We start from the raw sequence: 72,089 nt of genomic DNA, 5'->3' as shown, positions 1-72,089 counted from the left end.
AGGCATGCCGTAGTGGAGGGCTCCGGATTAATTTTGGCCACCTGGGGATCTGTAACGTGCGCCGAAACCTCGAACGCACCGGCGTTTCTGCGTTTCACCTCCATCAGAAAAGCGGCCGCAGTAGACGGGATTTGAACCCGCGTCCTCGTGCTCAGCAGCGCAACGCCTTATAGCCACTGAGCCACCGCGGCGGATTAACACCCTCCCTGTCTATCTCGGCCCTTAAAGGGGCCCTGCAGCACTTACCATCGACTACTAGGAATGTGTTTTGCAGTAAATTCTATTGTTTCAGCAATCTCCTTCCGCAAGAATTATGAAAATCCATTCACTATAACCGGAACTACGCGTGATGAGAAATCGAGCGTAATCGTTCCCTCTCAACGCCACCGCGGACAACGTGACGAAATCTGCGCGCTCTCTCCCGGAGTGGGGGGCGGCTAGCGGCGTTCTCTTCCGCGGCCTTTGATATATCACAGGCAGGCGAGTTTTCTCCTTTTCTTCGCTACGTGGAGGTGTCTATTTCCAGTCTGGTGCCGCAAAAACGCAGGCCTGGGTGCCTGCTCGCAAGCACGTGGTCGGGGTGGGAGGGCGTTTTTAAAGCAATAAACGTTTGTTGTCGAGTGGTCTGGTTGAAAGAGAAGTATTGAGCTAATCACTCAAGCTCTGCGCGCACTCAAAACACAAAAGAAACGGCAAAACTGTACCTACAGGTTCGGACATAGAAGATGTTCGTACACAACGCCGACGACGGCGGATCATGACAGGAAATGTGAGAAATTAGCCGCTAAGTTGACCAGTGAAAGTCGATCGTACAGCCACGGCCTCATTGACGTCGTTTAGGCCATGCCAGGGGTACATAATTAGAACTGAAGAGAGCGCGGTTGGTTTGTATGCGTCTTTCACTGCGATTCACGGGCACCGCTTCACGTGCAGGTGCAATATTTGGCTCAGGTATTTCTGATAGTGTCAGCTAAGCATCGCGCAGGTTTACTTGCACTGCTCAAAGAGTGTTGCAAGGTCCCTTTAACAACTCTTAAGTGAAGATCACTTTATGTTCCCGGCTTTTCGCGGCAGCTCGTCCGCGGTCACGCTAGCTGGCCACCGCATTCACGCGACACAACGCGCCCAAGCAGTGCCCCGAAGTGCCACTCAGTCAACCGAGGCTTCGAAAAGACACACGCTTGTACCTGAATTCAACCTTGTGGCCAAATGTTACGAGGATACTTGAGCAAGAGGTTTACATATGTAGAACCATTCGAAACTCCTGGAACCGCTGGTACTTGTCATACATGTCCTCATTCTTTAGCACAAAGAAAACATGCAGGTACATTTGAGGTAAAATATATGCTCTAAACCTGCAGTCCCCGCGTTTAGTTAGGACTGCTCGTTGGTTGGTTTTCACTGTAGTAAACAAATAATAGTGGCCACGGAAGAAAAAAATTCAACGCGTTCAAAAAAGCGCCGAGAAGCAGCACGTGTGATATGAAAGCAAGCACAAAAAGAACAGAACTCCCGCTCCTGCTGTTCGAGGCGGAACAAAAAAAAAGGATAATTATAAGGATGCGAGCTCTCCCAGGGGAAGGCGCAAGGGCACTGCGAAGGCGGGAAAATTGAATTGTATTGAATAAACCTATGTTCAATTCATTAGGAGAGGCGTGAGAACTGAGTTAAACCGGTTTACGGCAGAGGAGAAAATTTTGGGGTACAAGTGGTAACGATAACCCTGATGTGTTACGGCCGCACTAAATAGTCCGAGAAACCGCCTGAGGTGAGGAAGCTCGTAAGGAAAACACGGAATGCTCTGGAGTGGCCGGGTGGAGTACCCGAACGCATGAAACATTTCGTGCCATGTCACACTCTCAAAAAAAGTGGTTGATCCCGCTTTCATAGGAATGGGTAAAACACGAAAGTGCAATGTGCCTTCGCAGGATCAGTTAATTATTTATTCTGCATCAATATGATCTTGCACATCATTATTTATATTTTGTTGGTATGACACCGTCAGAAGTATCAACATTAGACACTGAATTTCACGCACCGGTACACTGCGTAAATGCGAATGAAACCACACGCGTTTGCAAACCATGCAAACAAAACTGAACGAGTTGCCAGCGAATCGTTTGGTGAACTCATGGTCCGTGCAGCGAAAAAGCATGATTTGCGGGGATGTTTTGTCGGTGTGCTTGGAGAGCGATGACCTGCTGGCGCGTAGCCTTGGCAAATGGGCTATCTCCGAATTCCTGCTCCATGGAGTGGACGGCAGAGGTTTCCGTTGCGACGAGCCCATCTGGCGCCAACTATCGGCGCCCATTAGCATCGTTATGCACTACGTCGCGTCACCTCTCCTAGACGGGAGCACCACCTGAACGGAGCAGGTTATAGGAAGGATATATGGCGCGTTCATACAACTGCCTGCGCTTCCGCTCATAGCGCAGCGAAACCTGTAGCGTCCCTAACGAAACCTGTAGCAGCCCTAAAGGCTATATGAAGGAGGTTGTACACTCTTTCAGGTTTCTAGCAGTACAGTTTGCACTTACTAAAGACTTAAAGGATGTGTTGTTACCAGTGCCACTTTACCGATCAGTGTATAGATCTGTTCCTGGGCAGGACGTGTTATCTCATGTTAAAAAGATGGCCGTCCCAGCAGCCGTGAAAACATTTTTTTAACTACACACCGGTACACTTCCCGTTAAGACGTGGATGCAGAAGAAAGGCTCCTTTGTCGCTGGTCCTACAACGTACACTTTGTGCAAGAAGCCAGAAACTGTTGAGCACGTCTTCGCAGAGTGCTGGGACGCCATCTTTTTCTGGGATGTGTTGCAAAGGTACTTAAACATAGACCTGCCTGTTTCACCCAAGGCCTACTATTTCTTTGCGTAGCTAGTGACAACAGTGTGCCGTATGACTTCTTCATGGCTCTAGGATTGCATGCCATCTGGAGGTCGAGGATGGCGGTGCGCCACGCTGACCCGCACGCCCTCACTGTGAGCAAATACTTTGCGCAGAGTATTAGTTTTCTCTATGAAGTGCACAAGTTGCAGACTCCCGATATGGAATGGGTACCTGTACTAGAAGAACTGTGTACGTTTGATGTTTATTTTAGGTTTTTCCGTCAGCCGAAGTTCGGCCGACGGTTTTTAATCTATCCGTGACGTGTATTGTGTGCAAAAAAAGGTAATAAAAAAAGCTCATAGCGCAGTGGATAAAGCGTCTACCACCTCCCATTGCGGTGACACAGACCCCGGCTCGAATCCTGGCGCCACCGCATCACTGGAACATTTTTTGATGTCATTTCCGTGACAGATATGACTTCAGTCAGATCTTGTTGGATCCCGGAATCAAACAACTTCGTGTTAAAAATTCATATGACGTGTGAAACACCGCAGACGCAGGTTATCAAATTAGGGAACACTGGTGAGATTACAAAACCCGTCGCAGGTAACATCCTGAGAGACATTTGCTACAGCCAGCGTAAATAGTGTTATTCGGTTTTCTTATGTTCTGTCCTCCTCCCCCCAGGAGCTTCTTGTCTACTCAAGGTGACGGTAGTGGCGACACCGCGGACCTCGAAGTCATGTGGGTTGGACACACCCACGCCGCGGCTGTGCTTGGCTTAGTCATGCCCAGGGAAAAAGGCATCTTGGTGGCTCAACCAAGGCGAAGGGTGTTTTGTACCTTTACGGCCCCTTGTGGCGGCGACACGCCACATTGGCCCCTGCTTCCCATAAACGGCACCCCAAAATTGAACCACCCTGGGGAAAGCAGCTAGTTGCCTTTTGCTATATCCCTGACTCTCTCTCTTTTTGTGTCCTGTCATCTTTCCATGCCTGTCCTGTCACCCACTCTTTTCCTTTTCTTTTCTTTTACCCTGAGGCGGCAAGGATTAACGTGCGCTAAATGGTCTACCTACACTATTTTTCATGAAGATATAGTGGCCAAGCATGGCTAGCGTGAATAGCTGCACGCTTCACAAGTTGGGCTCCGTGGTTGGCGGCTAGCCTGGCTACCGAAGCAGCAGCTAATCACATGGCTAAAAGCATAACACCTCCTGATCAGTCCCTGAAAAGGGCCCGGGCCTCAGTACATCCCACAAAAAACAGTGACAACTTCCCACAATTCTTTGTCATTCAATGAGTCGAAGAGTCTATGTAGACGAGTTCCCCCTTTGCAAAAGGCCAGGCCCTCAGTCAGCAAATGGGAATAATTACAACGCCAGGAAACTCACGAATGTAGATGTAGTGGTGGAAATGCACACCAGCGAACAAAGTACCAAAATCATGAAACTTGCCAAGACTGAAGAAACAAAAATGACAGCGAGAACGCACTCGCTTGCTAAGCTTCTGAAAAGGCGTCGTCTCCGAGTCCGGGCTATTTCACTGCTCTGACACGGAGATTGAAAACGAACTGGCTGAAAAGGGGGTGGTCGCTGCACACAGAATATTGATGAGAAAAAATGGAGAAGAAACGAAGACCAAACATGTAGCCCTAACATGTAACTCGACCGCACCACCAGACTCAGTGAATGCAGCGTATCTGCGTTGCTAAGTGCGGCCCTATATCCCACCCCAAGGCGGTGCTTTCGGTGCCAATGGTTCTGTCACGGGTCTGAGTCAAGCCGCGGCAAACCCATATGCGCTGGGTATGGAGGAAAAGCGCACGAAAATGAGAGATGCGAAAAAGAACACCACTGCATCACCTGTTCTGGTAGTCATGGTGCGTACTCCAGATCCTGTCCGGCCTGGAAGAATGAAAAAGAAGTAACGACCATCAAAACCACACAGAATGTGTCATACCCTGAGGCCAAGAAAATATTTCTCGCAAAAAGGAACTTTTGGGGTGGTGCGGCGGGGGCCGCCACCACGTCTTGTATCTGTAGGTACGCAGGTCGAGTTGAAGGATCTGATGTCGGTGGTACGGCCCCCTCCTGTACCAGAGGCTGGGCTGCCCCGACGCCCGGCACAGACTCGGTCCACGCAAGTGGACCTAGTGGGCCGCTTGGTGGACGACCGCTCAGTGCTGCAGCCTTCTACACAAGTCGGGCCAGAAGCTGGTGAGCTGGCCACCGATGGGCTGGAGGAGGTTTCGGAGTAAATGCAGAAGTCGGCCTCGGCGGGTTCTGCCCCGACTGCATGGTCGAACCCCTCTTATCGGCGGAGGGTCGGCACGCCCCAGAAGAAGGCGCCATCAGGAATTCTCACTGCTGCAGGCGCGGCTCCTGCGCGGCAAGGGCCTTGTGACCCCTCTGACCTTCGAAGTGTACCGAACGGCCGCGGAAAGCCTGGGCGTCCAACAGGAGACAGCAGAAAAGAGGGAGAACAGGAGATGGACGTGACCTCAGCCAGACCTCATTGAATACAAGAGCATAAACCCAACAAGACCGGTATGGTGGGAATTATGCAATGGAACTGTCGTGGGTTATCGCGTAATATAGCTGACATTCACGAATTGTTGGAGAAGTCTCAACCATTTATTATCTGTCTACAGAAAACACCTTTATCTTCTATGCAGAATAATCCCTTCAGAAAACACAATCTTTACCGCAAAGACAGGACAAATTCACTTGTATCTCCTGGAGGAGTGGGAATCGTCATTCCCCTGTCGATCCCAACAAATGAACTGAAGGTTAAAGGCCCTTTGAAGGCGGTAGCCATAAGAACACACACTGGCATAGCCCTCACGATTTGCTCCTTGTATATTCTACCAACCATTTCAGTGACCTAGAACAATCTGTTCAGACCTATTGGTGAGTTGCCTGAGCCTTTACTGTTGCTGGGGGTTCTCAATGCGCACAATGTACTCTAGGGAAGTGCTCCGTGGGACACACGCGGCCGACTTATCGAGACTGTAGTGTCGGCAACTCCTTTGCATTTATTCAGTAATGGGAGTCCCACTTACACCTGCTCATCAAACCGCACCGAATCATGCATCGACATCTCCCTTGCAACGCCGTCCCTAAGTGCTTTTTTCACTTGGTCAATGCTCCAAAATCCTCTAGGAAGTGACCACTACCCAGTTCTTCTGGACTCAACAACAGCAGTACCAATGCTACAATAGAGCAACATAAAGGTGGAAGTTGGAGGGGGCTAACTGGTCTCTGTTGAATAGGCACGTTAAATTGATTTGCACGAAATGCAGGACTCGAGTGCGGATAAAGCTTACAACCTAATAACTTCACGGCTCTTGTAAGCTGCAAAAGTGTCTATTTCTCTGTCCTCCGGGGCACTCCCCAGAAGGCGAAAGCCGTGGTGGAACTTTGATTGCAGGAGCGCCCGTAGGAAGCAAAACTGCGCATGGTCCCGTTTCAGGCGCTACCCCACTGCAGAATGTCTAGTAAACTTCAAGCGATTCAGAGCAGAGGCACGCAAGATTAGGCGGAAGTCGAAAAAGGCTTCATGGCAGGGCTACGTAAGTTCCATAAGCAGTAACGCTAGCGCGAAAACTGTCTGGGATAGGGTAAAAAAGGGAATGGCACTTACCGTGCATTTACCGTGCTTTTTTTGATCATAACAAAGGCCTTACCGAGCGGGCAAGCATTCTAGCTGAATATTTTGCTAAAGTATCCAGTTCGGCCCAGTGCTCTGAATCGTTCCTCAGGTGTAAAGAAGGGGCTGAAAAAAGAATTCAGATATACTTGAGTAATGAAGAGGCATGTAATGCGCCTTTTACCATGGCCGAACTACACCTGGGGATTGCTCAGAGCGAAAGTCGGGCTGAGGGACCAGACCGGATTAACTATGAAATGTTAAGACATTTGACCCCAGGAACATTAAAAGCGATACTACACTTCTTCAACAAAATATGGTTTGAAGCCTACTTTTCAGTAGCGTAGCAGGAAACCATATTGCTCACACTACTGAAACCAGGTAAATACCTGGTTTCAGCCAGCCAGCTACAGCCCAATGTTTTTGTCAAGCTGCCCCGATGTTTTGAACGGATGCTTAACAAGTGGCTCATGCACTTTCTGGAAGAAAATCACGTATTGATGCCCTTCAGTTCGGTTTCTAGGCATGGCCCTATCAACAACTGCCACCTTATTCGCTTAGAAACTAAAATTAGGGAGTCCTTTGTCCAACGACAGCACTGCGTATCCGTATTTTTTGACTTGTCGAAGGCTCATGAAACAACATGGAAACATGGTATAATGCTAGATCTACAGGGATATGGTGTAAAAGGCAGAATGCCTGGGATGCTGAAAAGTTACCTTTCCAATCGCTCTTGTCGAATGAAGTTTGGAACAGTACTATCGGATGTGTACACTCAGGAAAATGGCGTACCTCAGGAAGTTGTCAGTGTTACCTTGCTCCAAATCAAACTAAACTCAGTTACACAGGTAATATCGAAATCTTTGATGTAATCGCTTCATGCCGGCGATATTCAGATTCGCTATTCCTCATGAACCTTAGCATCCTGCGAAATGCAACTGCAATGAGGCATAAAACGTTTAGTTCACTGAGCTGAGGAAAATAGATATAACTTTTGGCTGAAAAAACGGTATGTGTGCCTTTCAGTCAGTACCGAGGAATCGTGTTAGATCCTCAGGTGTGTATATAATTGGCACAAATCCTAGTTCGAACTGAACACAAATGTCTGAGTTTAATATATGACCAAAGACCAAAAGTTACCATTTAAAAGCCACGTTAATTATCTAAAACAAAAAATGTCTGAAATCAATGAATGTTTTCAAACATTTATTCTGTAGAACCGGAGCACCGACCGCACCTGCCTTTTGCGGCTGTACAACAACAGTCTAATTCGTTCCCAGATTGATTATAGCTTTTTAATCTATGGATCCGGTCGTGCATCTGTCCACAAAGCTCTCGACTTCATTCACCACTCGGGCTTGAGTATAAGCACAGGACCTTTCCGAACATCTCCAGTACAAAACCTGTACTCAATCAATAGTCACTAAACAAAAACGGAGAGTACTCCTTGGGAACATGTACATAAAAAAAATTCTTTCCTACTCCACTCACCCTTTGCAACGGCTGTTCTTGAAACCTCGCTTTGAAGGTCTCTTTACCGGCAAGCCGCCCACCATTCCAACCATGTTTTCAGGTACCGAATTCTCAATAAAGCTTTTGACTTTTATGTTGATGATACCATGCTGGTCACCCACATAATGGGTCATGTTCCATGGGAATACCGTAAGCCACAGTGTGACTTTTCCTTGCTGAAGTACAATAGGCACAAAACTCCAAAGGAACTACTGCAGCAAGAGTTCACAGATCTCCTGTCCAGGTATGCCCTATGTGCTACCTACTTCACAAATGGTTGTAAAAGAGAAAGGCGTATGGGAGCAGCTGAAATTGGACCGTATTACGAAGAATGCAAACGGCTCAGACCTGACGCTAATGTGTTCACTGCCGAACTGCATGTCACAGAGCTCGTTTTAAACAAAGTATGCTCTGAAAGGACACCGCAGCCAGTCATCTTTTCTGACTCTCTCTGCGCACAAGCAGCCCTGTGCTCGGAAACAAAATGAAAAATCAGCTTGTTCTACAAGTGCTCAACCAACTAATGGACTGTGGAAAAAATCAATTAGACTTTTCTATTGGGTGCCGAGTCACGTAAGAATTAACGGCAATAAAAAAACAGATGCCGTCGGTGCCCAGACAAAAGAGGTCGAGGTGACGGAAACTTGCTTACTGTACCAGGAGTACAGAAGGAGACTAAAATTATCAATAACCAAGAAGGGGCAGTTGGAATGGCCAGAACTAAATGAAAACAAGCTCCACCATGTGAGAGTGGCAGAGCTACAGACACAAAGAAAGATTTGGAGAGGTGGTGTTATGTCGCCTAAGAATTGGGCACACGCGCTTGACCCACAACTTCCTATCGCTAGAAGAAGACCCTCCAGACTGCGAGAAATTTTTGAGGCGCTTTACAGCAATACACATGCTTATCGAGTGTCCTAGTTACGAAAACAAGCGTCGTGAATTTTTTCCGCACTTACTTTTACAAAATTTTAGTTTTCATTGCACCTTGCTTTGCTACTAGGTGATGAACCCGTGGTTTCCTTAGAAAATGTTTTAAATTTTTTAGTACAATCAAGGTTTTACAGAAACTTTGATCTTACCGTGTTACACGAGCTTTACGTCATCGTTTTACGTTGTGTCTTCAAATATGCTATATTACCTTGGGTCTGGAGCATTACAGCCAAATGTGGCTGCTGCGCCAATAAATTTTAAATTCATTTATTATATCCGGTCAATTCTGTTAGGCAGTCCTAATAAACAGTAATCTGCGCGCGATGATTGAATACATTTTCGCGGAATATTTATGGAGCTGTTTTTCAGCCCTGCTCCCCTTACTCACTCAATTTGTGTCCGTGAAATCACGTAAACTCTCGATTTATTCCTTTTGGTTCCCGTTGCCGTCTCGGTGATAGGTCTTTCCTTCCTGCTTGTATCCTTTAAGCGCGGAATAAACTGTTGTAGTTCTCCGCAAGGCTTCCCAGCAAGTACGTGCTAAACATTGCGCTTGTCGTTAAAAGCCTGATCTGAGGCCGGGATGAAAACTTTTTACGCACTCGCAGTTGCGGAGAAAATAAACAATCTTCAAACATTTCCAAACTATGCCTCGTCGCATTATCACCAATTTTGTGCACCTATTTGCTATACTGTGAACGTGAAAGGAGGGCGCAAACGAAGCATATTACGGCTGTCTGCTCAGAAGTCCCGGCCGGGTGAAATGCCCCCGTCTCTCCTTCAGTATTAAAGAAGACGAAGATGAGGCTTTCCGCTACATTCGTTTGTTAGTTCAGAGTGCCAATACAGACAACAGGCAGAGGCTTATCACGGGTATTTTTAAGCTTCAAGGAAAAAATGAAATGAAAGAAATGAAAAAGTGAAAGAAATGAAGAAAAACCATGAAATGAAAAGAAATGTGCTGACATGCCCTATGTCCTCCCAGTTTCACTATACTGTTGTTATTGTTCATTTTCATTAGTTCGCAATTTCATAACTTCGAACACAGATGGCCTCTCCATGGGGTTCAAATTAACGAGCTTTTAGTGTAGCATCTTTTGATCCTTGTATAAAGCTCGGCAGCAAATTCTCATTTGTACAGAAGTGTGGGTTCGTTGAACGTAGTCCGAGCAAACTGTTCAGTACCTGACCAAGAGACGGTTAAGAGCGCGATAAAGCAGGGGGGGAGGGGGGGCTAAGAATGTTTGCCTACAATAAAAGTTACGGGAACAAAAAACCCAAGAAATACGGTTTGAAATTGCACGTCTTTGTTGTGTTTAGTGTGTCTACACTAACATTTATTGCCAGTACAATAAACTAGCTACCCCAGAATCAAGTTTCATTACTCTGTGTACACGTTGGCTCCCAGTTAGATTTAAACCTGACAAAATTCAAACCTAGAAATCTTCCGAATGAGGGAAGATTATTAATGTTATGAAAAAGTTGTATTTAGCATAATAGATAAAAGCATTAGGTGGTTTAATAGCTGCGTATTCTTGTTTACTCATGGCAGCCAGCAATACGCATCAATTGGGTTCATGATTCACAACAGATCGGAGTCTTGTGCCGAGGTAGTGCACCATTTGCGACAGCATCGAAGCCGCTCGCAGCAAACTTAACAGAGCTCGAAGTTTAAGGTACTAGAATGGTATACCCCAGCGTCCCACTACGAGGATTAGAATGGTGACAATTTCTACTTTGATGTGGGTTACAAACTTAGTAACGTAAATGCTTACTACACGACCATTCTCAACACTTTTGGGTAACGATAGAATTTGGGGAAGTCCGCGACTCAGTAGCAGAAATCCTTTGCAAGCTTGATCACCACCGGTGTATCCGCTTGCCCACAGTGTCTAGCTGACCACGATAAATAGAGTTTTCTGAGGTTGATGCTTCAAGAAATTAGCTAGAGATTTACAGAGGATACATGTGCGTTCAGCTGGGCGAAACGCATAAAATGTTTGGCACAGCGAGGAAGAAAATGCCCAAAAGAACTCAACTGCACAGCAGAAGAGTGTCTAATCCTACGCATCAGCGTGCCGCTGTGCTTCAAGCTTCGTGCAGCACTATTCGGCTGTGTGGCGGAGCCTTCACTAGGTGCGCCTTTCGAGTGGGTGCCTCTGTGTCGGTTACTCAGCCGTGCAGCCACGAATTCCAACATGTCGCTACATATCTGGGAAGTCCGGATCGCTGGCGCCTCGCTGTTGGCGGGATTCGAGCTTAGGCGGTCGCCGACAAGGCATGCAGAGACTTGTCCGAATGACACGGAAGCTGTAGCGGAGAAATCCTCCCTCCCCCTCTGTCGGACTCAGCGTGCGCCGCTTCTACCGACCTCTCATAAACTCTGGAAAGAGCATTGTGCGTGTATGCACAATGTCGCGCCGTGCGCAAACAAACCAGAGGGAACGCTTGTTCGACCGTTAGCGCTTTGGGTATAAATAAGAGCCCCCTAAGCGCTGAAATTCATACTTTTTGGAGCAGTGAATCAATGCTGTCACTTTGCTCGAGTCCTGTACTGTAACCTCGCCCGTCGGGGCATTGTTCTTGTGCTACTTCGGCTCATTTCTCGCCATGCAGTAAATCCTTTAAGTTGGCCTGCGGCTTCTTGTCGTCTCCTTCAAGGCATCAACAATTGCTGGCCGCTCACTTCACCACGCTACCACACGCATGCTGGAGGCGACGGAGCTCAGCTCGGGGACGCCTACCCAAATGCAATACTACTGTAAGTATAGAAGTAGGTCTGAACACCTTGCATTGTGCCAGGGTAACACAGAAAGAGAAAAGGCTTTTGACAAAGAGAAGGAGCGCGTACAGCTACACAAGGCCAGAGAATGTAGAGAAACTTAAGAAATAACACCATTCCATCTATATTTACGAACATCAGCCAGTGCAGCCGCGCGGCATTTAGGCACACTGAATCAGAACAAGGCTGGACAAGCGAATCGCTTGAACCTAGTAATGGTCGTCGGGGAAGCGCAAACGTTGATCTTGCGTAGCCAAGAGATAAACATGTAGTACCCCAGCCATTGATACAGTCGTCCATGCACGCTAAATCGTGAGATATACCTCCTCGTCAGCTTTGTCATGACGTCGCGGAGTTCCTTACTGCTTGACAGGGTTACTGTGATTTGTGCCATAGTTACTTTTGGGGAATAATTGGTTGAATAAGTTCGCTACGGTACTTATGCGCAGTTTTGAATCTATGATAGGCGTGTGGGTTTTGTTGAAGACCGCGGTATCAAACGGCAGGATTATCAGGCCGCCTACTGCAGCCTTATGAGCAGAGTGGTCGCTTCCCATATGTAAAAGTTGATCTTGCAAACCTTCATCGAGACACAACTACTGCTGCTGCTTCACTCGTTTGGCTGTAACTGATACTAAGGTTTTTAAAGACACGGCTTTTAGTGAAATTTTCTTCGTAAACCTTATGGTGAAGGAATCGGCACTTGGTGACAGTAAATATCCTTCCAGGCCTCCGCTCTTAAATATCCACTTCGGTTTACTTGTCATTTGGTTAAAAATGTTTTGGTTGTCTTTAGATGCTGCACGCTTTCATCTTTCTGGCATTCTGTTTCGGCACCTGTTTTACTTCCATGTTTTAAGAAACTGTAAAAGATACCGATAGAAAGAAGCCTGGTAAGTTTTAGAGGAAGGGATGTTGCGCTTGTGTTATTCTCTCCCATGGGTCTGTGTTGTTTAAAACTAGTTGGGCGCTACGGCTTGAGAGAGTGGGCCACTTGTCGAGATCATTGTTTAATGTTCTCTTGGCACCGACGAGTGTTTGTCGGCGGTGACGGCTTGCCTCAGGAGGTGGTGCGTCGGGCTAACTGGAGGGGGGATTCCAGGTGGTTCTCGGCCACCGTTGATTAACTGTTACCCTCCCGAAGTTCTCCCCAGGCTATTCTATTAACTTGATTCCCCCGTGCGGCGGTGATGTTTGTAGAACGGCGAAGCGAGGAAAAGTGTTCGGGGTTGTGCCAGTGAATGAGGCTAAACGTCTCCAGTCAAAAACAGCAAAAATGTCTGTCGCACAAAAGAAATTTCTGTTGTACAACAGGAATATATGTCGTAGAACAGGGATCTCTGTTGTGACTACAGGATGGTCTGTTATGCGGCAGGAATGTCTGTTGTAGAACAGCAGAATGTCTGTCGCACGGCAGAAATTTCTGTTGCACAAGCTTCACAATGTCCCATTCTCTTACAGGATAATTCTGTCTGATAATTTGTTGCGTTTTTTTACTGGGTCCCTGTTGCATTCTTAGTTTTCATGCAGAAGGGAAGCTTACACCGAGAAAACCTGCGATATGGGTCTGCGAGGGTCGTCCCTAAGACAATCGATCTGCGACCCTACTGCAGTCGAGCCGTATTAGGACGGCCTTCTATACATTTGCTAATATCCTGGCATAAAAGCTCCTCAGGCTTAACTCTTCTTGGAAGCTAGAGGTGATCCTCAGCGGGTGGCACTCCATAGCTTGTGCCGTAGCCGGCCGTAGTCAAAGGGAACGAGCAACAGTGCAACAAGTACGATACGAATCTACGCCTCTTGAAACTATAAGGCGAAAGGAATCACTTAGGAAATGGTACCACGCGGAAAAAGAACGAATCCCTCCGAAAACGCCAAACAGAAGGAAAGCGACTTAGGCGTTTTATTGGAAATTATTGGGTTCGCCCCAAGACCGCTAAAGGTGCGCTTTTTTTTTAGTGTCCTCTAGCTCATCTCCGACAGGGAGGTAGCCGCGATGACCCTATCACGTGGCCATAGTGGCCCATTTAAATAGGGATATGTCGCGAATAATAAATTTGGTTAATATTTTCGTTGAAAACATTTGGCTTGCCATACCGCACCCATCCGGCCCAACCGACCACCCAGTTGCGTACCAGTGATGTGCCGTAGAGGGAATTTCCCTCTTTTCGGGAAATTTTCAGCTGTAATTTTGTCCTAAAGAGAAAAAGGGAATCTTTAATAGGTGCAGAGAATACTAGGAGTCGTTGGGTGAAAACAAATATATTGTCAGTAAACCGCACATCAGATCATTTACTTTGTTTTTTCCTTAAAATATGTCCCTAACGCGTCGTTGAATTTATGTTCAAATATCGGCAGTCATGTTCCCGCAAGCCACAAGCATCAGAGACCGCCTCCCATACATTTCATAAAACAGTAAGGAGCAAGGAACTCCATGAGAAAGAGAAAGTAAAGGGTGAAGCGGCGGCGGCTGAAGGGCTCAAGACTGTTCGCATTTATCCCTGCGCAATACACAGAAAAGTAGTTTGGGTGCGCCTTTGTCCGTGTGCTGTGAACAAGAGATGGCACTAGCAGTTCCTGCGCTAAGCTCAAATCACCTCAATCACCCGACGATGTCTTCTTCTTTTTCATGCAGGCAGTTTGAATTTAGTAGGTAGGGTAACTGGTTTATTCCGTGGAGAGGTTTCTTTGTTACTCATGTTTCGCGCTTACTTTTTGGCACCTTTCGCCAATTTACTTGTTGTACATGTCTTTGTTAGCCCCCCTTACTCAATGCCCTAACCAAGGGCCTGTAAGGTACCTTAAATAAATAATAAATAAAATAACATTCAGCCACTTCCAATCTAACGCCGTTTCTTTGCTTCGTGCTCATAATTTCTTGTCGGTTTCAGAACATGTTAAGTACTCCCATGACCTATTAGTTTGTAATTTCGCTAATGCGAACCCCCCCCCCCTACAGTTAATTAGTACTGACCATTTTCCACGCGATTTTCTTTAAACATGAACTATTTATTGCCAAAAGTCACAACGAACTACGGAAAGTCCTTAACTAACTTTTCGGCTATACAGTTTTGGAATACGCTGCCGCTCTTTATTAAAACGTACTGTACTGTGTATACATTTAAAAATATTGTGCGGGCGTTCTTATCCCAACCTGAATAATGTGACTTGGTTGTACCATGTTTAGTTTTGTTTCTTTATTCTGTGCATTACTAATATGATTCGTGCTTATGATGTTCTTACCCATACACCGTTTTCTATCTTGCTGATATTAGTTTTGTTTCTTTTTTTCCCCTTACATTGCTATTATGTTTTTTGCTTATTATGTTCTTTCATATGTACCGTTCTTTATCTTGGTGATAGTTTTTTTCTCCATGGATTGCTAAAACGTTTCTTGCTTATCATGTTCTTGCATATATATCGTAATTTATCTTGCTCATGTTATTTTGCGTTTCATTGATTGATATATTTGTGCTTATAACTTGTATTTCCGTCTGTTTAATGAATAACAGGAAGTTCCCCCTACAGTCTCTGACTCTGGGACCTCCTTATGAAATCTTGTATTGTACAAATTATTATTGTTACACTAAATGAAATAAATGCCAATTCAAAAACAAAAAAAAAGATAAGAAACATCTTCCTCAGGCTCTGCGAATGCCCAGGATGGCCAGTTCGCACAGTTAATTCTGAACAAAAGAGAATTTCTACAGGCTACGCCGAGTCGAACACGATGGGACCCATTAAAAGTCTACGACATGCCCATGTTCATTTGCTAATTGAAAGTATTCGGCAGTCGTGAGAGGGAATATACGTACCCATTCCTGCCATGAACGTACGTTTGTCAGGAGCTCGAATGCTGCCTTTGAGCCCGCGCATTGATTGATTGATTGTAGGGTTTAATGCGCCGACGCAACGTAGGCGACGAGGTGCGCCGTAGTGGAGGGCTCCGCATTAATTTTGACCACCTGGGGACCCTCAACGTGCGCCGAAATCTCGTGCACACGGGCGTTTTAAGTGCGAATGCACTTTATAAGCGACCCCAAACAATCCACCGCCGGCGGCGGCGGCGTCGGCGGCGTCGGCGGCGTCGGCGTCCGCAGTGCTCCTCTATATTTAAAAAAGAAACAGCATCCGGCGCCAGGTTTCGATCCGAGGACTTTGCGGCCGCAACGCGACGCTCTACCGACCAAGCCACGGACACGACGCTGATATCAGTGTTAGTGACGCGCCTTATATCTTTAACGCATTCAAACTACGTCGTCAGCGGCGTGCGTTGGCGACTCAGCGGCGTTATAGCGGCTTGATAACTGCGTGGTGTACACGTGATACTACAAACCCGATGGAAGAGATGGAAGAGAAGGCGGCGAGGCGGTGGGCTGCGGGGGCCGAGCGCAAGCGCCGCAAGCGGGCCGACAACCGTGCATTCGCACTTTCACATTCTCCCCCTCGGGGAAATGCGGGGGAATTTTTTTGCATTTGGCCTCCATCGGAAAAGCGGCCGCCACGGCCGGGTATTGAACCCGCGCCCTGGTGCTCAGCAGCGCAACGCCTCAGCCACCGAGGCACCGCTAAGGCGGGTTTGAGCCTGCGCAGACAACCATCTTGCAACTTGCGACCTTGCTGCAACGAACTTTACAGCCTCTGAAATGGCCCAGAGCTTCGCAGTTGTCGACGAGTTCTTAGAGCTTTAGCATGCAACGTAAGTATCCTGTTTGGTACAAAACGTACAATACATGGTCTAATGCTGCTGAGTAGCAGATGTAGGGTAATTTAGTCCCCGATGAAGCAGCGATTCTGTGAACGGCGTCTGCGACCGGAAGGTTATGGAAAGGAGACATAGGCGTCGCTGGCTAACATCCAAAACCGAACAGGAATACACGCAAAGTTCTATTAGCTGCAGAAAGAGAACGCAGGGAATTTTGCAGGAAATTCTAAAAAAAAAACCTCGGGGAAAAAGTGCTGGAACTAGGAAATTTATGAACCTCGGAATGGGACACGGAACTTGCGCTGAATAGACATAAACAGACGAAGGAAGACGGACGATGCGCAATCGTCCGTCTTCCTTCGTCTGTTTATGTCTATTCAGCGCAAATTTCGTGATACATAATGCACCAACTAGCCCAACAGCACATCGTACTCGGAATGATTTGATTGATTGTAAGGTTTAACGCGCCGACGCAACGTAGGCGATGAGGCGCGCCGTAGTGGAGGGCTCCGGATTAATTTTGACCACCTGGGGATCTTTATCGTGCGCCGAAATCTCGTACACACGGGCGTTTTTGCTTTTCGCCTCCATCAGAAAAGCGACCGCCGCGGCCGGGAATCGAACCCGCGACCTCGTGCTCAGCAGCGCAACGCCTTAGCCACTGAGCCACCGCGGCGGGTCGTACTCGGAATGGGAATTTCTCTTCCCATTCATCGAAGCGAAAATCTCCAAGAATGAAGCGTCATTCGCAATAACACCGATCACGGTGTATCAAACGACATAAGAGACATTGCGGCCGTGTTTACTAACGGAGAATGACGATAAAGCTCCATCGGTCACGCCATTCGCGGAATGGCGTTAAATTTTTTTCTCGGCCCATTGTCGCGGGGATCGTTCGGATCAACTTCGTCCCGAATTCATTCATGCTGCTGTTCATGTGGGCGATCATGCGGCGTGTGAGCTACAACAAGTTTGCACGCCGCATGGTTGTGCAGGGCAGCTTAGACATGTATCCACGTGCAATGTAAACCAAGGTCGTTTATGCACTCGGTATTCCCCGGTATTAACCGCATTCACGCTTTAATCTTTACTCCAGGTGAATAAAGGTCATTATAGTCCAACCTACATTTTTTTTTCTATGGGTCCTGGCTAGGTCCCACTAGCGTCAGCACCCCGGCGATGAGAACGATTTTGCCATAGCAAAGCGACGTGTTTCGCTTCCCTTTTTCAGTCGCCGGTACCATTTCGCGTTCACAGACGCCCGGAGAGCCGGCAATGAACATATTTTTTGCAATTCCAACACTTGCAGATCGAGCACAGCAACATCTGCTGCTGACACGGGAACGGCTGAGCTCATGCCTACCTTCGGAAAGCCCAGTGTACCACGTGTTTTCCGCTCGCTCGGCGCTTTTTAGTTCTTCCGAACGCAGCTATACCGGGCGGCGCTGATTTTCCGCTTTTTGTAGCGTGAGCTACACTGGCCGAGGTTGAGCAGTTTCGCGTTGTTCCTGGAGAGCCGTGCTGCGCATGCGCGAGGAGCAGTGAAGTCACACGGCGCACAGAACGTTGCTCGATGCCCGGCGTCTCTCATGCCCCACGCGCACAGCGTCTTCGCCGACCTCCGTTCCGCACGTGGCGGCCCGGTTCACTTGAGGGGAGGCCGGTTGTGCAACCGATGGCTCGTGTGTCGCAGCAACAACGGCGTGCGCCTGTGGAACCAGCTTATCTCTGGGGCGATTGGTGACGCTACGCCGGAGCCGCTTGATAAATATACATGTGACACATAATGCGTATGCCATGTGTGTGTCATTGCAGCAGCAGTAAGCATGATAACCAAGCTAATCCTAGACAACCAGGAAAGCTAAGAATAAGCAGCCGAACCTTAGCTCACACCAGAGCTCTTCTGAGCTCACGCTACGTATATCCTGGCATCGCCGATATAAGCAACTGCTAATTTTTTGTCTGCTACTCGCTGGTTGAGTGCACTTGTTCGATCTGGCAAGCAATATTTCCGTGATGCATCTCATGAGCGTCGTGAACATGTGTTGGGCCTGCGACTTCATCGTCACATGGAAGGGTGTTTCCGATAACCTGTTACGGGCTGAATGTATTAGTCATCGTCCCCGAAAGTTTCTTTTCGCCGGAGGCGTGTAAAAGTGTGGAGTTTTGGTGTTCTATAAGGCGACGAAACTAAATGATTCGGTGAAAAAATAACTGCGACTTCTCAAACTGCCCGACTGAACCTCGTTGTGCACAAGCTCACTGAACTATATTCGAGAACACTGCGCTAGACATAAGAATCCCGCCGAAGGAGAAATATATTCGTCATGAAGCCTTCCCAAACTCTCACGAAACCAAGTATCCAAAATGAATACACGTTGAGGATCAGTTACCTGCGTTTTGCCTTTCGGTCGCATTGGGCAGCAGCGCAAAATAGACTAACTGTCTTTATTGTAGAAGCGTAGCTTGCTGGGCCAGTTTGTGCATTCTGACGTTTTGGAAAAACCGGCGAAGAAGCACGGAGGCACAAGTGCAAGAAAGGACGACTCACTCGCTGGAGTGTGCCGTCCAGCGAGCGTGTCGTCGTCGCGGCGGCTTCGGCCATCCGGACTGCTGTCAGTTGTGCCTCCAGTGTGGAGCTGAGCAGAACAGTCTCCCATTGTTCCGCAATCTTAATTTTGTATCTTTTAGGCGTATTTATATTGGATTTGCTATTAAAGATGTCGTATTTTTTGGAGCTCCTGGCAGGACCATTTCATGTGGTGTACGTCGGCTCTGCGGCTGCACAAAGTCCAGAGGTTTGAGTAAAGTTCTGGGTAGCAGCGGTTGAGAGAAACAGGGCTTGAAAAAATGTTTGTCTGACACCGTCGCCATGTGACTGCTTCTTTCCTGAAAAGGGTGTGGTGGGCCGGGGGATATTTGCGTCTGGGTAACCTGCAGTGATTTATTATATTCTTGTATGTGACTAGCCTGTCTTTGTGGATATAATTTTTTTCCTGCCATTTAATGGAGGACAGGAACGACGTGATAGCCGGTAATATGGCCGCAATATTACAGTTGCTCTTTAATTGGAGTGTTAGATTCACATCTATTTAAAGGACCCTTTGCCGCAACACTGAGATTTGTAAGCTCGTCAAAACTGCCAACATGCTAGGAAATGGGGACAATTTTCTTCTGGCTCAGCGGTTTTTCTGAACTCGTATTTTCTGTCAAAAGCATCCTCAACTTTTCTCATGCAACGTTTCATGGTGCAGATCTTTAGTAGCGGCAAAACAAATTCACAAAGTAGAAGTTCCAGTAGTTTCATTCCAGAGTAGTAAATTCTGCGGCCACGGTCGTCCAGCGTAGCGCTGGAGAAGAACAACTTGCGTCGCAGCAAAAGAAGTTTTGCTTGAACTCAGGTAACGTAAGTGAGAAACTCAAAGAATATACGTATGACACCAGACACTATACACATGACGGCACCAGTTGTGATGGTGCTGCGTTAGCGTCGTGCGCTAAGATTCGTGGGACTTAACGACACAGATACAGATCGTATATCATACTTTCATTCAAAAACAAAGACACTGGGAATGCATAGTTCATGTCCGGGGAACCCATTTAGTTCGTACTACTTTTTGACCTGTAGAATTACTCGAGAATCTTTTTAAATACTAAAACTGTATTCGAGCTGCTAGTACGGTTAGAAAACCGGCTTTAGATACTAATAAATACTGGATATTATTTAATATTACTTGGCTGAAGTACTGGTAGGCTGGGCATCTTATACGCCTCGACCTTCGCGATCGCTGCGCCGCCTGCCGCCGCTTCTCCGCGGCACTTACTGGAGGAGGTCTGCGTGCTGATAGAGGCTCATGCAGTGTTTTGGTTCTCTTTCACTTCTTGCCTCTCCGCCCCTTAAACAACTTGTTATGGCGATGTCTGTCAGCAAATAGTACATTTAGGTCACTTTAAAAAATAGCTGCGTACTAATAGAGTGCTCGAACGCCAACAAGAGCTTTCCGGGGACGCGGTATGCTGAGCGCTTCTTCGCCGCTCTTACGGGCGTCGGCAACGGAAGCAGCATATCACCACGGTCGCCTCCGCGTACGTCAGGCTCAAGTGAATTCTGTTGTCGCCTCGTTTAGACCTGATACTGGCGCAGTGATAGGTTGGTTTCGTTTTGCAGCGCGGATAACGAACGCGGCTTAGTTTCGAATATATACATCGTAGAAAATTATGATTCGAGGATGTGAAAACGTAATACCTGACCATAACTTGTGCCTTTTATGGGAATAGTGTCCACGCGAGCATGTTAAGTATAGTCCAACTCTGTGCTTCGTTAAATATGTGCTCACCCGCGCCTGATAGCCAGGACCAAGAAGATTGAATGAAACCAGGGAAAAATAAATGGTCTGCCAAGTCCGGAAGCAATACAATAGCTCGTACGGGAATGACAAAATCCAGTGGAGTTTCGAGAATACTAGAGACGTTAGTCTTAACTTAGGCAAGGTAGGACTCACTAGACCTGCTAGATTCGAAAGGCATAGATAATTTCCAAGACAGGGGGGGGGGGGGGGTAGAGAGGGGAACGCTTAACTATCGTTGTGTACAAATGCGGAGCGAAATGAAGGAGTGGCCGTTTTAGTAATCACTCCAACAAGCTGCGCGTTAACTTTTATTTTGTTTTTCGACTTTAACCTGCAGCTTATCACTCGGCGGACCCGTTTTTTGAAGTATACAGTAAGTTCACAAGCGATAAAAGGTGTCGTTGGAAGAGTGTGGGACCTGACAAGGCCCTCTGATTTCACTTTTGTGCTAGATTTTGCAGGCTCCCTGTGTCATATGACGACGTTTCGAAGAAGCGTTTAGTCGCGCACGCGGATATTAGCGGATGATTATATCCTTCGCTTGTATCCGCAAACATTCATCATCTCGTAGACCTCAACGTTCGTCATCTGCTACATATTGCCCCACTAGTCATTCTACGGCGCCGCAGTGGGCCGGTGCGTCAATTCCCTCATTCGCGCGAGAGCGGGTGTGTGCGCGCACACCCCGGCTTTACGAAGAAGAGGACGTTGTCTCTCGTTGGCTTTTTCATCTGAGACATCTACTGCTGATCTATTCTAATATTAAAATATTTTTCTTTCCGTACAAAAATTAGATAATTTCTTTCGATAAGGCGCCCAGTTCCCGGTCACTCCCGCTGAGTGGGTACGAGCCATTCCACTGGTACCACCGCCACCACCACCACCACCACAGCGTCGCTAGTAGACTCTCATATGATTTTTGGTCCATTTTCTAATTAAATAGCTCCTTACTGTTGACGAGTCGCCACATTTACGCTAGATTTCTGGTGGCGGTGCCGGGTACCACTTGTGAATCTCGCATGCACCGCGAGGACACCGTCCCTAGAGGCCGGGCGTATGAAACAGAGCTGACACCTGTCCATCAACGCACCAGTCGTCGGCATCAAGGTGTATCTCCTGCGTACGGACTTATGCACGCGACGTCTGGGTAGCAGCGGCACACCCCACGGGCCCAACAATGGCAAGCGACAACCCCATGCCAGGTCAGTTCGTGTTCCAAAAGCAGCGACAGGCTCCAAGTTTTCATCGAGACGTCTTTGAAGATGCGGAGGATTGGCTTGAGCTGTATGACCGTGTCGCAAGATTTAATGGATGGTATTGTAGGAAAGGGATCCGTTGACTCGGTGATGTGCTGTGGCCTCCCACATTTATTCAGGTCGCGTAGGCCCAGCCAGAACGAGCGGCCGCCGAGCTGCTGACTCGACGTTCCATCTTGTGGCGCGTGGCACTGCTTACACCACCGCGCAAGCCCCGCCAATGATGATTGTAGGCAGCTGTCCATGATGAAAATAGTGGCGCTGCAAGCAGATGATGATGATGCGCCACCACAGTATCAAGCGCGGAAGCTACATGACGTGTATTTCACCTTGGATGACGGCGCGAGGGCGTGGTTCGAAAACCACGAAGCAGATTTCACAAGCTGGGATGAATTCCGGCGCAGATCTCTGAAGGCCTATGCGCGGAGCGCCCGCAAAGAAATGGCTGAAGCCGCTTTACACTCCAGAAACCGGGGCCCCAATGAAAGCGTCACCATGTACTACGATGAGATAACCCGCCTTTTCCGACGTGCAGACCCGAGCATGGCTGAGGACAAAAATCTGCGTCACCTTATGCGAGGGGAAAATCACGAGCATTTCGCTGGCCTTGTGGGCAATCTCCCGCGTATTGAGAGCGAGTTTGTTATGGAAGCGACGACAATGAAAAAATTCCCCGCATTTCCCCGAGGGGAAGAATGTGAAAGCGCGAATGCACGAGTTGAATTTGCGCGGTTCGGTAATGTTCGCGAAAGAGAGATCACACACACACACACAACTACAAAGAAAGAAAGATGCATTTATTCACAGACACCTATTTGTGGTGTCGTTGTACTTGATTGCTAGAGCGGATCTCAGCTTTGAAATTTCGTGTCAGTACTCCTTTAAGCGGGTGCATTAGCCCTTCTCACGCCCGATTCCTGGTCAATCCGCCACGTGGGTATGTGCCATGTCAGCGGCCAGGCAGCGCGCGCCCATCTCCCCCCGTTGCCAAGGAAGACGAGGAGATTCCTGGCCAATCCCCCACGTGGGTATGCTATGCGGACATCGCCGGTGGACGCAGGTTCAGGGTCGCTTAAGAAGTGCATTCGCACTTAACTGGCCAATCCCCCACGTGGGTATGTTATGCGGACATCGCCGGTGGACGCAGGTTCAGGGTCGCTTAAGAAGTGCATTGCACTTAAAAGACGCTAGAACAGTGTGACCGACAATACGACCGTCACCCTGCTTCCGCGTCGGCGGACGTATTATCAGCTGCAGTGGGAACCAGCCGTGACGCTTTGCGGGAGCTCATCCGCTCAGTAATTAGGGAGGAGCTTCACCTACTACAACTGCCTCACGCCATACCGACGTATGCATCTCTGACCCAACTTGTGAAACAGGAGGTAAAGAAAGTGGTTCAAGGACCGGTGAACCTCGACCTGCAGCTGCCCTTACGCATCTCGGAAAACGCAGCGACATACGCCACGGTTCTGCAAGAAGCCCCTACGTACGCTGCTTCAAATGTCGCCGCTGCTACTACCGGCGCGAACGCCCCGTCGACTACTGGCGTCTTTATTCGTCGCCAGCCTGGAGACCGTCCAGCCCCTCCTACTGGACGGAGCGCCGTACACAAGACGGACCTGCGGCGTGCGCCGGACGGGCTACCACCATGTTTTCACTGTGGCGAAGCTGGTCGTCTGTACAGGCCATGTCCACACCGTCGTGCTGGCCTTCGAGGCTTCCCTCCGAATGCACCCTGCCCTCGTGACGATGAAATACCTGTCGAAATTCAACAATGCCTGTTCGCGCAGCGCGCGCCTTGTTGCCCGTAAACCAGGCCAGCATCGTTTCGTCGTTACAGGTCGCCGAACCCTCGTGCCTCTCCTAGTTCGCCTTGGTGCCGCTCGCCCAGTCCGCATCGGGAATACTGAAACCAGTGAGCTCTGAAGGTGAGGCCACTGAAAATACAGCCAGCGAAGATGCTACATCGTGTTTACGACGACGTTCACTGGAACCGACGCAGCTATAAAGTTATGGGAAAAGAGCCACGTGTGGCCTCGCAGTGAGTATCGAGGACTACGACGTGACTGCGCTGATGGACTCAGGCACGCAATTTACTGTAATCAGCCGCAATTTGGCAAGAGAGCTCAGGAAGGCGCTAACGCAGTGGACTGGGCTTCACATTCGCACGGCGGGCGGCCACCTGGTGACCCCTATAGGACAACGCACGGTTAGGGTTCCTATACGGGGATACACCTACTTCATCGTACTCTCGGAATGCTCGAGGGACGTCATACTGGGATTGAACATCCTGCAAACGAACGGCGCCATCATCCACCTAGAGATGTCGCCTGTTACATTCTCCGCAGAACAAGCCATCGCCAGAAACGATTCAGAAACAGAATTCTCTGCCCTCCGCGTAGTGGACTACAGCATTGTGGTACCGCCACGAAGCAGCGTAATGGTCTTCGTTAAAGGAGACGTGGTTGAAAGTGGCGAACGGCTAGTAGAAGGCAACATAAATTTCATTTTAGAACGGAAAATTTGTGTCGCAAGGAGCCTGATCCGCCTGCATAACAGCTGTGCTAATTTCGGGAACCAGCTTCAACACGTCCCAAAAGGCTCCGCCATCACCTCCGTGCAACTTCGTTCAAGCGGCCGATGTTTGCACTGCGGGAACAGGTTGGTATGAAGTATCGGCTTCGAAAGACGTTGTCAGACTAATCCACATCAGCCCAGACCTGTCGCCCGACCAGCAACAGCAGCTGACAGTCCTTCTTGAGGATTTCCGCGAATGTTTCGCCACTTCATCGAAAGTTTGACAAACGCCTGTGGTTAAATATCGAATTATCGTTGACGAAACAACCAAGACACTGTACTAGCACCCCTACCGCGTGTCCTATAAGAAAAAAGAAGCCATCCCGAGCCAAGTAACGGAAATTTTACGAGACGACGTGATTCAACCGTCGACAAGTCCGTGGGCATCTTCTTTTGCGCTGATCGAAAAAAAGACAAAAACTTACGATTTTGCGTCGATTACAGGAAACTGAATCGTGTAACAAAACGAGATGTATACCTTCTTCCACGAATAGACGAGGCCTTAGACCGGCTGCTCAATGCAAATTACTTCTCCTTTTTAGATTTCAAAAGTGGGTACTGGAAGAGTGAGATTTACGAGCGAGACCGAGAGAAGACCGCGTTTGTCACACCCGATGGGCTTTACGAGCTTAAAGTACTTCCGTTCGGTCTCTGCTCGGCACCCGCGATGTTCCAGCGAATGATGGACACTGTCTTGGCCGGTTTAAAATGACAGTCGTGTCTGGTTTACCTAGACGGTGTCGTCATGTTTTCTGCCACCTTTGATGACGAGCTACACACGCTTCGACTGGTTCTCGACGCTATAAAGTCGGCTGGTTTGACAACAAAACCGGAAAAGTGCCCTTCGGCTACAAACAGGTGCGGTTCCTAGGACATGTCATCAGTTCAGAAGGAGTCGCACCTAACCCAGAGAAGACGGCAGCTGCAGCAGCCTTACCACGACCAGGAGATAAAAAAGCTGTTAGGCACTTCCTAGTACTCTGCGCCTATTACAGACGCTTTGTGGAGGATTTTTGACCGGGCGGAACCATTGACGCGGCTGAGGAAAGACAACGTACCTTTCGTATGGCAAGAAAAAAAAGAAGCTGCCTTTAATGACCTGCGGGACCAGCTACAAAAAATGCCAGTACTGGCTCATTTTGACGATCACGCGGACACAGAGATCCACACCGAAGCCAGTAACGTCGGTGTTGGTGCAGTCCTCGTTCAGTGGTAGGACGGATCCGAACGAGTTCTAGCCTAGCCTAGCCGCACTCTATCAAAAGCAGAGATGAATTAATACACCACTGAGAAAGAGTGTCTTGCCGTCGTCTGGGCCATCAATAATCCTCGGCTGTACTTTTATGGCAGGCCGTTTAAAGTAATGAGTGAGCACCATTCGTTGTGCTGGCTGGCAAACCTAAAAGACCCATCTGGATGCCTCGTCAGATGGAGTCTCTGGCTGCAAGAGTACGACATGACGGTCGTTGACAAGTCCGGACGGAAGCATAGCGATGCTGATTGCTTGTCACGGGTGCCTATCAACTCGGCAAGCCCAGACACCGACGAAGACTTTCCCGTTGTCGGAGTTGTTAGTCATGCTGAAATGGCCCAACTGCAGCGAGAAGACCCTGAACTGCTTCTTGTCATTCAGCATTTAGAAAGCCTCAATTATCAAATTCCGCACGCCTTTGCTCAAAACATCTCGTCCTTTAGCCTCCGGAATGGTTTGTTGTACAAGCGGAATTTCAGGAATAGCCCGGACGCGTTCCTACTCGTACCAACAGCGACGCGCCAGAACATTTTATACGCCTGTTTCGACGAAACATCGGCGGAGCACCTGGGCCTCAGCCGTACACTCGCGAGGATCCGCCAGAAATACTTTTGGCCAAAGCTATTGCGAACAGTTCACCACCACATCAAGAGCTGCCGCGAGTTCCAGAGGAGGAAGGTTCCGCCTTTGAATCCGGCAGGGCTTCTTCAGCTAGTACAACCACCGATGGCCCCTTTCCAGCAAGTCGGCATGGATCTACTGGACTCGTTTCCTACCTCCACGACGGGGAACAGATGGATCGTGGTGGCGCCCGACTACCTAATGCGGTACGCAGAGACAGCATCTGTCCCAAGAGCAACTGCATGCGGCTGAGGTAGCTCAGTTTTTCGTCCACAACATCGTTCAACGCAATGGAGCTCCCAAGATTTCCATCACAGACAGGGACACTGCTTTGACAGCTGACCTCATGCAGTCCGTCATGGTACTAACCTACACCTCTCACAGGCGAACAACTGCTTACCATCCGCAGACCACTGGCTTGACTAAGCGACTTAACCGGACCCTCACCCAATGCTCTCAATGTATGTCGACGTAGAGAATAAAACGTGGGATGAGATCTTGCGATACGCAACATTCGCGTACAACACAGCAGTTCAGGAGACCACAGCACTGACTCCATTTCAGCTGGTTTATGGTCGCACTGTCACTACGACTCTTGATAGCATGCTACCGGTTCATGAAGATAAAAACGGCGATGTCCACTATTTGTGCAAAGAGCCGAGGAAGCATACCAGCTGGCACGGCAGCGAATTCAACGTCAGCAGAATTCCGAGGCTGCTCGCTACAACAAGCGCAGGCGGGCAGTGTTCTACGAACCCGGGAACGCGGTTTGGGGTTGGACACCAGTTCTACAGCGTGGACGTTCGGAGAAACTTCTGCGGCGGTATTTCAGGCCGTATAAAGTTGCTCGCCACCTTAGTGACGTCAACTATGAAGTGGCACCTGATGGAAGGGCGCCCTGCTTACGACGCGTCCAGCAAACTCCAGAGGTAGTGCACGTGGGCCGAATGAAGCCATACTACGACAGAGAGCAGGATTTTTTGTTTACACCACGTGAATCCGGAACGTACTGATGGATAGAACGTTTTCTCTGCCGAATTCTTGTGACAGTTGCCCTTCGGCCATGAAGCACTGCGTTATCTCGTTCCGGGGCTGTCATCTATTACTTCCTGGTGAACCGCACTTGGAGCATCGAGACGATGCTCCTTCCGAAGAGGGGGGGCAGTGACAGAGTCCGGTCATTCGACAGCAGCTCAGAAGCATTCAAGCAGCGCAGGGTGGTGATGCCGTCAATCCCTCGTTCGCGCAAGAGCGGGTGTGTGCGCACACACCCTGGCTAGTGGAAGAGGGCGTTGTTGTCTCTCGTGTGCTTCTTTTAGCTGTGACAGCGTCGCTACTAGACTGCCATAGGATTTTTGGCCCCTTTTCTAATTAGACTAACTCCTTCCTGTTGACAAGTCGCTACATTTACTCTACAATATCTACCTAAGCCAAAGTAGTGACCGTGGGTCCCAACCATAAGGCAGAGATAATTAGAAGTATAAGAATGGGCTGGAGTGCATTCGGTAGGCATTCTCAGATAATGAATGGCAGCCTACTATTGTCCCTGAAGAAAAAAGTGTATGACAGCTGCATATTACCGGTGCTCATTTACGGGGCAGAAAGTTGGAGGCTCACTAAAAGGGTTCCACTTAAACTGAGGACAACTCACGGAGCCATAACGCGAAGATGATTAAGGGACAAGAGGGCGGAATGGGTAAGGAAACAAACGCGTGTTAAGGACATAGTCGAAATTAAGAAGAAAAATGGACGTGCGCAGGGCATGTAATGCGAAAGGAAGATAACAAGCCAACAAGGTCATTAAGGATAAACAGAGTGACAGAGTGGGTCCCTAGAGAAGGCAAACCCGGCAGGGGGCGGCAGAAGGTTAGATGGGCAGATGAGATCAATATGTTTGCGGGGATAAAGTGGTCGCAATTAGCACAGGACCGGGATAATTCGAGATCTATGGGAGAGGCCTTTGCCCAGCAGCGGGCGTAAATGGGATGATGATGATGATAGCACGATGATCCAACAAACGATCTTTGTTATATGAAAGGAACGTCGTAGGCTGATTTGGTAAGGTTGTTCGTATAGGGTAAGGGGAGACGAATACCACACCGGTCTCAAAAATTTCCATTCCCGATTAATTCTATAACCAGCATGGTGAGGGCTTCGGATCCTCTTCAGCTTTTTTTTGCCGAAAGCGTGGAGTTCCGTCGACTCCGCAACACCATCTCTCAGGACAAGGAGAAGTGTTTACTTATGGTCCCTGCATAGCACGCACTGTAGTTATTTTTTATTCCCGCATCTGACAACCTTCTAGATTTTTCCATTCAATTTGTATACGCTTGGGAAGAGAAAACTGATGCGAGATTTCTTGTGGAAATTGTCCCGCCTTCGGACGCGCGTCGAACCTTGAAATTTTCGAAGCTTGTCAACTAGGAAGTACCAAGTTTGTGTATTAGAAGAACGATTCTCAGATGGGGCTAAAAAAAGTGGCAAAAATCAGTTTTGAACAGTGTCTTCTGTGTAAGTGTTAGGCCACAGCCCTTGCTAGTCGGTCCTCGAATAATTACGTGCAGCATCCCTTCACAACTTTCTCACATAGCTCAATCTGTGTTCATTGTTCAGCGCCGAAGATGCAGGCACGGTTTCAAGAATAATTACACGTATTTGGAAGCAATAGGGAAAGACGCCGTCATAGGAAATAAATATTACCGGGGAGAATTTCCCCAGGTCGGTTAGAAACGTTCGCTCAATGTTTTTACGGCTTCACTAAACAAACTGTATACACGCAATGGCTGAGCACTTCACGATATCAATGTCCATATTTTATTAGTAACAGAAAACCATTTTAGGCATTGATTTACCGTTCCATATATAAAGACAAAGAAAAAAACAGCATAGATAAGAAAAGCCACCATAAAAAGCACCAAACCCTGCGGACCACACCGAAACAAGCAGTTTGTTATGCAGTACATTTCGCCATTTCACTCCGAGGCTTCAACTTCAGGAGCAAAGTTCTGGACGGTAATCAGTGTATCCGTGGCCGCAGATTTCCTGGAAGGCATCCATGCAGCTCTTTGGAATGTTTGTTGCCACAGACTGCTTCGTCCACAACACGCACACTGAAAAGGCAAGAAAAATGTCTGCAATATTTCTTGCTGCGGACTCTGCTGACCCGAGAACACGAATAAAGAAGATAAACAAAAGAAAAAGTGGTGGCACTGTGTTAATTTCCGTGTTCTTTCGCTGTCCTTTTTGTGAAATTTCTAACGGTAGTATTCTGTTTTCTATGGGAACGGAAATAGCGGTTTTACATTCATTGGCACAACGTGTATTGTTAAGAAGCTTAACGTTGGTGTGCCAGGGGTAATTCACGACGCAATGCGCTTGTGACGCTCTTTTATGTACTGTTAGAGCGAAGTGCGATGTGTGGAACAAGCCCAGGGAAGAGCTTTTTTTAACTTTCTGCTACTATTAATTAACCCGTAAAAAGAAAATGACAGGGTTTATTTACCCGCTGGAATATGCCACATTGTCACTCATTTACGATAAAGAAGGTTCCGACTTGCGAGAGCACCGCGCTCTGCTTGCTCAAAAGAACCTCTCCTCTGGAATAAATCTCTCTGCTCTTTCACCGCAAGAGTAGTCGGGAACGGCGCAGCAGCTTGCTGATATCCGATCATGTCGCGATCTTTCCGCACACTACATTACCTGAGCCGCTCCGTGTTTTACGTATTGCGTGCCGAAAACTGCCAGAAAAATGAATGATATCAAAATAAATAACCGGCGCATTTTAAAGCCTTTCCAAATATGGCTCCGCGCTTCAGTAGTGCTTGTCGAAATTGTTTAGAGAATGAAATTGTTTGCATCAGCTTTGCTGCATGCATTTAGACAGTATGTAAAGTTTCAAAATAAAATTCAGAGCCTTTGAAGGCTGCAGTGGTTGAGGAGATCCCAATGGGTTGTTTCTTAAGTATAGATGGTAATCGAAAGAATTGTTTATCTTTCCCCATGTTTGCTAAGACCTCGGAAGAAAGGAAAACCGTGGCTGACTTTAGGGTTGGGGCGAAGTTTTTTGTGTGCCTGGTGCCGCCTTTCCGTGGATTCTCGGTCCCGTAGCTCCTTTTTGCCCTGCCTAGTAGCGCGGGATATTTTTGCTTGTGTTTGACTGGCTAGGTTAGCGCTATAGACCGCTTAATAGCACGGAGTGAACTGCCGTTTGTTATCACCACTTTTTGTGGCGGCGAGATTTCCGTGCAGGGAACAATGTGATCCCGCCCAAGAAAACTTTTCGCCTGCCATTAATTACATCTAAGTTGTGTATAAGGCATGAAACTGTAAAATCATTTCTTGAAACGTTTACGAAGAACTTTCCATTTAGGCTTGAATCTATTCTAATGGTAGGGGCTACTAACTCAGCAAAAGTACGGAGGTCGTATTACGTCTTTTCTTCTGGCTTCCAAAATACTAAACCAAGTTAGTCAAGAGTTTGCCGATAAAAAGGTGGTGCCAACAACATCCTTACGCGTGTCCGGTGGAAAAGGAATGATAGTGACCATGCAGGTGCTGTAGTCACTGTAGGCGACCTGGGCGGTATAGTTGTGACAAGTGTCTGAAAATAAAACAGGTTTGAAAACAGAGGCGACGCAGCATTGGAGAAAGTCAGCTAAAGGTACCGCGAAATCACGTCTGGTGAAAGCGATGAGGCATCGCTGGATCACTCAGTTGCCAAAATAAAAAAATCATGCGCCCCATGTAGCACTAATGGTGTAAGGCTGGAGATACAGCAGAGCTGTGGGTCAAGTTGTCTTCTCTCTACACTGACAGCGTATTCCATCAGAGGCAGCAGAAAGGGCATGTCTGTGTGCGTTCCTCGTACTGCGACCGGCCACCCAAGGTTCACCCTCGGCATTTTTTTCATTGTCACTTTCAACATTTGATACAAAAAAACTGAAAAAACAGTTTTGGTCCCTTAGCCTGGCTGGATAGTGTCGGGACCAATCGTTAGACATACCGCATAACTCAGGAAAAGGTAGCACCGTAGTAAACGGAATTACTGGATTACACAATGCATTTTGGGGACAAAGAAAAACACAGAATAATAATCAAACTACAGCACTATACTCTGACATAAAACGCTTCGTGGCTCAGAAAAGGTGTGTGCGGATTTCACATTTGCCGGTATAGTATTCCAAATAAACGCACCATTATATTCTATTAGCCCGCCGACTGTATACATTTCCATTAACCGGTAATTTAAAGCAATTGTTGGTCGCAGCTCTTGTACTGAGCGCCGGTAACATAAAAATGCTTACTGGTCGAGGGTCGTGATGTTTTACTATTCTGGTAATTATACACGCAACGCTTATTACGTGAACAGAGTGCAGCGGAACTGCGCGCTTGTGTTTGAACAACGGTTTATTGGTATCAGTCCTATTTGAAAGTGTAACAATTCTTTTCGCCCTCTTTTGTCAGCGGCTAAATGATTTGAAATAAGTTTGTTATGTGCTGCCCCACGATCCTATACAGTAGCTTAGATGGCTATGCACAAATGCGAAATATAGGGTACGCAAGGTGGCTGCGTTGAAGCATTCACGGGCTTTCAGTAACGTGTGGCAGCCATACGCCACCTTCGAGCATGTCTTATCTATATAAGATTTCCAGTTCATATCTGAGTCATACATGACACCTAAATATTTAAACGTGGTTACTCTCTGCAATAGCGTAGACTCTGTATATTTAAGCTACAAAACTCGGGCTGTGGGAAACCATATATTTAGTTTTCTCTGTATTAATATTTAGGTGGTTTTGTTTAGATCATAAAATAACTCCCTGAAGCTCTTCGTTGATTTCCGACTCGATCTGATTTATGCAGTGTCCAACAAAAATTAGTGCCGTGTCGTTTGGATACATTAGGGCTTCCGAGTACAGCAACACAGAGGGAAAGTCATTGACATAGAGTAAAAAAAAAGACTAGGTCCAATAACTGAGCCCCGTGGTATACAACTGCGACCACTTACTCAGCAGAGGACACAAAACCATCTATCACTACTCCTTGCTGTCGGTCAGACAGGTAGCATTTAGGAAGCTTATGAATTCTGCCTCTAACGCCATAATCATGCAGCTTAGTTAACATTATGTTGTGGTTGACTGAATCAAAGGCCTTCCTTATGTCTAAGAAAACTACGACGGCTAGCTTGTTATTGTTTAGGGCCTTATAAACTTGTTGGGTTAATACCAGAACTGCAGAAGACGTAGATCTGTGCGACCGGAAGACTGCTGGCTTCGGCAAATTATACTATGTTTAGAAGCGAATGATGAAATTTGCGCTGAGAGTATCTTTTCAAATATCGTAATAATCACACCTAACACAGATATTGGTCTGTAGCTCGAGGGTCTGGAACGGTCACCATCTTTGTATACAGGGATGACTTTGCCCAACTTAAGGGCATTTGGGTACGTACCACAGTCTTGCCAGTGACGAAACATATGCAACAGGTGGACTACCAAAATGTCAATAATACTTTTTATCAATTTATCTCACAACTCATTACCACCACGCGAATCATTCACGATCACACTCACCACTTGCCCTCACCCCTCGAACTCACTCGTGATCCCGCTCACCACTCGCCGTCTCCACTCACCCTCGCGATCGCGCTCCTTCTTCACCCGAACTCACTCACGCTCACGCTCACCACTCTCCGGCACCACTAGCACTCAGACGCAATCACGCTCACCCCTTGACGTCTCCACTCGCACTCACTCACTCACTCACCACTTAAACTCACTCGCGATCACGCTCACCACTCGCCATCTTCACTTGCACTCACTCGCAGTCGCACTCACCCCTCTCCACGTTTACTCGCCCTCCTTCGCACTACGCTTGCCCTCACCACCACCACTCAAACTCACTCGCGCTCACGCTCACCACTCACCGCGACAACTCGTACTCCCTCACGATCACGCTCACAACTCGTCGTCACCACACACAATCACTCGCGCTCACGCTCACCACTCGCACTCAATATATCTCAAGCACATCACTCGCCGTCACCACTTGCATTCACTCGCGGTCGCGCTCACCCCTTACCGTTTGTACTCGAACTCACTACGCTCACGCTCAACACACGCACTCACTCGTGCTCACGCTCAGGATTCGACTCACTTGCGCTCACGCTCACCCCTCGCTGTCAATACTGGCACTCACTCGCGGTCGCGCTCACCACTCAACGTTTTTACTCACACTCACTCCCGCTCATGCCCACCACTCGCCATCTCCACTCGCACTCACTCGCGGTCACGCTCACCACTCACCGTTTCAGCTCGCACTCACTCGCGTTCACGCTCGCCACTCACCAGCACCACTCCAACCCACTCGCGCTCACGCTCACCACTAGCGACCACCATTCGCACTACTCGTGAACCATGCTCACCACTCGCCGTCTCCACTCCCACCCACTCCCGTTCGCGCTCACCACACACCATTTCTAGTCGCACTCAGCCGCGCTCACGTTCCCCACTCACCACCACCACTAGCGATCACGCTCCCCACTCGCCGTCTCCACTCGCACTCACTCGCGGTGGCGCTCACCCCCCACCGTTTCTATTAGGCCTCACTCGCATTCACGTTCGCCCCTCACCACCACCACTGGAACTCTCGCGCTCACGCTCACCACTCGCCGACCCCACAAACACTCAGTCGTGCTCACGTTCACCACTCGCATTCCTCGCGGTCGCAATCACTACTGGTGAAGGATTTTTTCTTGAAGTTTGTTATTGGGAAGTTTGGAAATAATGTAGCACATAAATTGGAACGGAATAAAGAAAGAGGTCCCATAGTTTATCACTGTGGGGGACCTCTTGTTAAAAACTACATAGAAACTTGTAAAACATGAGCAGTCAGAATAAATAAGCAGAAATATCATGTATATTTATACACAAATCAATTGGACATGGAATGATTTGGACATGAAATCAATTGGACATGACCGTTGCTTATAGATTACGCCACAGATTCGCAGTGGTGTTTAAAAAAACAAGACGCGTCACTGGATATTAACAATGTCGAAATATAGAACAAAACAAGTTCAATCGCAGCAAAACAGCCTAGGCTGATTTGTTAAGCCTTCATAAACAGAATATGCACGAAAATAGAGTTAGTGTAAATTCATATTACACCATAAACGCATAACGAGGATCAATAAAGCAATGGGCTTTCACTGGGATAGATCATGAAAAAAACTGGCAACACACAAAGCGGCGGTGTTCAACTGGAAAGATAAAGCTTCTCGGTTTTTATACTGCTTGCTTGGATTTATAGGGTGAGTATGAGTGAAGTGGCTAAAAGATGCGAGACACCGTCTTTTATGGGGAGCTCGAGGAGCGCCGTGATCCATTTCGTGGTGTGCACTGGAGGCTCATAGATTTCGGCTACACGGAAACGGCAACAAATAAAAACCCGCAGCCTACCAAATTTTTTCTTGTTTTTTAGAATCACCGATGGCTGGCTGACGCATGCGCCTTGGCTTTCCGATGCCATACTAAAGGCTTCTATAACCTCTCTGGTCGTCCTGCTGTGGGAGCGTGCCAGTACTGTTGTTTCATTCAACAGGGGTTCGCATTTTCACTTTTGCAGTGATCGGCCTAATGCCCGGGCGCTTGTAGCTTGGCGCACGTGTTCTTATGCTCCCGCAGCCGCTCGTTCAGGCACCTTCCGGTTTGTCCTATATAGGACCTCCCACAGTCCAACGGAATTTTGTATACGACTTCTGACTCACACCCCACGAAGGGGGGCGGAAAAAGCAACTCTAACATCGTACATTTCCGCAACCTTTCTCAGCCCGTGTGAGACGTTGTGGATGTATGGAATGACTGTCAGTGGTCTTCTGTCATCCTTCTCTTGCTGACGCCCAACGCCACGTTTAACTTTTTTTCAGCAAGAGAATGATGACAGAAGACCACTGGCAGTCATTCCGTACATCCACAACGTCTCACACGGGCTGAAAAAGGTTGCGGAAAGGTACGATGTTAAAGTTGTTTTTTCCGCCCCACACAAGCTGAAGGGACTGTGCAAGCGGGTGAACAAGGATGACGCTGAACGCCCACGCTGTCAGGTGAAACACAGAAACCCCTTCGTGGGGTGGGAGTCAGAAATCGTATACAAAATTCCGTTGGACTGTGGGAGGTCCTATATAGGACAAACCGGAAGGTGCCTCAACGAGCGGCTGCGGGAGCATAAGAACGCGTGCGCCAAGCTACAAGCGCTCGGGCATTTGGCCGATCATTGCAAAAAATGCAAATGCGACCCCTGTTCAATGAAACAACAGCATTGGCACGCTCCCACAGCAGGACGACCAGGGAAGAGCCAAGGCGCATGCTTCAGCCAGCCATCGGTGATTCTAAAAAAGAAGGAAATTCACCTTCTGCGGAAAGATGTTCCCCGTGTGACAGTGAGCCAGAGAGAGGGGATGACGAGCGCACGTCGCCAGCTGTGAGTGAGACCGCGCAAAAAAGAAGTGACGATGACAACTATCAAGAACTTAACACAGATAGGGTTTTGTGCGAGGTTTTGAACGTTTCTGTTTCTATGTTTATATTTCCAATGTTTTCCGATAGGGTCGGAAAATAAAGGCCAGTTGATAGTTGCGCTTTCGTAAGTCTGCATCGTGTGTTCCGCCGTCCTTCGTCTTCGTAATTTCAATTTAGCGCAGTGTTTTTTAACAAATAATGTACCAACTAGCCCAGAAGCAAGCTCTCACTGTGCCGGGACTAGGGCGTGAATTCGAATTAACCGGAAGTTCGAGTTTACTGAGTTTGAATTAACGAGGTTTTACTGTATTGACAGCAGAAAGAAATTTCATTAAATTTACAGGTTAACTGATAACTATTTATGAAAAGTAGACGAAACTGGACGTAATCTTACAGTCGGCCTAGCCGCTAACTTTCATATAATATTTGTGGGATAGTTTCGGTAAAACAAGGGTTACAGCCGTTTTTTTGTAACAATGCGCCATCCGTAGACTGCCCTGTATTGACAGCAGCCGGAAGTTTCGTAACATTTCTAACTTCACTGTGAGTTGGTTAAATCTGACAAGTAAATGAACCTCAACGTAATGATGGAGCCATAGCAGTGGCTCATTGTCATATAGTTTATTGTCGCATAGTTACTTTCAAGATAGTGTTTAGAACATCTGAGTTAAATCCGTTTTCTGTAAACATATTTTCACCAGAAATGGCGCTGTTATAATAGCAGGCGGGAATTCTTTAATGTTTACAACTGCCCTGTGAAATAGGTAATTGGGACAAGTAAATGAAACTAGGCGTTATACTACAGTCATCTTAGCAGCAGATTTCCGCATATTTTTTTAATGTAGCTACACTGGATCGAGAGCTTCTGAGCATTTGCGAGAAACTAGAGACGAAATTTTTTCCTGTCTGCTTTACGCGTATGCTTTACGCGTAAAGCATACGCGTATCCGATCGCGTCTGCTTTACGCGATCGGATAGCTTTGCCGAGAAAAGTGCGTTCTGCCTGCTGCCTGGGAAGGCCAATCGGTCTGTTTGTTTTTATGTACGTGTCTCACACTGTCTCAAATTAATGGCTTTATTTTGCTCTACATACCGTCCTTGCTGGCAAAGTTGCGAAAACCAAAAGTACATCAAATTGGGTTCACACTTAGTTTCCTTTGTCTTTGTTCTCCGTTTATGCTCGTACTGGTACACCCCTTGCGAAACTTTGAAGCTCGTATGTGTAAACGTCTAGGAAAGTTACAAAAAATTCTCTACCAAAGTAAAATTTTCGCCAATTTCATAAAAACAAGCCTCACTGTCCTAGATTTGATTTTTTTAACCCTTTGAATTTTCGCTTTGTTCGGAATTACCTTACTTCGCATCCTCTTCCTAAAATATGGCTTACAAGCACAATCTGCCAAGTCCGAATCTGCCCACCGGTATGTGCCAGAGACAGACGGTACTTAGACTACAAAAAAAAAATACCATGGTGACCTCAGTTCTTGCTTCTTTAGAAACAGGTGACGCACCGTCCTTTTTTGGATGTTTTAATTGCGCGGTTTATTCGGATTAGCTTTATGTATGTCCTAATTTTTGAATATTTTACTAATACGATTATGCATTTTGTATCTAAGTGCAGTCCTGGTACCAACGTATCTAAAATTAAACATTTTTTGTGGGTGAAACTTCGCATGGTACCCCATTAAAGCAGCAATGTTGATCTCATACAGAGCCCAGGAACACTCAATCAAAGGAAGCGTATCTTACTGCCATCGATGTAGTACCATGGCTTGTCCAAAGAATCTCCAAAATGGATGTCGAACACTGTGGATTTTCTGCAACGACAAATTTCACAGACATAACTCGTGTCATGAGATTATACATCGTAGCACATGATAAGACTATCGTAGAAACCTATCTAGTCATCACCGCTGATGCAAATGATGACGCAATGTACACATGCTTGTCCGTAGTTCCGCACCCGACACGAAGCAGTTGACCATGTGACCACATAAAGCTGTTCAAAGGGTGATATCGCAGTTACAGACAGGATGATGAACAGTGACTGACACCAACGTTTCAGTTATGGGTACACTGAGGCCACTGCAAATTTTTAACTTCCGCCCTGGAGACAAACACAACGATCGTTTGTCAGGAAGTGACGTCATTGGAAAGGACGTCCTCAGACAAACTTAAATAAGAGGTACCTTGCCCGTACGTGACTACTTCACTTCCAGACATCATCACAAGTGACATGACTGCAGTGGAGGGTAGCAGGCGTTGTTGTATGTTGGCATTTGTTAGTGATTCCATCAAAGATGGCGCTGTGATCTGTTAGCCATTAATGCCGTCAATGTAACCACTGTGCAATAAACGTCATCGGTAGCCCATGGCGGTGTTCATGTGTCCGAGTTCGTGCCTATACTGATAGCGGCCCTCCAAGCCGTGACACCACAACGGCGACGAGGATGGTATCGACACCAACGGTATCGACCAACGGTATCGAGCAATTCTACCGGTATCGACACCAACGCTTTCCCTAGAGACTGTGGGCCCACCACCGCTTCTTTTGTTTGTTCCGAAACATTGTACTTGGGTTCGGGACGGACGAGTCGAGGGCAACCCGCCGTCGCACGCTCCTGCTTCCCTGCCCGTTCCCTGAAGATCAAAGTATTTTGATGCCCTGCCGGCAGCTTTCCCGACACCACCCATGAGTTAGGAAGCACCGACACCACGCTGAAAGAAAGGAGCGAAGGATGAGACACAGCCGTCCACGCACGCTCTACTGTCGCGAGCCCTCCGTACCCGTACGACGCTGTGGTTGACACACTGGCAAATAACTTCACCCCCACCGTCAATGCTCCCGTGGATCATCACTGTTTCGGTGATTATCGTCAGCCTCCCGTGATACAGTTTCCCAGCTTGCTTTGGCACTCCGCGGCCTGGCAGCGCCTAGCAAATTTGCCGCTACCGCCATTGATAACTTCAGTGAGCAGCTTGTCGCTACAGTTCTATGGCCTGAATAGAGAGAAAGACTTCTGCGCGATGGCGACGTATTCACATATGACCGTGCAGTTTAATATACTAACTTCCCAAAGAAAGACGCAAAAATATCAAGCCCTCGCGAGAACGGTTCACCGCATCGCGGAACCGCAAATTCCGCACGTAACCCCGCTTGGCAAGATATACACCGCTTTCTCTTGTACCGGTCCTCAATTCTGCCGGTACAGAATATAAAGCATCTCTACCGTACCTGCTTCTATGTCCGTACCTGATATAACTGGAGTGGAACAAGATGCGGACGATGGCGATGTCCCACGCGCAGCCGCACGTGTTTTAGTTTAGGACGCCACGGACACTTCTAACGCGTTTGAAGAACCGCTGGTCGCACGAAGGCCGGACCCTGTCAGCGAAGTCATCAGCAAAGATGACGCCGGAAGCTTTGCTAGCATTTTGACTGCCCATATCAACAAGTGCAGATGCGTTTATGTTGACGCTGCCGTGACTGCGATGGATTCAAAGTCACGCGAAGTAGCGTTTCTGATCGCCACTCCCTCAGCCGTTTCAATCGTTGGGAAAGGCCACATTCGAAGCTTTTTTCAAGGTAAGTTGAAACGATTCACCTCGATGTGAAACGTGAGATACACCGTGAGGTAAAACGGCGCTCCTGAGTACTCAGGAGCGCCAGAATAATACTTCTTCATTGTTCGCGTCAGAGTATTAGAGTGCTTGGCGTATTTCAATCAAGGTCCTCATACATGCACGACCAGGAAGAGGAGGAGGAGTACAACGTTTATTGTGATTCGAAAAGTCTTGTGAGTGGAGCCCTCAGTTAAGGGCACCCCTGGAGCAACCCGCCGTCTTCGCCCGTTCGATCAGGTGCAGCTGTCTCTGGGGGCAAGATGGAGTAGGCGGGCGTTCTTGCAGTTTTCTTGATAAGTCGTGCCGAGAATTTTAATGTGATCGGTGGGTTCTATGCGTGTACCTTCCATCATGGTGCAGAACGGGGTAGCTCGGTCGTAACGACTTTTTTTACCCGCAGGAGTTCGGATTTTTGTGGAGCTCAGGGGAGCCCGCAGTTTTTCTTGTATGTGTGTACTGTATCTGCAGCCTGTTGCAATCTTTCCTGCATTTCCCCTTCCGACCCTTTGGCTGTCCAGATTATGATGCTGTCTGCATAAAGAGGATGTTTTATGCTTGAAATGCTTCCACATTTTGGGGGCACATTTATCATGTCTATTATTATCATGTCTATCATGTCTATCATGCGATATTAAACAGTATCAGAGATAATACCGCACCTTGCGGCGGGCTTCTACTTTCGTATTTGTGGGGGTCGGACTGCAGGTCGTCTATTTGAGAATAGCCTCTCTGGCTGTTGAAAAAATTCTAACGTAGACGTACGTTCTTTCTCCGCAGTCTTAGGGGGGAGATTCTGAGTATGCCTGTGTGGGCTACATTGTCAAACCGCATCTTTACATCTTTACCTTTACATCAAGTGCGAAGATAGCCTTGTGTGTATTTTTGCTCGCGATCTCAAAAAATATATTTTTGAAATTGTAGTAATATGTACTGTGTGGATAGCTTTGGCCTGAAGCCAAACATTGTGTGTGGGATGGGATCTGTGTTCTCGAGATAGTTTTGAGGTCGCTGTGGAAAGACGTGCTCACTGAGACTTGCCACACACCTGCCGAAGAACAAGGGGAAAAAGGAGCACCCGAAGAGCTGGGCGTCAATTCTCTCCCAATGCTCCCACCGCCAATTATAAACCCCCGTGTAACGAAGGCGAGAAACTACAGCATGAGCTACAAGCACTTAGAGCAGAAATCCAAAGCGCGACCAGCCGCCATGCCACTCATCGTAACGCGCAGTGCGACTTTCCTTATGGAACAGATACTGTGAAAGCGCTGTATTTTCGCATTTAGGTCGCATAGGTACGCTGCTAAACCGCCGTGCCAACGCCCCTCAACGCAACCGTTGCCTGCAACAGGCCTAGGCCCATAACAGCGCATTCTTCAGCAAGGCGCTATGCGACCTGAAGCTATCGGACCTGAAGGTAAGGCATGCCTCCGTCACTGCGGGACAGGATTGTAAAGCGAAGCTTTAGTGCCCTCACTGATGGCGTTGCACGCCGATACGATCTGCAGGAAAGACAACTTTTTCTGACGATGATGATGAACACTCATGGAGAAGTGAAAGAAAACGCGCTTCCCGCGGCAGGAATCGAACCCGGGTCTCTCGCGTTATGAAGCTTGCGTCTACCCGTTGATTGTTCCATTTCGACATTGTCGCAATGAACGCCAAGCAGCAGGTGCCGATTCGCGCCGTGCACCCCAAACCCAAACGTGAGGACTACGGAGTGAACAACCGAGATTTGCTGTGCCTATTCTAAAAAAGTGGTGCGTACCTCCGAGTAGCACATATGCGCAGTGTGGGCCCAATTGGCTCACCAAATAATCCATCACGATAAAGCTTCGTGTTCAACCACGTCATGGTTAGACGGAGGGCGGCATGATTTATCACCTGTTTATGCCATGACTGGGTTTTGCAAAGGTTTCCAACCAAATCTGAAGATGGAAATGTTAGTTTTTCCAGTCGACCGGAAGTTAAAACGCCTTCCATTATGAGCACACTAACTATTAAGCAACCAATTGAATACCCTATTCTCCGCCGACCTATCCTGCGAAAAAATGGCACCATCCGTCTTTCTTGTTGATCTGAGGGAGCAAAAAAGCTATTGTGGTGGACAACTTAACGCTGCCGCACGCTGAACAGCTGCTACATAATCTAAATGGAATTCGCAATCTTTCACCGCTAGACCTTGTCTCTGCGTACAACGAAGTTCTGATGCAGCCAGGCAGAACTGACCCTACAGCAATTGCAACGCACGAGGGACTTTTGTGGTTTCATAGGGTCTGCTTTGGATAGGCGTTGCTCCCACCAGCCTTTCAGCGGCTCATGAAAAGAACCCAAGAAGACTGCCAAGGTTTTTATTGCTGCATAGTGAACATACTCATCTTGAGGAAGACAGAGAAAGAACACCTGGACAACCTCCAAGAAGTTCTGCATCGCATTGCGAAAGCATCAGTGAACAGAAATAAGAAGCTTGTTTACAGTGCAACACAGAAATTTGAAGAATTCGTGAGCATCTCAGCCAGTTCACTGCAAACTTGGGGCTCGACACGATAGAGATCCGTTGCGGGGGCGTGCAGCCCGCAACACGTCAATTCTTACAGGCCTATTGCCTACAAGCAAAATGTTCTTTCTGTTCTAATCGTCTAAGTGCTCATTTATTGGTGCTTTACCACTGGTATTGGCTACTCGTCACTTATTGTGTTTTCTACCACTATTGGTATGTAGTGCTTGTCCTCTTTATTGAATCCCTTTTGTGGAATAATCTGCTTACTGAACACTGCATTTTAGAAGCCCACAACCAATTACGAGAAAGACGTGGTGCTATAGAATCGCTGAGAGGGAAAAGATTGATTGATTGTGGGGTTTAACGCCCCGATGCAACACAGGTGATGAGGGGCGCCGTAGTTTGAAGGATCCGGAATAATTTTGACGGCCTGGGGATCTTTATGACTGGAACTGCGCACAAAAAACTGGACCGAGGGAAGAGAACACACACAACGCAGTTTTCAACTAAATTTATCATCAGAAAAAAACACACATATATAGGCTATGTTACATGACTTCTTGGGGGCACATATGCGCACGGGGACTCCGAATACAGTTACACGTGCGTTGCTAACAGCATAATCTCTTGATCTAGTAAGACCAGCGATGAGTGACTCACACAGTCATCTTTGTGAGAAGTAATCTGGAAGGCTTCTGTCAACTCTCGTGGCACCTGATTCTTGTGGGAAAATATAATATCTGTGTTATCGAAACACGGTGTGCAGCCACATTCTGCGCAGTGGAGAGCTAACTGAGTGAAGGGCCGCCCCTGGAGGCTCGATGAATGCTCTCTTAATCTGATGTTGACACAGCGTCTAGATACACCGCATCCCGATGACCGCACGTCATCGGGATGCGGTATGCGACGTTTTTCTTGCATTCAACAAAACGCCGCGAATGACGTACTGTACATACTTGTGTGCCTTGCGGCTGTTCGAACTTCTTTCGAACCAGAGAGCACACACCACTGAGCTTATTCTTCGCCCAAAACGCCACCTTCACACCAAATCTCGCTGCCACGTTCTTTAATTGATGTGAGAACCCGTGCACGTACGAAATTACCGATACAGTGCCTCGCTCATTAGGATCCTGTCCTTTTTCATTGGAACCGCTGCCCTCTGACAGGATGGCTTTTTTCACGTTCTTGCTCACCCCGAATAGCACCGCGGCAGGGAAGCCTGCCTTCCTGAGCCGCGGTACTTGCTGATTGAAGGACTGTCCCACACCGTGTGGGCAAGATTTCATCACTGCCAACTTCAAACAGGCCACTGCAATACCCTGCTTGACTATTTTGGACTGGTCTGAAGAAAAGCTAAGAAGTGGCACCTCTGAACGGGGTGAAAACAGCTTTTCAAAAGCGAGTTTCAAGTCCAGGCATTGTAAGCTGTTCCCACTCGGAGCCTCGCAGGTGAACTTTAACCCCTTCCCTCGTGTACGGAATGTATCCAATACTGTTTCTTTAACAATTATTAAGTTGGGACCACTTGTCAACACCAAATAATCGTCTGCGTACCTGAAAACGTTGATCAGCGATGTCTCAGAGGTACAGCACTCGCCTCTAAGCGGGAGGTACCGGTTTCGAATCCTGGTACCACCGGGTACCCACCGGTTTCTTTACTGGGTACTGGCGTCTCTGGTCGAGTTCGGACCCTTGAAAGAGGAATCCACGTCTGGAACGCTGCCTTTACCTTTGCGAGGGGCCCCTGACCCTTGTCCATTTGGCGGGGCCCCCGGCCATCATGCCGCGTTGCGCCATTTCCGGCGGTTAAATTCGGGCGGCATGTCCTGCCACAGGCGGTTGCAAGTTGAGCGTCCACCGTGGCTGTGGAAGGCACCATGTGCATTCGTGTGCCTTCGTGGCGCCGGGCACCTACCGGTAAAATAGGTACAAGCGAATCCCCGGCCTGGCGCTCGGCCAGTGTGTGGGACTATAGCGCTTGGGAAGTTCACCCGGCTTGCATGGGAAATTGCCCCTATGGAAAGGGGCGGCTGCAAAAACGCAGGAACTTTTTTTTTGTATCGGTAATTCCGTACGTGCACGGGTTATCACATCGATTAAAGAACGTGGCAGCGAGATTTGGTGTGAAGGTGGCGTTTTCGGCGAAGGTTAAGCCCAGTAGTGTGTGCTCTCGGGTTCGAAAGAAGTTCGAACAGCCCCAAGGCACACAAGTATGTACAGTACGTCATTCGCCTTAGCCACTGAGGATAGAGAAAAAGGGCCTGAGTAACTATTTCGCATGCGGTGGTAAGGCACCGTCACCAAAGCCAAGGCACCCAAATATGGCTGATTTAACCCCTCACTGTGCGTCCGCAGTCCTTCTGTGTTGATTTGTGACTCTCTGTCCACGTATTGACGGAGAAAATTCCGACTGAAGAGCTCTTTAAGCTTTTAGTTCCCCCGATAGCCTTACCAGAAAAAATACCAAGAAAACAAACCAAGCGCACGTGAACGTGCGCCTCTTGAGGAGCGCCCGTCGTCGGCCAACTCAACCTCCGAGAACACTCTGTCCAGCGTTTGTGGCGTGATATCTCACGTGCTGTAATACTCGGCAGTTCAGGTGCGACCTGAAGTGTGAAGCACAGACGCCGAGTTCACGAAGCCGGTTTCCGGGAGTTATAGCGCGTGCTAATGCGTTCCACTTCGGAAGTGATGTAAAAGCCTCCGGACGAAACTATACGGGCCTGCCAGTCATGAACAACTTTCAGCGAAAAGTTCGGAAATCCGTGTGAAGTACAGCAGCCGTGTCTCCGACAAAGGGGCAGGGGCCGCCAGCTCCGCTGTTTCTCCAGCCTTGCAACCATTTCATTGCATGGGTGGCCCACCTGTTGTCCCTCATTCGCAGTACATGACATAGACAAGCCCACTTCTTTTACTTAGTGAGAGCCAGAATATATATTATGCTACGTTTATTCCTGAATCCAGATCACTGTTTTCTAGTCTGTTGCGTCAAGTCTAACATTCACGTTCAACGGCTCTTTAGGCTTACCTAGGTTTGCCGTTGTAGTGGTGTCAACATCGTCCGCATTTAGCCCCACTATCATCCTTATCCCCATACTTCCGTTCTCACCATCGCCGATGCGTGGGCTGGCTGTCAACTTTGCCACGCGACAGATCCAACACGGCCATGTGTCTGGGCGGTCACCTGTCTTCGCTGCTCATAGTTCCGGCAGCGCTTACGACCCCTAAATAAATGTCTAAGCCACAGCTCGGCTCACGGCATACAACATTAATACGCTTAGTGAGATCTCAAGTTTGCACCCTATTAGTCATTAGTTATAAATATCCAGAACTATAAATTGCTTATTTATAACTAATATTAGTTCTTCCATGCAGGTGGGTTGAAGAAATATTGTGTTTGGAAGATTAGGCAGTTTGATTTAGGTTACTAGCATCTCCGAGTTCTACGAAAAAAATTGTTAAACTTGTCTGAGAGATCAGTTCTGCTGAATACTTCGTGATTCACCTTGAGACTATCGGGCGGGGTACAGCAGGAAGTCTTGCTCAGTAGCTCATTGAGTCTCCTACAAGCAATATCACTTCGCTTCAAATGACTTGCATCGAAAATGCTGTTGTAGTATTCTCGTTTCACCTTTTCCTTTTCTTTATTTAATTTGCTTCTAAATAACTTGTATTTATCCCACTTCTTTGAATCTCGAATTTTCAGAGACGAATTGTACAACTTCTTTTTCTTTGCAATTTATTTTCTTAGGTAACCGGTAATCGTACGGTTTGAGCGACTTCCTAGGTATTGGTTGCGTTCGAGTGGGAAATGAAGTAAAGTAGTGCGATTTGAAATTTTTTATAAAGCTTTCATAATCGCTATTTGCATCTGTTACGGCAAGGACATACGCCAATTTTGTTTCAGCTATGCGTTTTCGAGAGCCTTCCAGCGTATTTGGTGTTATCTGGCGATAAGTAAAGGCGTGCCCGTTTTTGCGCCTAACGCTGTCTTGTGGGTCAGTGATAAATAAAATAGGCATGTGATCACTAATACCCGTGCTTAGGACTCCTCACGTAGTGTGTTCTGTGGCGGAGTTAGTAATAGATACATCAAGTAAAGACACTGTTGTCGACGTGGCACGTGTTGTGGACTCGATGACGTTTGTAAAGCCATTGCTCTGCATTATTAATGAACGCTCAGTGGCAGGGGCGGTGTTTTTTAAAAGATCGATGTTTAGATCACCATCTACAATAAGGCAGCAATTGTTTCCACTGGCATAGGAATGTAAACGTTCAAAAAATGCGCAAAAAGCTGGGAGGCTCCCAGAGGGTGGGCGATACAAACCAGCAAATGTTTGTGTTGGTTTCTACGCATAAAATTTCATAATTGGCAGTGATAACGCTATAGTCCTGGATAATTTCATATTTTGGGTGCCTAGTTTTAATCGACACGCCAGCCCCTCTAGTTTCCCGATGGTTCAAGAAAAATTGGCTGCATCTAGGCAGTGCAAAATGATAATCATCGTTATGGTACCACGTCTCCGTAAACATAGCTACATCGAAGTTAGTTTGATATGAAACCAAAAGCTTCATGACGTCATCCCATTTTTATAGCAGCGAAAGAGCGTTCATGTGGAACAGTTTTGGCATTTTTGTTGAGTTACGTTTGACAACGCGTATTATGTCTTCAAAGAAAATACAACCCGCGAACATGACTTTCTGAACCGATGCATTGTTTATCTTGCGCTCTGAGGCGTTAGACGGACACGTCGGCGCAGATTTTGTTCACATCATGTTTGCAGGCACGATACGGGACGTCTCCGTCCGGCGCGCGAAAACACTTCTCTTTCGCGTCCACTTCCATTTCATTTTTATGCTGCCTATTCGGCCTCCTCCACGTCTTCTTCCGGCTCTTCCATTTGCGGAAGAAGGTATCCATGATGCGGAGATTATTCCGTTCTGCAAACTCTACTAATAGGTCTCTCTGCTATTCCTACAACCCACGCCGTAGTATCCAACTGCCTTGTCTCCAGCCTGCTTCTTGCCTCGACCCGCCGCGGTGGCTCAGTGGCTAAGGCGTTGCGCTCCTGAGCACAAGGTCGCTGGTTCGATTCCAGGCCGCGGCGGCCGCTTTTCTGATGGAGGCGAAAAGCAAAAACGCCCGTGTGTACGAGGTTTTGGCGCACAATAAAGATCCCCAGGTGGTCAAAATTAATCCGGAGCCCTTCACTACGGCGCGCCTCATCGCCTGCGTTGCGTCGGCGCGTTAAACCCCACAATCAATCAATCAATCAATCAAATTGCCTACTTAAGCACTGATTGAAGTCTCCCATAACTAGGGTATACTGTGTTTGTACACTAGCCATTGCCGATTCCACATCAACACAGAAGCGTTCAACTAGCTGGTCATCATGGCTGGATATAGGCGCGTAGCCCTGTACCACCTTGAATTTGTACCCCTTATTAGGCCTAATTACAAGGCAGGCTCGTTAATGCTATATGTTGCCAGCTATGCTTTTATTGAATAGAAATCTCACTCCCAGTTCTATTCTGTCCACTAGACCATGGTAACATGGGACGTGTCCATCTTTTAGCACTGTAAAGACTTCAGCTGTCCTCCTAACCTCGCTAAGCCCTATTACATCCCATTTATTGCCCTTCAATTACTTGAACAACACCTTTAGACTCGCCTCGCTAGATAAGGTTCTCGTGTTAAACGTTGTCCGGTTCAGCTTCCAATGGTGGCCTGTCTGGATCCAGGGATTCTTAGCACCCTCTGCTGCGTCGCAGGTCTGACCACCGCCGGTGTCAGTTGCTTCTGGCATCTGGGGACTGAGGGCCAGAGGTTAATTGGCGTATTAATGGGAGGTTGTGGCCATTACTGCATCAGGGTGGCCCATCCTGCTCTGGTGAGGGAGTGCGTTACCGGCAGTGGTCGCCGGGATCAGGCCGTGCCCCGAGCTCCCTTCTGCAATTCCATCAACACGCGGATTTTTTTATCTGGTGGGAATTGTGTGCCACCGGAATTTTTACCACGGTCCTTCTGCACGCGAGGCGGATGCTGTACCTCTACGCCACCGCTGCGCACCGGGTAAGTAACACCGCGTATAAATTGATGCTCGCCATAGTCGTACTGTGTAGCTGTTTGGTGCACGGGTTCCTGTGGCCAAAAAGAGCTCCACATGAAACTCGCACTGAACATAAAATTCAGATGTAACCATTGTACGTTGCACTTTTGTTGGTTGAGCTATCGACCCTTGTTTAGCTTAACGTTGAAAGCTGTAACGTTGAGCGGAACGTCGTGTCACGCCACGTTAAAGACATATAGGTCAAGCGTTAGGCTCCGGTTAGAGACATTACCTAATATTCAAAAATTCCAGGAATCCTTCTCCGGAGGTATGTGTGTACGGTGTTGTCAGAATTAACACGAGGTAGTTTTAAGGTACAGCGTAACGACGAGACAAGCAACCTCAAATATATTAAACGTCAAGGTGCGTTTGCCTCCTCACAATTTTTGACCTCAAAGATAACGTTGGGCATAGTGTCAAGAAAATGCGGCGCAAGCATTTGCCAACACATCAAGCGAGTATGGGTTACATAACGCAGACAAAATGAGGTTTGAGCGCAGTTTTTATTATAGAACCCGGGCGGCGGCTTTCTCACCCCCATAAGCCGCTTTATTGCCCGATAAGTTGAGATACCGTCGTACAATCTCGTAGTTACGCGTACATTACTGCGAAGTACGAAATTACTGTGTTTGGTTTCTTCTATTCGCCCGTTTCTCGCACAGCCTCATTGATAGCATCCTCCTTTTTGCCGTCATGACAATTCATTTGCCGCCAGAAGTATTCTTTTCGAAGAGCCATCTCGCCTTTCTTGGCTTTACGCAATATTTACCGGTGCGCGAATGACTGTTCGTTGGGATATAAACCATCCACCAGCCCCCAGTGCTGCCGGAATTTCGACCACTATACAAAAATAGACTGCACCAGTAGTTGTTTTTTCACGGTCCTTTTGTTGTTCTACAATGTCCAGCTGAACCATGTAATCGGCGAAGTAACCACCCGCGGCTGCTCTTGCAGCATGAAAGCAAGACGCACGTATTCCCCGCAAACGTCGTCATTCAAGGTAACAACTAAGAGTCGCGAGCGACTGTTTCTTTTCCTCTCCCTGGGGAAGTTGCGATGAAGGGGCAGAGCACCTGAAAGTATGTCACGACATAAAACAGTTCACGTCGAGGCTTTAAGACAGAAGTTACTGTAGTATGAAGTTGCCTGTCCAATGCTAGAATGAAAGGAAAGTTAAAATGTGCTCGCTGTGATCGCTCACAAAATTCAGGCTATTTTTCGCATCGCGTTTTGGCCACGCGACATATCGAATGTCAGTTACACCACCGATTTTGTCCACGCTACTTTGTTACCAATACAATTACTTCATATCTTATATCAGTAATGGTATTGAAAACACCAGTACCTGAATTATTCGCCTTCTCGGACACTGACAATTCACTTGCAAAGTCGCCAGAATAACAGCTAAATGCCCAGCTGAAAGAATGAAAATACTCACTTTCGTGTGCCTTCGAGACCGCCAAAAGACCAGACGTAGCTGACTTGCTTAGCGGTAGCATCGTAGAGCGTTCGGGAAGCGTTCAGGCAGAAATACGTCGCGCAGTCGGTGGATGTAGAGGCCGCCACAAGTTCCGGAAGCTGGAACATTGCCTGCAAGAAAATTCGTGTGTCTGCTGCAATTTGGCTGAGATAAACCACCAAGCCCATCTATTACAAATGCAGAGTCTACAAGATGGCTTCGCCACGTATTTGGGTTTAGGATTTATATTTTATCACTAGTTTACGACTTTTCGATAATGCAGGAAGAATGCCAGAAATGATGGCATGAATTACTTCACCACCTACAACAACATCTCTAGTATTACGTTACTTTTGATGCAATATCGGCCTTCTTTGGGCAGATAAAACAGCGTGATCCGAATGTTATGAAGGGTTCAAGAATTTTTGGCAGAGATCGTCAAGCAATGCTTCAATGAGTGGGCATGGGAGCAGCGCCTTCGGAGCGGCTCCTAATCGACAACTTTTCATCATGCAGATCCTGCCTGCTATGCTTGTTTCGTGGCTATCGGCTGTGGTCAGCGCATCTCCCGGCATCACTTACACGCTGCCGATAGCGGCCCCTTCGACTGACAAGCTGGATGCTACGCCAACTGCGCGGACCTGTTGCGTGATCGCCCATGAACTGCACGCGTCAACCGAACTCGCCTTCCTCCGGACAGGCCAATGGACGACTGCATCATCAGCTCGCGAGGATTTAAGCAGCTGGCGCGCCAACACACTCTTCAGTGGGCATGGGAGCAGCGCCTTCGGAGCGGCTCCTAATCGACAACTTTTCATCATGCAGATCCTGCCTGCTATGCTTGTTTCGTGGCTATCGGCTGTGGTCAGCGCATCTCCCGGCATCACTTACACGCTGCCGATAGCGGCCCCTTCGACTGACAAGCTGGATGCTACGCCAACTGCGCGGACCTGTTGCGTGATCGTCCATGAACTACACGCGTCAACCGAACTCGCCTTCCTCCGGACAGGCCAATGGACGACTGCATCATCAGCTCGCGAGGATTTAAGCAGCTGGCGCGCCAACACACTCTTCAGTGGGCATGGGAGCAGCGCCTTCGGAGCGGCTCCTAATCGACAACTTTTCATCATGCAGGTGTGTAATCACTTTTCTCTGTACGCGAGAAAAACCGATGACCGTTGTACCCTGCTGTTCCCGTGCCCACGGGTGTTGCGTGAAACTTTGTCGGAGTGTTTTTCTATGGCGTTATTATTACTGTGCTGCGGAGACATTGAATCCAACCCCGGGCCCACTACTCGCTCAGAAGCTCTTCTTGACATTGAAAGCTTGCCTGAAAACCCTGCCGAACAGATGGGCGTTCTCTTCCGATTACTGAAGGATGTTCATGCCCGCTCACTCCAAAGTTCTAAATTTCAGGCCAAAGTTGCGGCAGACATCAAAAGTATTAAAACCGGACAAAAGTCTATTGAAACGAATGTCTCGGACATTAAAGGGGTCCTGAAATGCCTTCCGCCGATGCATGGATGTACATGTAACCAAATAAAGCAGTGTATTAGCAATCTCCTCCTGCAAGAATTTTGTTAAAGCGATGAGTATTAGCTGAGAAATCGTAAATCAAAAACCGGGAATTATCGTCGCGCCGTATTTCCTCCTCCTTTCAACTGTTTCTTCGCTGTTGGCCTCCCCTCCCACGATGCTCCGCTCCTCAGCGGTGACGTACTTCCGCTATTGCGCTCCCACAGACTGCCGTCTGCTACGGGCCAGCTCTTTCGGCTTTTTCATCTCTGTAGACACCATGGACACAGGCTGGAAAAGCGAACGAATGACCTGGCCGCATGTGTGCGGCCTGGCCTTGCCCTTTCGCGGTGTACGTAGGTGCAGGGCTGCAGTTGGTATCGGTGGCGAACTCGCAGCCGCGTGGGGAGAATCGTGCGCTCGTTCCCTTTGGTGCACCGCGCACTGTTTATCCAAAAAGCGCGGTCTCAGATGTGGCCCCGCTGGTGCCGGGTGTTATTTTGCGGTGGTTGTAATTCCTACTACCGGCGGCATGTGAAAAAAGACATTTTCAACCGACACAGAACCCGTGCACAAAACGCGCCGGATCGGATCGCTTTATCAGCGGCGATGAACGTGAAGGCGAAGAGCAAACCAACGCTGCACTCGATCAGCGGGAACCCGTGTTCTGACAAGCTGCACCCATGTGTTGCATTCAACACTGACGGGAAAGCGTTTGTTTGCACTTGTTTGGATAGTCGTAAAATGTCCAAACACTCCGGCACTCCGCTAGCAGATCAGCCGGCGAGACATTTCGGAAAACATTTGACAGATGGCGCCGTATGCATTAGTGTGTCGCTACGCAAAACTGATGAGACGCTCTACTAAAACTCCCATCGCGGTGTCACGTAGCGGGACGCAAAAATTTAGCGTTTAGCGTATGCAAAGGCCACAAACGCTGTACTAAAACTCTATTAGCAGCAAAATAGCGTGCGTATGTGAAACCGCTTGCGTTTACAAAGCTGCACGCCGAGCGCGTACGTTTCAAACCTAGTGACATCGTTTAAATACACTGGCAAGCACAGTGTAACGTAGTCAGATATCAACCGTATGCTCAGGCGACAAGCAAGAGCTTGTTTTATGTGGGGCGGAGATTGCGCATAAAGGCCCGTTCGCACTTGCGACGAAAGCGAGTGAGAGCGGCAGGAATTCCGTCGCTTTGTCGCGCGACGATCGTTTTTGTCGAATGGTCGGGACAAATTTTGGTTGCGCGACAGAATTCCCGTCGCTTTCGCTCGCTTTCGTCGCAAGCGGGAATGGAAAGTTCTGCAGCTGCCGTCTGCTACGCAGCTCGGAGGTAACCGCGCGATCTGCTCGGGCCGGATGAACGCGCACACTCCCGCACGGCAGCGCCCCAAGCGGCAGACGGCCGCGTACATCGCTCCCTGCGCCCGCCTGGAGCCCGCCCTCGGCACACTAGCCAGTATATTTCAGGCACTATAATGGAGGAAAGATTTTTTGCTTCCGATGAACCTAGTTCTTTGCCCCTGTGTTTTTAAATACGTGAAGTGGTTAGCACGTCGTCCTCACGCAGCTCTGTATCGTCGTAGCATCGCTGATTGTCCGAACGAAGCTTGCAGCTAAGCCAATGCAGCGACCGAAGCTGTGTGTGTGTGTGTGCATCGCCTCCTGTGTGTTGTGGACGCGTTCGTTTCGGGATGAAATGTGACATTGTACTTCTGCGGGTGGATAATGCTTCCCATGGTCTGGATTATCTTTCTCGAACGACGTACCACTCAACCTCGCATGGGGTATGTGCAGTGTGCCTGGCTAAAAGCCTTCTCGCTTGCGCGCCAGAGTTGTGACTTGCTGCTCGTCCCCACAAACCGGGTGTGAGGTGAGTGCCGTATTTACGACGGGCAGGAGGAGACAACTCATCGTCTGTCAATCGCGGTTCAGACTTGCAACGCATGTTGTGACGTTGCGTTCGTTCGAAACGCATCTCTGGATTGTTTTGAAGTTGAATAAAATGTACGCGTCAAACCCGGGCATTCGGCTCAGGGCGTTCTCGGCGATTGCACCAAAGAAGTGCCACGGGACTTTCTTTATGGTACGTACTCACGTATACGATAAAATCCACGTCGTGTTATGGCCGTGTTGCATTCAATACAAACGGTTAAGCGTTTGTTTACACTTGTTTCGTTTGTCGTAAAATGTCAAAGCACTCCGGCACTCCGCTGGCAGATCAGCCGGCGAGCCGACGCTGAGCAGACGACTCATCTCTTTGCCGGAAGTGCGTGAAAAAGCCGTCCAATAGCAGGATGTCTAGCTCATGACGAACATCTGGGAATCGATGATGTAGACATGTGAAGATGGCGGCGTCCAAAAACACGAAGGAAAGGGTGAGAAAAAAGCGACAAACTTTGCAACAAAAGTGTGAGCTTTCCGCTGCGCGTAAAAGAGTAATACTTGGCACAGGTGACGTTGGCGACCCAATCTAGCGATTGCGCTAGTTCATTTAGTGTGCTCAAAATGCCTTTCAGGGCCCCTTTCAACTAAAACTGGACGCCCTGGAGGAAACATCTCGTGCTGTGGATGGTCTTGGTGCGCAAATTACAGAATTGCAGTCCACTGCTGATTCTTTAGCCACACAAAATACTCTTTTGCAGTCGCGCATTGATGAACTCGAAGACCGTTCACGCCGTGACAACTTGTTGTTTTATGCGTTACCTGACTCAAAGGAAACCTGGCAACAAACTGAAACAAAATTGACTGCAATTCTAAATGAAGTGATACCCTCACTTCCCGCTGGTTCAATCGAACGGGCACATCGTATAGGCAGTCTTTCGCGAAACAAATGTCGTCCGGTTATCGCGAAGTTTTCGAACTTTAAAGTGAAAGAACAAATGCTTTCGGCACGGAAGCTTTTCAAACAGAAAAATATTGCACTATCCGAAGATTTTTGTCCAGCCACCCGCATTGCCCGGAAAAAGCTTACTGAATTCGCTAAAAATCAACCCGGTTCCCCTCCCTTTTTGCTGAGTCACAACAAGCTTACCATAAACAAAAAACGTTACACTTACAACGCAAACACTGACAGTATTGAAAATTTTCAGAGCAATGAAAACTCTGATTTGCAAGAACCCGTCATTGCGCCTGCGCCTGTCCGTGATACTGCGGCATAGGGAAGCGATAGGGGTAGTGGACGGACGTTAACACATCTCTCTGTGTTATTGACCAATACGCGCAGCGTCGTTAATAAACAAGATGTACTGTCATCTGCATTAGATTCTTGCTCTGCGGCTTTTGTCGCAATCACTGAAACTTGGCTGTCTAATAATATACAAAACTCCGAAATTTTCCACGATGCCTCCAGATTTAACATCTACCGATGCGACCGCACCGAGTCTCGAGGCGGTGGCGTACTTCTGGCCATTTCGAACGAATTTCTTTCATCAAGCATTTCTGTGTGCAGCAATCTTGAAATCATCTGGGCCTCAGTAACCATTGACCATCGCAAGTTTATCCTAGGTGTTTGCTGTAGACCCCCCCTCTTCGTTGCCTTGTTTCACAAATGAACTACATGACGTCCTCAATATTATCTGCACACAGTTTCCTTCTTCCTCCGTCATCATCATGGGAGATTTTAACTTCCCTAATATAAAATGGAGCACCACCCCTCCCACTGTAACGCCATACTCAACTGAAGCACAGGAATTCTTGGATTTGTGTTCTGTCTTTTCCCTCACTCAACTTGTTACCAAACCCACTAGGCTGTCCTCGACCGCATCTAACACACTTGACCTAATTTTAACTACTACACCGGATCTCATCTCTGCTGTTACTTGCTCTCCTGGAATTAGTGATCACTTGCTGCTCAATTTTCTCATTAAAACTACTGCTTTAGCGCGCTCAAAAAAATGTAAAACCATCCTTGACTATAACAGAGCCAACTTCGACGCACTCAATAACGAACTTCACGAGTTTACAGATGTATTCTTGAGTACATTTGACAACTCTGTAGAAGTTAACTGGAACCGGTTTGAAGCTAAAGCTCAGGAACTCGTCGATAAATACATACCAATGCGAGTCATCACCACGAATGCTCAAGCACCATGGTACAACGTTCATATCAAGCGTCTGTCGAATAAGAAAAAACGTTTGTATCGCATCGCCAGACGCTCACCTTCTAACTCGCGTTGGGATGCGTACAAGATTGCTTCCAATGATTACATTTCGGCTATAAAAACCGCTAGACAGAATTTTTTATCTAATGTTCTTCCGTCAATGCTTTCTTCAGACTTAAAAAAAATTTTGGCGTACCATAAACCCTCCGTCCGATGACACCATCACCTTAAACGACACATCTGACGAACCAGTTCCCAGCAATCTTTGTGCTATGCTTCTCAACGAAACATTCGTAAAAAACTTTTCCGCGGCGTCTACCGTTGCGAAGCCTCCAACCCAAGCGCTCAGTTGCGCAGCTATGCCTCCAGTACAAATCGATGTTTCCGGTATCTCTAAACTTATCACTGACATAAATAATTCCTCATCTCCTGGATTTGATGGCCTTAGCACAAAATTTTTGAAAAACACTGGTGTTTATTGTTCTATCATATTAACAAAAATATTTCAGCAATCATTGGACACGGGTACGCTTCCTAAGAAATGGAAAATAGGAAAGGTGATTCCAGTTTATAAGTCCGGCAACAAAAATAATCCATGTAATTATCGCCCCATTTATCTTACCAGTAACTGCTGCAAAATACTAGAGCATGTCATCTACAGTAATTTGGTTAATTATCTGGAATCCAACTCATTTTTCGCAGCAGCCCAACACGGTTTTCGCAAGACATACTCCTGTGAAACCCAACTAATTTATTTTACTCACAAATTACATCAAATTTTAGATAGGTCCTCGCAGGCTGACTGCATATTTTTAGATTTTTCAAAGGCATTCCATAAGGTTTCACACGGGCTACTGCTTCATAAACTAAATCAATTAAACATTGACAGAAGTTTGTTGACGTGGATTGAATATTTTTTTACTAACCGTTCGCAGTTTGTTGTCGCTAATCAATCTTGCTCTCCATTCAGCCCTGTTTATTCAGGTGTACCGCAGGGTTCGGTCCTTGGGCCCCTCTTGTTTCTTATTTATAATTATGACTTGCCTTCTTTGTTAAAATCTAATGTCCTTTTATTTGCTGATGACTATGTTATTTTCCGCGAAATAACCTCTGATAACGACACTACCATTTTGCAGTCTGATTTGAACTCTGTTGTTAATTGGTCTAAAACTTGGCTAATGGAACTCAACACTAACAAATGCAAGACAATGCGTGTTTCTTGTACTAAGACCAACCCATCACAATATTCTCTTAACAATGTCCAATTAGAATCAGTTGCTTCCTACAAATACCTTGGCATTCACATTACCACGAACCTAACCTGGAACCTTCAAATTGAGCATATTGTTAACCAGGCTAACCTCATGTTGGGTTACTTGCGCCGCAACTTCTTTACAGCTCCTTCATCACTCAAATTATTGCTTTACAAAACATTAGTTCGTTCGAAACTGGAATATGCATGCTCAGTATGAGACCCATGTCACGGAAAACTTATAACTGCACTAGAACTTGTTCAAAATAATTCTGTTAAATTTGTGCTAGCCAACTACCATCGAACCGCGAGCATTACTAGAATGAAATCTGATTTAGCCCTCCCATCTCTCTCCTCTAGGCGTCAAATTTCACGACTAACTATTTTTCATAAGCTGTATCACCACCCCGTTCTGCGTGACGAGCTTATACCTAGGCCACATTATCAATCCCGTCGCGTTTACCATAAGTGCAAAGTTAGAATTGATATATGCAAAACAATGCATTGTTTTCATTCCTTCTTGCCCCGGACAAGTCGTGACTGGAATCGCCTTCCTTTTGACACTGTATCTATTAATGACGTACACCAGTTTCGAAATGTTCTAGCTAACATTGTATAATCAGTTCTTCTAATGTTTGCTTTTGATGAGTCGCAGTTGCAATTTTTAATTACATTGTGTTAATGATTTTATTGTACGTTGTATCTTAACGTCTCTGCGATGTTTTTTTGTTGTTGTTGTTTTTTATTTCATTGCTCTCACACCACTCCCCTCTGTAATGCCTTTGGCCCTGAGGGTATCATAAATAAATAAATAAACTAGGAACTGTACTACGTGCATCCAATAATCCCTTGGTCCTGTTTGTGTTTTTGAGTGAACAGGGAGGAGTTCACAAATTTATATACAATCGTCACCACCTAAGGCTTCAGATGCAGTTATTTATTTGAAGTCAACATGCGACCATTAAGCAACAAAACCCTTCAGCTCCAAAATGCAAAAAGAAACTTCCGAAAACACCCAGAAACAGTCTGAACCCTCAAGCCAAAAGCAAACTCACATTGGGCAAATGCATGTAGCTCATTTTGATCCGCGAAACAGCAGGATCTCGCTCATTTTCGATACGAACCACGACCTGCGTACAGGGCGTTATCTCAACTATTTTGTAGCAGCCCCTTTTTTAGGGTAAAGTTGCCGAATTTTTCTTGTCACTGCAGCTTCAACCGATTCAGTTTTGCTTTCTGCGTCTGGCTCATTTCGAAAAAAACGCCTCATATAGCCTTCGAGTTAGAGACACGGCCGCTTGCATTGCCGCCTGGCGGTGGCGCCCCTTCACACACCATTCCCCATTTCAAGAGCACCGCCTAAGAAACCCAACTGCCACGATTCGGACGTGAATCGTGAACAAAGTCATCTATCGTTAACTGAAACTTGGATATCTTGGCATATGGGTTAAGTCGAAACTTTTTCTCGACGTGCATTTACTTCGCACAGGCACCCGCCGCGGTGGCTCAGTGGCTAAGGCGTTTTGCTGCTGAGCACAAAGACGCGGGTGCGATTCCCGGTAGCGGCGGCCGCTTTTCTGATGGAGGCGAAAAGAAAAACCCCCGTGTGTACGAGGTTTCGGCGCACGCTGAGATTTCTAGGTGGTCAAAATTAATCCGGAGCCATGTGAAGCGTCGGCGCGTTAAATCCCACAATCAATCAATCAAAATACTTCCACTAGGCGCTATCAATTCCCTATTTAGATCCAAACATTTTTACGGGGGACCACTGGTTTTTCAAAATGTTGGCAGATAAGACCCCAAGCAAAGTCCGCTACAGATAGCTGCTAAAGTCTGCGTTCGAACACGCGGTGGCGAATGGCGAATTGACACAGAGTACGCGCTCTACGAGGCCGACGTCCCCGTTATTGGAATGCTACCCAGTGGCCACATCTTTGAGATAGCTGTGGACGACGCACCTGATAATGCCGACGACGAGGAGCCTTCAGAGGTGCCTACAACGGGCGAAACATGAAACATACTGCGGCTGCTTCGGAAAAAGGTTAGTTCCTAGCGGTGGCGACCAACAGTTCATACTACGCCTTGAGAAGCTCGAGAACCCTTTTCTGTGACCAGATTCGAACACAAAACAGGCGAGCATCCCACGGGTATTTCTTCCGCAATATTAAGAATTTGCTTTTCCTGCGAATTATTCTTCCTTTATTTGGAAAGCTCCATTCTGCATTGGAGGGTTTGTTACCAGCACTACCTTTTATTTCAGTGATCTGGCAACCAATTCTGGGCATTTCGCATAACTCGTAACGCCGCTTATCTTGAAGTTTTTTGCGGATTTTACGACTTCGATTTAAGCGAGAGATTACTGTATCGCTCTATCAAGTAATCCCTAGGTGTGCCTTTATTTCATGCCACTCCAACTCCAGCTTTTCCATTTTATTCATGGTATTTTCTTACAATAAGAAGTGTAAGTATTGGAACTCCAAAATTCTACACAAAACACTCGCACAATCTTGCCATGACACCATTCCATGTCTCCAAGCGAGTTTTCAAAGACGCCCGGATCACATGGGGACTTCTTTGGTCTGCTCTTTCACACTGCTTGCAGTGAAAAGGTTTGCAGAAACCTGCACAATTTCTGTCCATACTAGTTGAAACTGTTAAAATTTAGTGTTTCGCAAATCTCACCTTGAGTCCATCAGTCGGAGGATTACCCTCAGGATGTTGGACGGGCGGGGTGATTGGTGGGCAAAAGGGCAGCCAGGGCAAAACTGCACAAAGCGTTAGATGAAAAATACTCATAGTTAAAACTTTTTCTGCAGGACAATCTTACTGGGTAGTCAAATACCCAGGCAGTCGAGTTGGAACAGCAGACATGGGACTGTGTAACCTCAGAAGGTTTTCTATTCGTTTACACAGCTCAATTGTTTTCGCGAGAGACTGATGTCAGAAACCCTTCATGCGTCATTTAAATTTTGGTGACGCACAGACCTCAATTCCTTCTACAACACGGTTTAAACTTTTTTATTTTTCTTGAAATTTTGCTTGAATAGAGAAGTATGATCGTATGCCTTTGATAATACATGGGAAACGCATCAGTTGGATGGTCGGCGTTCGGTCGGTTGGGGGCTGGAGCGCTGGGTGCGCATAAATTAGAGGCATGAAAATACGACACGAACGGATTTCCTGAAGGGAAGCGAAGCATGATTAAACAGAGTGGAAGAAACTTTCGTTAGGTTCGCTGTCAATGAGGGCACTCGCATGTGGCAAAAGCTATGGCACCGTGTCACCTCAGCCCTTTTTAATGGGCGAAAAGTTGAGTGGTTGCTGGGTTTGTTTTCACGAAGGACGAAGAGGATTCTTCCTCTGTCTGTGAAATTATGTAGCACAGCTGTCACCACCGATTATGAGCAAATAGGGAAGTGCAATTTCTTGCACCACAGACACATTACACAGGAAAAGACAGACCCGTAATATCTTGTTTTAAAATCAACTTTGTCCGTAATATCTTGTTTTAAAATCAGCTTTGTGTTTGCCCATACGTTTGGCTCAAAGGAACACTAGCGGCTGAATGAAAGTTTATTTTAACCGAAAGATCACAGGGGCGGTATTCTCGTACCTGTGCCTGTTTAGAACGTCCCTTTTGCGTCCCTTTCATCGTGACGTACTTCCGGTTAAAGGAGCCATGAAGAGAAAACATAAGTTTGGTTCATTCGAAAGATTGCCTCGTTAGAACCATACTGACACCACCTTTAACGCAAACTTCGCTCAAATAAGCTACTTAATTAGGAAAAAAGGGAATGACCATGCAAACCACTAGCTCATTTCCCGCCACATAACCTATGATGTCATACTACAATGCTCTGCGATTGGCGGCGGCCGGCAAAAGCAAACGCAAGTTAGGCAGGGCTTACCAGTTTGCACAGTGAAACATACTGCACATTCCTTTTATAACACTAAGAACGGCGGAGTAAACGGTTGAAGTTCCGAACGAACAGTTGAAGTTCCGAACGAAAAAAAAAAATACCGTACACACCGCGCATTGACACTCGTATCTTTCTGGTCGGAGCAGAAAGCTCGTGCGAACGGCTTTCCTTACACGACACCGGCCAACTGGCATAAGCGATACTGCTACTGAAATAGAACTATTATTAATCATAAGAAAAATACGGGGCGTACGTACCAGTCTGTATTCGTCCGTCGCGGTGGGGCTGACGAGGCAACGGTGCGGACAGCTGGTCCTTCGTCTGTTGTGGGTATCGCGGAAGGGTCGCTTTCCGGTCTATACGTGTATCCCACAACTCCTGCCGCTCCTGCACTTAGAAGCATTGAGCGTTCAAGTGGTGTGAGGTTGTTAAATGCAAGCCCGAGCTCCTCGGCGAGAGCTTTGTTGTCCGGATCAGGCACTTCCATGACCAGGGCTGTGGGTGTACTAGGTTTTACTAGTATATTCAAAATGGCCGCCAACTCGGTTTCGGCACGAGTTCCGGTTCCTGTTTGATTCCCGCGTGTCATAGAGTTAATAATACTAATGCTATATGGAGTCGACATACTAAGTATCTGTTTCATGTACCGGCTCATATGACGCCATTGTTCACGTCAAGAGATGTACAATTTAGCGGGAGCTTTAAAAATTTGGCAAGCATCGTTTGCTTCCGGGAAAGCGCTTGGGGTACTATGAAATACATAATCTTTCGAATAAAACAAACTTTTGTTTTGTCTTTATGGCTCCTTTAAGCAGTGGGCCTTTAGTTCAAATACCCTAACTGCTCTTGCAAACGCCTTTTAAAGAACTAAAACCGTATCAGAGTATATTTTATGCGTTTATTTGAACGTATTTTAAAAAACTAAACGCGATGAATTTTTTTTTGTTACGACATTGAAAGTTTCCACCGCAAGGCGAGGAACGTCCAAAGATGGCAGCTGCATTCAGCTGTTTCATTGTGACAGTAAAGTGTAAACAATGCTGCGGAGCCTTGCGGCTACTCAGATTTTTACGGTTGGACTCCGTTTTGAGGTTGGTGACAATGCCCGTGCATCAAGATAACCATCCAGTTACGTATTTTGGCATCGATGCACTTGTGGCATGCCGACGCGGGCTTTTACAAAGACCTCGAAGGGTGCTTTACGTCACTGACGTTTTTGCGGTGCTCCAGGAGAGAAAAAATGTGTAAGATAGGCGATTTTCGTTTCTTAACGACGTACCTGTTCCGCGAGAAGTCTACAAACGTTAAGCTGGTATGTGTATGCGTAAAGTACTAATCAAAGGTTATAAATGTGATGAGGAGTGCTTGTGTAATTTTGATCGTCTGCTCGGCAGCTATCTCGCAGACGATCCTTTATTCCATTTCATCCGGTGACCGTTAGCTTGCTCGCAGACGATCCTTTATTTCACTGTATGGTGGCAGTGTATGATGCACAGGCTTACAGAGGGCTGCGACAGCGATATGGTTTCTTCGTTACCGGCCGCTGACTGAAAGCCACCGGTAGCCAAGAAACGAAGGGCGCGTAACTCTTGCTCCTAGGCGCTGAGCACGGCCGCGCGTCGGCCAACCAAATTTCTCCCGGAGCTCGTCGCATAGCCACCGCACGGTCCTCTTTGAGAGGCGGAAATGCTGGCGGAATGCTTCTCGGCCATATCTAACGCGTCTACAATGCTTCTCCACCGCTTGTTCCGCAGGTGACTCAACAAGAACAAGGCGATAGTCGGCCCATTCATGACTGCTTCCAAAAACCGTCTGTTTGAAATTCAAATCGCATTTTCGAAGAAGCCGCGGTCAAACGCAATAGGTTCGCTGCGCTTGCGTTACGTCAGATCCATTTGTTTGCGTTTAGCCAAAAGGGACACTTTTGAAAGGGACACAAAAGTACAAAACACTAGAATACCGTCCAAGGTTTAGTAGCTCTTTCGGCTTTCGCTCGAGGAGCAACGATGTGTTACTTCCAGAGAAATAAGTAAATAAATGTGGCATTTCTCTCACCCGCTTCACTTTCATTTTTTCGTGACATAGCCATTGCGTCCCAAAAAACGAGCGATGCCCCGGTGCTGTCTAAAGCGTAAACGCTGGCATCGGTAGCTTTTACGTCTCCAAGCCATGGCCGACTACGGCAACAGTTCTCTGGCCAAGGAGGTTCGCTTGGACGTTTATGATTTTTCACCGAGCGAATGAAAAAATGCGTTCAGATTCTCGAGCTTCCGGTGTGCCCGCCAAGCTACTACGAGATTACAGACCCCGTAGAGTCCGCTAAGAGCACGGAGGGCTGCGGCGAAGCCGCATTTGAAGCAACAAGCGCCGTTTCAATATCAACCGCGGTGTCCCCGGCTCCTGGGGAGGCGACGTTCACGAAAGCGCCTTCACTTCTCCTCGTGTGGCGATCACAGCCATCGTATATTGTTTACCCTCGCGCGGCGCGAACCTAGCGTGAAATGAAGGCCCTTCACGGCAGCCGTGCCGCGCTTCCTCAAACATAACAAGGGCAGAGCCACGACGCTTTAGGAATTATCAACAGCGGCTCGAGGCCAACGAAAAACCGGAAGGGCTGATCGGTCAGCGAACCAATCGCAGCAAATTCATTTCGATCCGGGCGCGCTTTAACGGTAGCAACGTTTTTAGTAATGATGATGATGATTATTGCTATTGGTTTCCCCTTTGAAGCGGGGTGATGACATGTCATCTTACCAAAAAGGACTAATATAGCCATGTTTTACACTCTTGGTTTAATACTAGACCTGCTTAGGGCAGGCCCTAAAGCTTATTAGGCCCGAAATACTTTTTTTCCCTATTACAGGTGGTAACTGTCCTAGGGTAACTTCCCCTCTCTGTTTTTCATCCACAAGCATTCTAATCTTTTTTTCCTCCCCTCGACAGCTTTGAAGTTAACTTCCTCTCTGATACCCTTAAATCCTAAGGCTTCTGGAAGCCCAATATTCCCTTCATTTAGATTTGGATGGATACCCTCACATTCTAACGCATAGTTTCTGTTTCTTTTCCGCAGACCACGCATACCCTATCATTTTGTGAATACTTCCCCACAAAACTCTTAGTCCGCAGGCAACTTGCTCTAGCCTCAAAAAGCAAAGCACTGCCCTGGGAATTATCGTAGAAATTTTCCTTTCTGATGTTCAATTTCTCAGTCCTGTACACCTCTAACGACGTTTTAGCTTCCATTTTTTCCCTCCATCTATTCGTTTCAATCTGCCTTGCCTCTTTTTTGTTTACCTTGGATGTTTTGGATTCTCCACTGTTCTTTCCGTATTTCATCGTTAGCCTTCTGGTCTTTCTTAACCACTGCGTGTCCACGCTTTTCAAGTATAGGTATCTAAAAACCTCAGCTGCCCACCTTCGTTGATCCGTTGCCCTCAACCTCATCTCACATCATATTTTACTCTGTGCTTCTCTAACTTCAAACGACGCCCAGCCCATATCTCGCTGAACTGATTCGTTAGTTGTTTTTCCATGCGCGCCTAAGGCCAAACGTCCTACCGTTCTCTGGTTTACTTCCAGGCCTGATAGAACGTCTCATTTTAAGCAGAGTACAGCATTCGCAAACGTGAGACCCGGAACCATTACTCCTTTCCACATTCCTCTTACTACTTCATATCTGTTATACCCCCACAGTATTGGGCTCCTCCTCCTCCTTTTCCCCCTTGTCAAACCCGCGCGGAGAGCGGGAGATTAGGTCCCGCGGGTCGCTTCATCACCTGCAGCGCATCTGGTTCCTTTTGCCGCCTATAATGAAAGGACTTTACCTGTTTTGTGCCCGGTATATTGCTTGCAGAAGCTCGGGCGTCCACCGTCGTAGGTTATTGACTTCTGTTTTTGCGCACCAATGCTCTTCAACAACGAAACTGAAGGCATGATAGCTGACTGAATAGTGAGGGAAGCCACCTCCGTTGCAGTGAATAGAACGTTTACAGCGCGGCGCCATGGGCGCAGCCATGTTGGCCGGTGTGACGTCATTTGGTATGGCTGGTTTTGGGGGTGCAGCCCCGTATGGCCTGGGGCTGTTCGCGTCTCCTGTCGTCGTGGTAATCGTCGTCTCATGTAATCACGGCACTAAACCACCGGGACACTCGTTTACGCCTCGCGCTAGAATGCTTCATGTTTCAAAGACACAAGACTTTTACGGCAAAGCTGCATTCCTCTACCCCACAAAGGTTTCATCTCCATTGGCAAAAAAAAAATGTCTGCGGCTTAACTAAGTTATGCTGCCTGGGTGTGCGTAGCTAGAGGTACGGTTAATGTTATTGTTTATCGTGGTTCTCTGTGCGGTTAGGACGCTTCTCGAGGCGTGCGGCTCGTTTTTCCTCCGTCCCCTCGCCTCGCTGCCTCCTCTTGATTTCGTTCCGACGATGAAGCCTGGCTTCTTTCAGTCTCTCCGACTCACTTTCCATATCTGACGACGAATCCCACCGAGCCGACCCGTTTATTGGCGGTGAGATGTTTGAGTGGCGCCCCCTGGCCCTGACGTCAGCTTAGGGACTCGCGCCGCTGTCGTCTGCTACACTCGCGCCGCTGCTACACTCGCACCGCTGTCGTCCGCTTGTGAGGGGCAGCAGTGCTTGTGCTAGAAATCACCCGCTTTCATGCTTCAGTGCATTAAAAAGTGTATTTGTAGTAATTCAGTTATTTTGCCAGCTTCCGACGCCTCTGGATAATTTCAGGCTGTATCCCGCACAAGTTTGCAACACACAAGAACGAATCCAACTTTCTTTAGAGCTTCGGTCGAATGATCGTATGTAACTCGTCCTTTCTATCTTATTTGCGAGGTTCAGTGCTCAGATCTCCTTGATAAGTACTCAAAACGCGTAGGCTTCCGTAAAGTACTTTTGAGATGCTCTGATTGCGACTCAAGAGTCCAATGCTAGGCACCAAGCAGCGAGCTCCTGCACACGAATCGCCCAGCAGGAAATAAAACGGCTGTCTTCTATTTTTTTTCATCGCTGTTATTTTGTATTACATAAATGTGTTTTTCTGTGCCCAACTTATTAATTTTTCTTCACCGTCACAAACGTCTTATTCGTAGGTTTGGGGATGTATGGGAGGATCACAAACATCGTGTGGGTATTGTCTCCAGGATCTAAGGCATACATGTACCTTCTTCAGAAATTGGCTTTCGTTGTGGCAGCGAACACGAAGGTGCGTATCCGCACCTTTCGTTGTTTATTCACATATTCAACTGCAATAAAAAGGTTTGAGCTACGCCACCGCGAAACCACGCAGACAAAGTTGTCCAGATACTCGAAAACGGCTTTTGTGCCGCCAATTTATATATTTGGAAGTAGCCATGAAGCAATTGGTCTTCAGGCCACTTCACGGAGTCAAGCAGCAGCCCACTATGAAGCAGGGTCTTCTGGCCACTTCACGGAGTCAAGAAGAAGCCCATCGGTAATCAAACTCAATGATTGTTGACTAAATAAAGTTGTTCCTCCACCTCCTCCCCCTCCTCCTCCTTCTCCTTTAGCGCAATCATCGTTACCATAACGAAATGAATCTCAACCCGAACAGTTATGACATGTTTGCAGTGTGGAAGGCTTGGTATACTCGCTAACGAATGCAATAAATAGTATACGTGCCGGTTTTCAGTATAACAAGAATCGGAACCGATGAATATGTCCAAGAAGCTATTTATTGTTATCCCATCCTTTCGGGCGTAAAGAACAAATCCTGGCCTACTCAGGATGACGTTCCTCGAATTAAAGAAAATTACTTTCTCTTGACCTGCACTGAGGAGCCCGCCCACAAACCAGCTCGATTTTAATGTTAGATGAAGTTTTTTCCTCCTCCTCTTACTCCTCCCCCTCTTGAGTGGAGTTCTACTCCAACGCATATCTGAATACTGGGAAGATATAGCTGTGGAAAATATACCGAATCATCCCTCCAGGTCTGAACAAATATAGTGTTACTGTATGTTTACCGTACACGTGAGTCGTTTTGCTCAACAAGCCTTCATATGAGTTAGAAGCCTGGTATAAACCCAGCACGCGTCTATACACACAGTGGTTATTGCCCGGTAGTGCACGTCGGCATAATTTCATGCCATGACAACGTAAGCGATGTGATCCGATACCTTCGAGCATTTGGCAAAGTTGCAAAGACTCTTCTACCACCTGCGATAACCAGGAATCGTAATGCCTTCTGCCGAAACCGACAGCCGCGAAGGCCTGGAATTAGTTTTGGTCTAGCATTTTCGCTGTTGTCGGTTATTAGACTCTGGCTGTTCCGATTGTTCGAAAGATTGCTGAGTACGACGCCTAGCACCGACTCTTCGCGCTCTGCACACGACCGGCTTCGCTGGAAAAGACGACTCCGGTAATGTTTCTCCCACACTGGTATCAAAAACTATACTTTAAATCATGCCTAGAGCTACTGTATGCCATCTTAAGTCTTTTATTGTGATAAAAAGGCGCGCATACGAAATATCTGGTGCGGACAAGCATCAAAAGTCAACCGAGAGGAAAGAAACAGCAGGGAGAGCGAGCCCGAGTGAAGCAGACGACAAATGCGAGAATCCCTAAGCCGACGTCACGGAGACGCGTTTCGCAGCGCCGCCCGTGGTCGCGCTCACCGCCAATATGTACGATGCAACGCCGGCTCCTCGTGTTGTTGCAACGCGGTTTTACCGGCTGCTCCTCTGACGTCATGCCAGACGGCACGGCCAGCGGCGCTGCCTGCTGCGGCGGTTGCTAGGCAACCGCTCAGCTCGCGGTGCGGCCACCGGCCACAGCGAAACGGCGAAAATACGGCCATTTTAGCTATCGCTACAAAACGCCACTGCGCCAAGAATACACTTATTCACTGCATGCTTCGACCCTCGCCAGATTACACGTTAGTGGAGTTGGCCCGGAATTTTTTAGAACGTGTTTCTCGCCGTGACCTTCGCTTGTGCCCGCGCACCGGCATGCGACGGCGCGGCTCGATGGTGATGTTAACGGTTTTCTTGGAGTACTAGGCGTGCCAACTAGGTAGAGCGTGCCAACGTTCAGACATTACTTAATCACTAAGATTGTTTGAGCGCTGTTGTGATTGGCGCTCATCGCCTAGTTTTCTGTTTACGTGTTTCGTACAGATAAAGCTGTTCGATGGCTTAATGTTTTATATTTCCATGTACTCTTTCAGCGTAACAAAATAAAAGCTAACAGCTGTAACATGGTGTCGTAAAACACGATTATGCATGTATTACTAATCTGGTAAAGCTTGTTCTGAAAGCTTTCCTTTCCGGCCTTACGTAAAATCGTTCCAGCCAAAGCTAAGCTAGAACGTCCCTCTACTTTTTAGAAGTACACGTGTGGCGTAATTACCGTTCAAGGATACCAATCTATAATAATTCGGACCCCTTTAGGAGCTTTTGAAAAGAAAAAAGAGTTGACATTTGTGGCTTGTAAAAACAGCAATTTCCCGCTATTGCGGGCAGTAGCACTGCCTATTCGCAAGAAACGGCGAGGCGTCATTGTGGGCGCTCAGGAGGTCACACCAGGTAAGAAGGATACAGGCAATGGAGCTATGGGAAGAGAAAAGCGGATTCACTTGGACAACCGCAATCTATCGCACAACCGGGCGTGTTCTGCGATTTCAGACACCTCCGCCTTAGACAGATCGCCCCTAGCTTTGATTCTTCACCGGTAATCACCAAAAAACAATAAATCAAACGGCAGAATGCTTCTTCGATTTTCTTACCATCAACCCTTGTCAGAGACCACAAGGTTCGGATGAATGGACGTTTCATCAGGTGAAGCGTAAACAATGAAGCGTAGTCTTCTAAATATATTGCATATTTCTTCTCCCTTTGTAAGGCCTATATTTGTTCCTTTTACAGGTTGGTTCGACGGCACGTAAGCTTCTTGCAAATGATCATAAAAAATCAAAACGTTCAGTGTTCTAACGTCAGCAGATGCCCATTCTTTCCTTATAAGCCCTACGTTGTCGCAATTTTGGCGGCTTCGTATGACGTTCCGAAGCAGTATCAGCCAATGCAGAGGCACCAATTCTTAATTGTGGTATGTATCGCTCATTAAGCACACGGTAAATCGATGCCATAGTAACCACAAACCTCGGCGTGGATGAGTGGCTAAGGCTGTTGCGGATTTATAGTTTACCGCCAACATGAACAGTAATAATGATTAGAGAGACGCCGACAACGAAGTGGCACGTTCACGCGCCTGGCGATGCGTGCGGCACGTGGGCTCGTGGTTGAGTTCGGAACGCGGCGCTGGAACGACCGTGCACGGCTTTGCGTCGCTCTCTCCACGGCGCCAATAAACCCTGAAGATCGGCTTTCCCGACTCGTAACATTGGTGCCGAAAACCCGGGAAGCAAGCCAACGTTGCGGCGAGCCTTCTCCTGGCGAGCCGGGTACGCCTTTCTTCAGCTACGACCGGCATGGAACGTATCAAGAACAAGCGCGCGTCACGGCGGGCTATGAACACGAAGATCATTAGCGAGGTGGACCAGCTGCTACAGTCTCAGCAGTTGGACCTTTCCGCCCTTCGTGTCATTCACGGACGTCTCCGAGCAAGCAATTCAGCATTGTCTGCGCTCAACGCCGAAATCGAAGCCCACCTGACCGACGACCAGGCAGCCGAAGACTACGCTTCGGTCATGGAGTATGACGACGCAGCGACCAGCGCTCTGGCTTTACTCGAGCATCACATGGAGGTGTTGAGGTCATCTTCGACGCTTTAGACTTCTCCTCCATTGGAAGACGCCAGCGGAGACCGCCGGGCTGCGACGTCTACCGGACAACCCATGCCATCAACTCGTGAGTTTGGAGCACGTCTCCCGAAGCTAGAACTGTTGCGCTTCGACGGAGCGATAACGCGGTGCCAACCTTTTTGGGACATGTTTCGACATTCCGTCCACGAGAATCCCCGGCTGTCCAATATTGACCGCTTTCATTACTTGCTTTCGCTTCTTGACGGAGCTGCTGCTGAAGCCGTTGCTGGCCTGCAAGTGACAGAGTCCTGCTATCAAGATGCTCTTGATATTTTGAAGAATCGTTTTGGAAATTCCAAAGTGATAGAGCAGAAGCATTTTGAAAATCTGCGGAAGCTCCGACCTGTCGACTCAGCTAGCAACGCGGCCGCTTTGAGGAAGCTGTACGACCACGTGTAAATGAACCGGCGAGGACTGGAAAGCTTGGGCGTTGGAATTTCTTCTTACGCGGTTATGTTGGATGAAGTGCTTTTAAAGGTGATACCTGGCGACATTATTGTCGATTACTTCAAACACCAGAGCCTTGCAGCCAGCGCCGCTTCCACGAGCAGTCAGAGTTCTTCTGCCCAGGACGTAGAACATCTGCTGTCGTTCCTGCGAGTGGAAGTGGAGTGCAGGGAAAGAAGCTTCCAGATCAGCAAGCCTCAACGAAGTGAGGAGGCTGACCGAGGGCCCAAGAAGCAGCAGTCTATTCCGACCGCTGCCGTCCTGCACAACAAGGCACATACTTCGTCTTGCTTCTTCTGCTCCGCCAAAGATCACATAACGGAAGAATGCCCGAGCGACATCCCTTTGGCCGACAAGCGAATCCGCCTAGCAAGTTACGGCCGATGCTACAGATGTACGGCGAAGGGGCATCTCGTGCGGAGTTGCCGAAAGAAGGTCCGGTGTGGGACATGTAAGCGGCGCCACGCCACCACAATGTGCACCACTGACCCCACTCGGAAACCGTTGGAATCGGTTGCAGAAACGCGACATGTAGCGATGCACGTCAACACGCGCAAATCAGCCATCCCGCGACTCTCCAGCGACGTCTTACTACAGACGTTCCGGGCATGGATTATGACTTCGTCCCATTTCTGCTACGTGCGTGGAGTTTTTGATAACGGCAGCCAACTCACTTTCATTAGACAAGATGTTGCCTCGAAGTTAATGTTGGTTGCGGTTGGCGAGATGGATCTGGTAATCAGTGCTTTCGGACGCTCTGGATGTGCTAGTCAAAAGTGCAAAGTCGTCGCAGTGACCCTTCGGAATCAGCATGACAGCGCGTCTGTGGACATAGAAGCAATCGTCGTGCCTTTCATCTGTGAAGAGATGGCACAAGCACCGAAGGACAACGCGCTTCTTCAGCGCCTGATCGCCGAAGGGAAACCACTAGCTGAAACCATCGCCTTTGCAGGCGTAGAGCACGAACAAGGAGTGAGCCTACTTGTTGGCTCAGACCAGATCTGGAAGCTAATGCCAAAATCAAGCGAGGTGCAGTGGGAAGAGAAGAATCCATCACTAATTGCCATCAAGACGAGCATGGGATGGACCCTACAATGACCGTTGTCCCTGGAAGAGAGTGAAAGCCGCAAAGGCAGCAGCCTCGTCTGTGTTCTCCGCACGAACACGCACGAAAAGGAATACCTCACTTTCTCGCTTCAGCGGTTTTGGGAACTTGATGCCATCGGGATCATGAACTGTCCGAGCTCTCATCACGATGAAGACGTCTTGTGCAAGTTCAACGAATCAATTGAGTATCGAAATAGGCGCTATGAAGTAGCGCTCCCATGGAAGTCCACACCAGTCCTCATGGCCGACAATCGCAAGGTTGCCCTGTCGAGACTACATGGATTAGTTCGACGTCTTTCGTCAAACGAAGAAGCGATGAGGGCTTACGACAAGGCCATAAGGCAATATCAGAAGGATGACCACGCCGAAAAGGTTGTGAGAGGTGCGCTTTCCCCTGAGCATGTATACTATATGCCGCACCGTGAGGTCATCCGCGAAGCGTCAACAACCACTCGCCTTCGTGTCGTTTTTGACGCGTCCTCACATGCTGCTGGAGTCTCTTCCTTGAACAGCCACCTCGAAAAAGGACCGAATCTCAGCGCGGACCTTCTGAGAATGTTGACCAAGTTTCGACTGTTCGTGATTGGGATCACAGCCGACGTCCAAAAGGCCTTTTTACAGATTGGCATCCGAGAAGAAGATAGAGATGCGTTACGTTTCTTGTGGTTCGAGGAGGTACCATCTGCTACCAAGCCTTTACCAAGAATTGAAGAGATGCGAATGACTCGAGTCCCTTTCGGGAGCACGTCTAGTCCATTTCTGCTGTCTGCAACATTGCAATACCACTTCAGTCATGTCGACAGCAGGTACCGAGATACGGCGGCAAGTCTGCAGAGACGCTTCTACGTAGACGATCTAGTTTTTGGAGCTGCCAACTCGCATGAAGCTATAAAGCTGTATGAAGAGACTAACGAAATAATGGGTAAGGCTGCTATGAAGATAGAGAAATGGACAACAAACTGCCACCTGCTACGAGAAAAGTTTTGCCAGGATGACGGAAACTCTGCGACGACAAGAACTTCCACAACGAAAGTTCTTGGATTAAACTGGAACTCGATTGACGATACTATTAGTATAAATCTTGAGTCGGTTGAGGAAGCACTCAACGCAACAACGACAAAACGCAACGTACTGCAAGCCGCATCCCGCATTTTTGACCCGCTGGGATTGCTAGCCCCATTCACCATCAGAGCAAAGATTTTGTTCCAGAAGATCTGGATACAAGGGCTAGATTGGGAGAAGACCCTACCATGCGGCATATCGGACGAATGGAAGAA

General features: G+C 47.8%; 1 protein-coding gene across 1 annotated transcript; it reads right to left on the bottom strand.

Moving 5' to 3' along the window:
- Positions 1-29,268: 29,268 nt before the first annotated feature.
- Positions 29,269-60,835, bottom strand: LOC144157649 (uncharacterized). The gene is made up of 6 exons (XM_077688467.1): positions 60,729-60,835; positions 59,234-59,316; positions 49,658-49,809; positions 37,738-37,805; positions 30,983-31,069; positions 29,269-29,579 (listed from the first exon to the last, which is right to left on the bottom strand). The coding sequence occupies exons 3-6, from the start codon at positions 49,804-49,806 to the stop codon at positions 29,461-29,463; spliced, it is 423 nt and encodes a 140-aa protein (XP_077544593.1). The 5' UTR covers positions 49,807-49,809; positions 59,234-59,316; positions 60,729-60,835; the 3' UTR covers positions 29,269-29,460.
- Positions 60,836-72,089: the final 11,254 nt, after the last annotated feature.

The sequence above is a fragment of the Haemaphysalis longicornis genome, unplaced genomic scaffold (genome assembly GCF_048455015.1).
Source record: "Haemaphysalis longicornis isolate Haplotype H1 unplaced genomic scaffold, Haemaphysalis longicornis Haplotype H1 scaffold_10, whole genome shotgun sequence".
NCBI lineage: Eukaryota > Metazoa > Arthropoda > Arachnida > Ixodida > Ixodidae > Haemaphysalis > Haemaphysalis longicornis.
The sequence above is the reverse complement of the archived record's forward strand: the minus strand, read 5'-3'. Positions and strand labels throughout refer to the sequence as shown.

What these genes read in the sequence shown, in the direction of transcription:
- LOC144157649 (XM_077688467.1), bottom strand. Translation starts at nt 49,806, where the DNA reads ATGTTCCAGCTTCCGGAACTTGTGGCGGCCTCTACATCCACCGACTGC. An exon ending in GGTCTCGAAGGCACACGAAA is followed by an intron (nt 37,806 to 49,657) that starts GTGAGTATTTTC and finishes TTGTCGTTGCAG; the next exon opens with AAAATCCACAGTGTTCGACA. An exon ending in ATGGTACTACATCGATGGCA is followed by an intron (nt 31,070 to 37,737) that starts GTAAGATACGCT and finishes TTTTATTTTCAG; the next exon opens with ACACTTGTCACAACTATACC.